At 41.5% G+C, this 67,274-nt stretch overlaps 4 protein-coding genes across 5 annotated transcripts; 3 read left to right on the forward strand and 1 right to left on the reverse strand.

Moving 5' to 3' along the window:
* The first annotated feature begins 2,009 nt into the window (after nucleotides 1-2,009).
* On the forward strand, nucleotides 2,010-7,384 carry minpp1b (multiple inositol-polyphosphate phosphatase 1b). The gene is made up of 5 exons (XM_080834299.1): nucleotides 2,010-2,654; nucleotides 2,961-3,155; nucleotides 5,050-5,147; nucleotides 5,507-5,637; nucleotides 5,810-7,384. Exons 1-5 carry the CDS (start codon nucleotides 2,075-2,077, stop codon nucleotides 6,186-6,188), a joined length of 1,383 nt encoding a protein of 460 aa, XP_080690425.1. The 5' UTR covers nucleotides 2,010-2,074; the 3' UTR covers nucleotides 6,189-7,384.
* A 591-nt stretch (nucleotides 7,385-7,975) lies between these two features.
* Nucleotides 7,976-19,252, forward strand: papss2b (3'-phosphoadenosine 5'-phosphosulfate synthase 2b; the record flags this gene model as incomplete). Its single annotated transcript, XM_080834941.1, has 12 exons — nucleotides 7,976-8,149; nucleotides 10,474-10,588; nucleotides 10,788-11,023; nucleotides 11,409-11,547; nucleotides 12,419-12,537; nucleotides 13,206-13,319; nucleotides 15,365-15,476; nucleotides 15,708-15,913; nucleotides 16,785-16,920; nucleotides 17,766-18,034; nucleotides 18,399-18,628; nucleotides 19,000-19,252. 12 exons carry the CDS (start codon nucleotides 7,976-7,978, stop codon nucleotides 19,139-19,141), a joined length of 1,992 nt encoding a protein of 663 aa, XP_080691067.1. The 3' UTR covers nucleotides 19,142-19,252.
* A 1,389-nt stretch (nucleotides 19,253-20,641) lies between these two features.
* atad1b (ATPase family AAA domain containing 1b) lies at nucleotides 20,642-29,673 on the reverse strand. Its single transcript, XM_080834691.1, has 10 exons — nucleotides 29,643-29,673; nucleotides 28,464-28,656; nucleotides 28,184-28,282; nucleotides 27,706-27,826; nucleotides 25,388-25,588; nucleotides 24,911-25,017; nucleotides 23,102-23,191; nucleotides 22,919-22,969; nucleotides 22,517-22,659; nucleotides 20,642-22,011 (listed from the first exon to the last, which is right to left on the reverse strand). The coding sequence occupies exons 2-10, from the start codon at nucleotides 28,635-28,637 to the stop codon at nucleotides 21,888-21,890; spliced, it is 1,110 nt and encodes a 369-aa protein (XP_080690817.1). The 5' UTR covers nucleotides 28,638-28,656; nucleotides 29,643-29,673; the 3' UTR covers nucleotides 20,642-21,887.
* Nucleotides 29,674-33,250: 3,577 nt separating this feature from the next.
* Nucleotides 33,251-60,048, forward strand: ptenb (phosphatase and tensin homolog B). 2 transcript variants are annotated; one of them, XM_080833786.1, is made up of 10 exons: nucleotides 33,251-33,908; nucleotides 41,267-41,351; nucleotides 42,105-42,149; nucleotides 46,206-46,249; nucleotides 46,368-46,606; nucleotides 46,844-46,985; nucleotides 48,358-48,426; nucleotides 49,048-49,211; nucleotides 51,992-52,207; nucleotides 55,307-60,048. In XM_080833786.1, the coding sequence occupies exons 1-10, from the start codon at nucleotides 33,830-33,832 to the stop codon at nucleotides 55,484-55,486; spliced, it is 1,263 nt and encodes a 420-aa protein (XP_080689912.1). In that variant the 5' UTR covers nucleotides 33,251-33,829; the 3' UTR covers nucleotides 55,487-60,048. The 2 variants fall into 2 exon arrangements, with proteins under 2 accessions (XP_080689912.1, XP_080689913.1); XM_080833787.1 differs by lacking the exon at nucleotides 48,358-48,426.
* The last annotated feature ends 7,226 nt before the right edge of the window (nucleotides 60,049-67,274 follow it).

The raw sequence follows: 67,274 nt of genomic DNA on the forward strand, positions 1-67,274 counted from the left end.
TCACTCACCGTAGGCTACAAACAAGGAAGGATACTTTTTTTTATGGAAAAGAGGAGGGCCAAAAGCAATCTGGTCAGTACAATTCAATGAAGGCAGATGTTTACTTTAAGTCCCAAGCAGATAGTTAAGTATCTGACCTGAAAAAAGGGGGATGCTGTCTTGCCAATATCAAGATAACTCATTCGTCTCCCATAATGAAAGGGGGGGGGGGCATTGTGATTTTTTTTGGTTACTATTAAATCGATTAGTCCACCTATGAGGGATGAGCGCATCATGATACCGTGCATCCTGCTATGGTCAGTCACCGAGCCACTTTTCCTACATCGTTAGCAACAAAGTGATAACGCGGGCAATGAAAATAGGCATATGTGAAAACGAAAGCAGTCAAATAATTCCACACATCTTCGGCTGGTTATTCTGCTTGTAGTAATGACAGTGTAGGTTTAACATTAAACGACTGTCCCTCATAACGGCTATAAGTGGTATCGCTAGCTGGTTAGCTAGCTATACCGCGCAAAAGAGCAGGCATAGAAGTTCCAACGAGCAACAGATACAGCCTGGCTAGCTCAACAAGCATGGGCAGTTATTTTTTACTATGTGTACAATGGAGTGCACCGCTACTCCATCAAAATGCCATGTCCTGCTGCCCAGATACACACACACAGCTGGACAACTAGATACACAAGCTACCAGCGAGCTAAATTAGGTAGCCACAACCGTAGCAGGGAATGCAGAGCTATTGAACAGAGCCAACATACCATAAACGCTGTCCTCCGCCGAATCGTTTCTGATGGGAATCCACAAGGAAGGTCCAAAGACGTATATTATCGAATTGGTTTACATGCCATTTAAAACCCAATGTACCTTCAGTTTGAAACAGACACTATAATATCATTGCATTGTGTTAACTTGAACGCCTGTGCACTGCGTGGAGGTGGGCGGTTTCATTGTTGCAAAGATTTTAGCAATCAGTGTTGACCATTCCTACCATTCACAGTAGATCCTGGAAAAGCGGGCAGACGTCTTGTTACGTACCTATTTTGCTGTCGGAGCTTACACTAGCCACACTGACAGTGCCATCCTTGTTAAATGTTGCATTTGCTTATAAAATGTTGGTTATTGCATTACAATAAAGTCGGTTAGTTAGTTTTATTCAACTGAAGACCTAACCAGTTGAGTATAATAATTTTGGGCAAGTTAACGAGAATAACATCGTTTTCATTATTTTGTCATTCTCGTACACAGACAAAAGTACTAACGTTTCTATAAAACGACTATAGTAGGCTACACAGCAAGCAAGATAACGTTGTTAAGGATGTGGTGAATATTGTTTTCTTTTTTTTCTTCTTCATCTTCATCAATAACCACCTTGCTGGTCTTATGGGTCTAGTCATAGACATAAATGTTTATATGTCTATGTGTTTAGTAACCCTTTTTTTTTTTACCTACCTATAGTAGACTATCCTATATCTAAATAAACCAGACTTTTAAGACAGGATATTGTCTTTTCTTAAATATAACTTTCCTTTGTGAAGCCACTGATCTATGAAGTGGACAGTTGTATCATGTGTGGCTCTTTTCTATGGTCGGTTGAACGGATACAATCGAGCTCAAGTTACCTATATGGCACAATTGCGCCACCAGGTGGTTATTTGAAGCAGAAGATGTATGACAGGACACAAGCCAACATTTGTCATAAAATAAACTTACCACAAACTAAGCAAATAATACTCTCATTTAACAATACCAGTAGTTGAAATAATAAATTAAATATTGTTAGAAAAATTAAACATCAAACGCGCAAAGAAATTGCCAAATTTAAAGATGAAGCAACGCAAAGACAATACTTGGTCGGCCAACTCTTAGTTAGCTGGAAAGGTCGAAGTGCGACAGGAAACAAATGTGAGAACCACAACAACACGTTTGTGTATGGTTAAATGGTAGGAAAGAGTTCATAGAAAATCTCTAATTATAGACAGCTTTCACACGCTTCAATATCACAACTGACAGCTATCATATCATTGTTTAAGAAAATATTACTAAGCTAGGGAAAAAATATCCTATTTTATGCGACATGAGGCCAGTACTTCTGAGGAGAAACTTTGTTCTCTCTGCCTTTAGTATTATGCTGTTTCGAATAACAAGCGCTAATTTCGCAAAATCAACTATACCAGCGATTGCCAATTATTTTGGAACAAAGGGTAGATATGAAGAGGTAAATCCATATTTAATTGATGATATTCTATCCGTTAACAAGACCCTGTCAAAGCCTCCATCCCCTGACTGTCGTGCAATTCACCTTACCGCTGTTATTCGGCATGGTACACGATTTCCTACCGCTAGAAATGTTAGAAAAATCAAACATCTCTACAGTCTCGTCGTAAATGAAGCCAAGGACTCCTACACATGGTTAAGAGAGATCAAGACTAAATGGGTAATGTGGTACACCGAAGACATGGACGGTAAACTTGTGGAGAAGGGCAGGGATGATCACAGGCATTTGGCTGTTAGGTTGGCCACATCGTTTCCCACATTGATCTCTAAGGACAACTTTCTAAACAATCGCATGAAGTTCATAACTAGCTCAAAACACAGGTGTGTTGACAGCGTGGAGGCTTTCCAAGAGGGCTTGCACAGGCTCTGGAATATCGAAGGTAATTTAACTCTTACTCAAGAAATGACTTACTCTGCATAACGACTTCCTATGTAGCTCTGAAGGGACCAGTGCCAGAGTGATGCAGAACAGTTGTGATAGAATCACCTGCCACCTGTGTTCTGTCATGAACAATGGATTCGAAAAAAATGTTGGATTGCCAACAATTGTTTGTGCAGTGAAACCATTGAATTTCCACTATAACTGTAATTATTCGGACCATTCAGAGCATTCATGTATACTGTGTCTACCGCTGTCTCATGTTGTAATTCATAATTTGTATAATATTTTCCTTTTTTTTTTCCAGACAAAAGCTACAGCCATGAAATCAATGACAATCTAATGAGATTCTTTGATCAGTGTAAGAAATTTATTGAAGACGTAGAGAACAATAAAACCGCTCTTCAGGAGGTTGACTTCTTTAAGTCTTCAGATGAAATGAAATATGTACAGGAGAGGATTGCCGATCGCTTGCAGATTCCCCTCAGTCACATGACCGCAGGTAATGACAGAAATGCAATGTACCAGAATGGCATTGTTATTATGTAATACAAATATCTTCCTTGCTGTGATGAAACAGACCTGGGCCTCGTTTCCCGATAACGACATATCTTAACGGCCTACGTGGATTTTGGCGACATCGTAGACTCAATAACACTTTCTACTTACGAGCGTCTCCCGAACGTCATCTTAAAGGCACCCAGTGCAACTTTCGAGGCTTAAAAATAAACATTAAATTTCTAGTCTTTTTTAAACGTAGTAAGTTTCAATAACTCCATACCATTATCGACATTCAAGGAGCAAAGATGAGACGTCATCGTGTGGTGAGAACTGATAGAAAATCGATAACAACAACAATCGCCGCCATTTTCTTTATTTTTTGTAACCTACAATAAATACAGCAGGCTTCCAGTCAATGGAAAAATGGCCTCTCCCCGTCGGCGATTGTTGTTGTTTACGATTTTCTATCAGTTCTCACCACACAATGACGTCTCATCTTTGCTCCTTGAATGACGATATGTAATGGTATGGAGTTATTGAAACTTACTACGTGTAAAAAAGACTAGAAATTGAATGTTTATTTTTCATTGAATGTTTACATAAAGTTGCACTGGGTGCCTTTAAAGTCAGGTGCACGAGTTCTTAAGTATCTCTTAGGAGCTGTTTACGTCAGGTTAACCTGTTTACGTTAATTGCTGTGAAATTAGCTAGCCTATGCGTGCATCGAACGTGCACTGTGCACTGAATTCGGGGCGGGGATAAATGTCCATTGTAAGGACATTTATTACGATCTGTCTGAGAGTGGGCTGTCAAAGCTAGCATCATCGAAGTCATACAGTACAGTAGGCTACATACAGTCAATAAAATTAACCTACATTTGAGTCCAACTGCATGACCATTCTTACCCTACACTTACCCTTACAATAAAGAAGTGATCCTATTTCAACCATAACTTCATTTTAAATAATTTCTTTCTTTATGACATTTAGTTTATAGTTTAGACAGCAACGTTGACATCTATATTCAACTGCATCCACTACATAATCTCAAACTTTATTTGTTGGTAACTCTCCAAAAAGGCTACCATTAACACATTTCTTAATGAAAAGGAAACATGCATCACAATAATACTTCAGTGTAACCTGTACCTATGTGGAGTGCAAATATGTCTTGCCATTACACTACCCAACAGCTCTACGTCTGCTAACACTACAGAATGCATAACTCCTACGGGCACTGCACTAGTTTTGAATAGCCTAATCTTTATTTTCAAATACTCAATATTCTTTATTTCTATTTTGATGGGAATAGGCAGGTGAAACAATGACATTCTCATGATGTGCTAGACACAGAAACATCGTTTGGATTTCTTCTATAATAGGCCGAACGACGCCCCTGGTGGATTGCATCGCTAAGTGTGAAGTTACTACTGGTCCTGACCACACGTAGAATTCATCTCAACGAAAGATAAATTTAAGCTAAGTGCCGCGTCGGGAAACCGGTCTGCAACGTAGGATTCCTATTACGAACGATTTCACGTCCTTTTTAGGCTAAGTGCGCGTTCGGGAAACGAGGCCCTGATTTTTCCGTATTTATCCTTTATGTTTAAAATAAATGGTAGTTTAAAATTACATTTTCAAAAAGGTGTTATCGCTGATGAACCATTTATATAGTTCACCTACATTGAGTTTAATTTAATCATGTGACTATCATTTGTTTTCCCTATTAGGAAAAATGCTGTTATATCTTTTTATTTTGCCTACTCAACATATGATAACAAAGTATAATTTCCCCATGGCCCATTTTGGAGGCACAACCGCAGCTGTTTCCCCTCCCACCCCCTGGGTGACTTCACTGATTGCTAACAAACACGTTATATCTTACTTCCTCATCAGATATGGTGGAGGCTGCTTTCTTCCTGTGTTCATACGAGTTCGCTATTAAGTCTCTGAATTCACCATGGTGCAACCTTTTGGATGAGGCTGATGCACAAGTATGTTCATTTTTTCAAATAATCCACAACTGACAAGTCTTTTTAGGGTACACTTCTTTTCTTTGGTTGTGTGTGATAAGATAACCCATGTATATTTTTAAGTTCAAAAGTTTGCTATCAAGAGTGTCTGACAGACATGTCTCAGTTTCTCTTCCCTTATGGAAGCCTAAAAAATACATTGTGATCCTGTGGTAGAGACCTGTTATGCATTTCAGTTTTGATCTTCTCTTTTTCGTGTTGTGATCAAATAAGCTGTGATTTCCAGCATTTGTTAATCATCAAATCTATAATGCTCATGTTGATTTAATATATGAGTTCCAATTAAATAAAACTGTTCATGTGGCAACTGGAAATACAAGGTTCTGGAGTACAAAAGTGATCTGAAGCAATACTGGAAGAGGGGCTATGGTCATGACATCAACCGCAAATCCAGTTGCACTCTCTTTCATGACCTATTTCGTCGACTTGATCAGGCTGCTTATGACTTCAGGTGAGTGAGGCTACATACGTCGTAAACAAGCAATAACACCTGCAGTGTAACGTGCACATTGACTTCACTGACTGAATGATTATAACAAAGTGGTGTCTAGATGCTGTTCCCATCTTTTCATAACATCTGTTGAGATGGTTCAGCTTGCGTCTGACTCTTGTCTGTCGTCCAGGTTCGGTCGTGTGACTGAGGCTGTTACGGTGCAGGTGGGCCATGCTGAAACCCTACTCCCCCTCCTCTCGCTCATGGGTTTCTTCCACGACGAGACGCCGCTAACCGCCCGCAACTTCCACAAGCAGCAGGGCCGCTCGTTCCGCACTAGCCAATTCGTGCCCTACGCTGCCAACTTAGTCTTCGTTCTGTACGACTGCAGCGAAGGCCTCAGGCTCCAGTTCCTGCTGAATGAGAAGCCAATGGCCTTCCCGGGCATCGACCATCCGGCTCCGCTGTACCGGACTGTCAGGGACCGCTACGGTGAACTGCTCAAAGGCTGTAATTTCGAAAAGGAATGTGAACTATCCAAATCGAGCCGAAAGAACACAGAGTTGTGATACAGGCAAGGAAGTGATCAGTGAAGGACGACAAAAATGCATACAGAGATTTTTTCTTATAACTAATAGTGGTTTAGATTTTTACAAAAACAAAGCACCAAGGTGTGAATGGGTTAATCACACACATATTAATTCTTTTTTTTCTTTAAAATTGTTGTGGCCAAAAATGCGTTCCTTTGCACTTTTTCACAGTTTTCATTAGGTTGCAGATTGCTTTGTTTTTAATTTCAGAACATTTTCAATGTGTAAATGTGCTTTTTAATGTTTTGGTGGTTCTTGCTTTCCACTTACTTTCATGCCTTTATTTATCTGACATGTTTTGTGTGGTTTGAATCTATTGTTATGAAAATAAGAATAGTCACAATGGGCCTCATGCAAGAACATGTTTCTATTCTATTTTTCAGATGTGCGATATCAGGGGTGGACACTAGGTTATATTTTCTCTTTTATAGTCCCTGTTGAAGACACTGTAGGAAAAATATATCGATTCAGGTTGTCCTTGTGTTTGGCCCGTTGTACTAATACTAATTGTATGATGTTGATTTGAATATTCCAAAGTTATTTTGTATTTTTTAAATTTGACTTTTCTCACAGTGGAGGGTGTTTACACTGATAATGGGATATTTTGCAATCTCTTTTTTTTGTATGTCTGTCAAACACTGACATAATTTTCAAATTTCAAGTTCTACAAACTCAGGCTTGATTTTGACAAGAAGATGGATGAGTAAAAGTATGGAGATTACAGGTCCGCTTGGGATGCAACTAACTCACTCTTGTTCTTTTGGCTTGGATTGCGAGATGGAAGTAGTGAGACTAAAATCAATGTGTCTGTGTGCGGAAGCATGTCAAGTTATAGCTTTGAGACTGGCTTGTGAATTCAAGGTATGCTCGTCTTTAATTGGGAGGCTCACGTCCAAAAAATGGCACCTCTTCAACATGTACCATGATATGTCTGCATTAACATTCACAGCTTGTCATAGTATGTTCTCTCTCTTAATCACTATTCCCTTTGTTGGTGTCCTTTATGGTTTTACTTTGCATCAGCTTCACATGTCCTTATTGTGTGCCCTTTACCTCTTTATAGTGTTATGGAAATGCTGCCAAAATCCATTTGAAGTTTTTCATAAATGTTCAGGGTGAAGAGTTAGATTTGTGTACATGCTGGCGATTTGATAATTGTATTGCGTATGGTTGACTTGCCGTTATTAAACTTGAAAATGTGATTACAGATTATCAACCACAGAAAACTGTTCCTCATGTTGAGTCACCTGTATGCTTGACAAGACCTGGTGCAGACAGTGCTGTAACAACTTAAAATACTACTATCAGTAGTTCGTATCTAATTAAAGGGTGTACAAGTGATAGAGAGGGTCCACGATGACCTTTGCCTGTCGATAGTCTGTCCGTGTCACTCAGTCGTAACTGTCAGATGTTTTTTGGATCATCTACAATCAGGTTGGCATCAAACACAAACTAGAGTGACGAGGTAATAAGAAAACTTCTGGGTTAGACAGTGTTTTAATGGAGACAAGTTTGCAAAGGGTTTTTAAAAGCCTGTTGTTCATTTTTCAATCTCAATTTCAGACGTCATACTTGCAATATATGCTCATTATTTTCGAAGGCCTTATGTCTGTTTTTACCATGAGAATATCATCTATGCAAGTTATCACATCGCAAGATGTTTAGCCAGCCTGCTCAGCACAGCCTTGTGGAGCGTCGTGATTCTGACGCGTGGGATGTGGGAAACTGGCCTATGAGCGTCTTGGAGGAGGAGGAAGGAGTTTTGGATGTGCTACGTGTCATACAAGACCTCACGGATCGGCTCCGACTCCGAAAACCTGGTTATCTCCGCCGGGCTGCCAACCGGTTTCGTTTACATCCTTCGAAAACACTGGAACCGTGTCGAGAAAATTGACCACATAAACTTGGAGAACATGTCCGGGACCAAAAAACAGAGAACAGTAAGTGGTTCTGCTCACCAAACTCTTTATAACTAGATGTAGTTATCAGATTGTTTTACTGCCGTGAAATCGAAGATTAAGCAGGCAAACCTAAAGCTTTGCAATGTTCGACTTCTGAAAGACATTTTCTCTACGCTAAATAGTTCTGCAGAATGCTTTTGTTCCGGTTTCTATGGATTTTTTTGTATAGTGGATTACAGTGTAGCATAGTCAACAATTCTATATAGCCAACTACTATGCTCTTACATTGCCAATTATTTTTTCTATTTGTCAACCAGTAAGTGCTGTGCCGCTAACATATTTGGTACACTGCAAGCCAAAACCAATGATGCCGCAAAGCTTCGTTAACATCTACATATTCAGACATTCGTAACCGGCTAGCTAGCCGGCTAGATATGCTAGCCTACATTCTTGAAACACCAAAGCACCAGGGCTAGCAAGTCTGCTGGTTAGCAGGGTCCAATACGGCCGTTAAGCGTCCACCAGTACAACTGTGTTTAACATTATAACAGGTTGGACCCATGTTATTACAACCTTTTTATGTGTGGTATGTATGTATTTCAAATTACTTCAACGTAAACCTTTGTTGTCATTAAGACGCATTTGTTCGAGTGAGCCTTAACTGTAGGTTACAGATTTCCTTTTTTTTTTTTTTAAATAAAGTAGCCTGCCTGTTCGGCTTCTGACTCGGAAAATATGATAGATGCCCTTTCAGTAGGCCCATCATGGTACTGATCGCATACAGTACGCGTTTAAATATCAAGAAACACTGGTAATCACTATAAGAAACGTAGAATGCAGAGAAGATGATGAGTATGAACAGACATTGGCACATATAGTTGTAGAACACCTCCATCTCACTGTTATAAATCTCTGAACGTCAGTTTAGTTTGGAACAAGGACCCTATTTGTGTCTGGCTGTGACAGTGCCACGCTGTGCACCTATGCCCCATTAGTACACATGAATGGATGGTATCACGTGATGGAGATTCTTGGGAGGGGGTGCGGGGAACATGAAAAAGTAAGGGAGGTAGGCAGTGATACAGCAAAAATATTCAAGGAAAGAAACAGAAGGTTCTATGTGAGTGTCTGGGAGAGAGAGGGGTGAGTTAGTGGGGGCAAGAAACAGGTGGGATCTTGTGAGAAGTGACTCTGAGGTGGCCAGAGAGTGTGAGGAGAAAATTAAAGAGGAAGAGGGAGTGAGACGTGTAAACTCACACCAGAGCAGCAGTGACACAGAAGGGACAAAGGCAGAAAAGGCAGGAGTGATCAGAGAAGATGAAGGTGATTTAGAGCAATGAATGGGGTGTGTGAGGGGGTTCCTATTTGAGCCCACATGAATAAGGCTCCTTGTCCTGTCAAACAAGTACAACTTCTGCTTGTCCTTGTCCTGTCAAGATTAACTCCCCTGGACGCATATTCTGCCTATATCACTTGAAACTCTGAAATTGTCAGGGTTGATCACTAACCGCTGCCGCCACGCCCCGCCCCCTGAACGCATATCCTGCGCTTATTTTATACATACATGTAGTTCTGCAGCCGTAATACTATTTAAAAAATATATATATTTCCTTCAGAGGGGCAACTTCGGGCAAACGGGCACTTGCCTGAGCCCCCTCCTGTGCACGTCCCTGCTTCACGTGCCGTGTGTGTGGAAGAGTTTATGCTGTACAGTAACAATCATTCAGGAGGAAATGCCTGCAGGGTCGAGATGGGGGGTGGGGGGCCGGGTCATATTGCATCAAGCAGGATTTGCACTCCTAGTCAGAACAAAGTTTATGTGAGTCAACATTCTCATGTGAGTCAACAGGTTATGTGAGTCAACAGGTTAATCTTGCTGAGATTTTAGAAGAGGAGGTATGTTGTCCTGAACAAGGGATGGGAGGTTTCTCCCCACAGGGCATTGATAAAGTGTCATAGTGAAATTCAGACTACAAAAGGCTCCCTTACCTGCTAACTATGATTGAGGCAGCTTGTTGTGTCAAACTTAATTACGCATTTTATTTCAGAGACACGTGAAATGCAAAATTATTTTCACAATAGCAACTAGATGATAAGGACAATTCAAGTGGAATATGTTATAAAATACTTCCACGAAACGACAGTCAAAACACATATTTTTGTAATTAATGTGGTTAAATCTTGAAAATTGCCACAAGACACTTAGTGAAACCAATTTCCTGACAAAAAATTCAAACTCTTGCATTTTAAGAATGAGATCTGAAGAAAATATGTTTTATAACAAAACATGCATGCTACAGAAAATACAATTTGTATAGCATTCTGTCGATTTTTTCAGAGCTCCATGTTGTTGTCTTTTGCAGGACCTCCAGAGAGCCACCAACGTTGTGTACCAGGCCCACCATGTCAGCAGGAGCAAACGAGGCCAGGTGGTGGGCACCAGAGCAGGCTTCCGTGGATGCACAGTGTGGCTAACAGGTTAGCACTGCAGCCCTTTACGCACACATTGCATAACAGTTATTGCAATGTGTATCTTTTATGTCCCATTCCTTTCACAAATATTAGATTACATCTCTTACGTCTTTTGCCAGAATAAAAAATGTCCCGCTGGTCCTTACCTTCCACACCCATTTAGCTGAACCGTAAACATCTGTCTGTGTGTGTGTGTGTCACGTAGGGCTGTCGGGAGCTGGTAAAACCACCATAGGTTTCGCCCTGGAGGAGTACCTGGTGTCCCACGCAATCCCCTGCTACTCTCTGGATGGGGACAACATCCGACAGGGCTTAAACAGGAACCTGGGCTTCACGTCCGTGGATCGCGAAGAAAACATCCGGCGTATCGCGGAGGTGGCCAAACTGTTTGCTGACGCAGGCCTGGTCTGCATCACTAGTTTTATCTCGCCCTTCACTAAGGTGAGGTCTAGACCCATCCACTACCTAAGGAGACGTGTTAGTTACAGAGGGCTGTATGAACTCTATACTCATGTAGAATATGCCCCTCACAAGTAGCCACAGACTAAATAACACCATTCAGATGGTAACTGTTTAAGAAGAGGAGAGAGTGCAAGTATAGTGCAATAAAGCACCATCAGTTTTTATTTCATCCCATCACGAGCACAGCCTCTCACTGCTGGTCCCGGCATATACTCAGTCCAGCTTCATTGTGCCTATGGAGTTCACTAATAGAAGAGTTAGCGTCGCTACCGTTTCACACTGTTGTACTCTGATGTGGTAGGCCAGGCATATTATTATTGTCATTGAACAGTTTTGTCAATATTTACTGTTGCGTACCACACAGGACAGGGACGAGGCCAGGAAAATCCACGAGAAGGCCGGGCTTCCCTTCTACGAAGTGTTTGTGAACGCCTCACTAGAGGTGTGTGAGGGCAGAGACGTCAAGGGGCTCTACAAGAAGGCAAGAGCTGGAGAGATCAAAGGTACCACACTACAGGCATCTCTAACATGATTGTCTGGTTGGTTGTCTCTTACAGTATGATTGGTGAGATGTCTATGATTGGCGGGATGAGATAGCTGGAACCTGTAAGTCAGGGTTGGGTGTTTGTTTAGCCCATTATGGATGAACCGCGGTTTGGTACCTGTAACGCTTGATGCAGCTATGGAGTCACAGCTTAAAGTGGAGTTGTTTCTTATGATATGATTGATTCTTGTTAGAACATTCATTCAGAAGGGCTAATAACAAGATGAGATTTAGAAGCCAAAGTTTAGTTTTTTCGCTCCCCTGTGAATCATTGTCTTTTAAAAAAAAAGTTTTTTACATAACATTTGTTTACATTACACACACACGCACGCACACATACACTTTCACTCATTAAATCCCAAGTTTCCGAAGTAGCAGTTGCCCTGGACCGTTGAAGATTGGTAAAGCACAAAAAAGAAGAAGTGTTAACAAAAAGCTTCTGGCAGTTCTGTTTGCTGCCTCATACGTTAACTCATTACATTTCGAAATTTGCTATTTCAAGAGCTATATTGCCTCTCGTTGCCTTGCCTTCTTCATTTCTACATGACCCTGTCTTTTCAATAAAACAGGTAACCAGCCACAGAGACCACTATTAATGCATAAAATAAGTATTATTTACACAAGGTGAAGAGGATGCAGAAGCTGAAGTTTCACTCTGATCGTTTAAGACTGTTTTGTTCTCATTCTAAAACTGTTGGAGTTTCTTTTGATGTGTGTGATCTTAGCTTTCCAACCCTTCTCTTTTAAAATGATGACCTTCACTGAGCAGCCCAAAGAAGTTTACAGAACATGGAACAACAGTCTCTAACCATCAGCCATGGCATCTCTAGGTTTCACAGGCATCGACTCAGACTATGAGAAACCTGAAGGCTCAGATCTTGTGTTGAAGACTGGGGAGTTGACTGTTAATGAGTGCATTGAGCAGTTGGTGGAGCTCCTCAGGATTAACGTGAGTTTGCACCTCAACACTAATTCTGTCAGTTTGAAAGAGGTTGTAATCTAGGATCCTAAATATGCCTTTGGTTTGTGTTCACGTAGAGCACCCTGTAAGAGAGTCTTCTTGAACCAATCACTTTGAGGGTTCTTTGTAGCAACCTCTTGTGGGGTTATTTGGCAATGATGTGTAGTAGTTCCCAGAGGACTTTCATGAACAAAAGGTTCTGCATGTGGACAATGCTGAATAAAGTTTACATCAGCTGAGACCTGAAACTGGAGACATTAAATAAATGACTCTGAAGAAAACACTTATGTCCTCTTGACACAACCTCTTGCTGTGATAATGAACTAACCAGAATGCCATCCGTACAAACTCTCTGCAAGACTACAGTTTCCTCTGTGTACTGTGTAAGACTTTCAGTTGGAATAATTAGTGCACCTGGTTGATCTATTTAGCTGTTGGTACATATACCTGTGTTGAACTTTCTTTACTTTGGCAAATCAGGACCAAATATGGTTAACAGTGATCCAGAGCCTAAGGTGACAACAGGTAGCTTGAGGCTACAGCACCAGAAAACAAAGCCTATTCAGACCGGGTTACAGAGTGTCCAATTGCACTAATCAAATGGACTCAGTGATATGGTGTAAAAAAAAACCTTCTCTGTGTTTCTTTGTGCTCAGGACATTGTGCCCTCTGGTGTCACAGAGGAAGTGCACGAGCTCTTCATTGAAGAGAACAAGCTGGACCTGGCTCTTAGTGATGCCAACATATTGCCCACTGTAAACATCACCAAGGTAACCAAGCATTTAAGTCAACAAATAAATAAAATGTACAGTGTCATGAATGTTAGCAACATCGGGAAATCGGATGTTTCCAAGCTAAACACAGTAATGGATAAGCTCTGAGGGTTACTTTCTGATGTTTCAGTTAACAACAAGTAAACAACATGTGTTTAATATAATAATAATTACATATAATATAATATATCGTAATGATTATGTGTGACTTTGCGGAATCACCATTCATTGCCAGTAGCCAGAAGTAGGGAACATAGGAGTTATATAAAGGTGTTATATATAGGTGTTATATATAGGTGTTGTATATGGGCCATTCTACCGAATTGGTGCAAAGTCAGGTCGGAAATATTTGGATTTTTTTTATGTTTTATTCCCAAAACTTTGTCCGTATGTATATTGTACCATATCTAAAGTACACATATCTAGCAAAAGAACAGTCAATTTTTATATTGTATTTTCAGAATGTGTTGGAACGTTTTTCCTCTTCCAAAAATTGTCACTACCGAAACATCACATTTACTATAGTAAAAAAGTATTATTATTGACCTGTTCAGATTGTGTTTTCTTCCTTTCTCTGAAGGGTATTTTTACAAATATTTCTTGAAGGTTTTTACAATGAAATCCATAAAAATGAATTATTTACCAAATTTTCAAGTTCAATTTATAGAATTCATCAAAATCTAAGTGCAATATTTCTTTGTAAAATGCAAAATACTGATCATATTGATTCCAGAGTTCTTGATTGATGACATTGAACATACATTAATCCAATCAGTATCATAACATTTTAGTTGATTACTCAATATACTTAATTTTTTACAAAACATCCTGTTTTTCGGTAGTGCTGCACTGTTTCGGTAGTGACATCCAGTGTTTCGGTAGTGACTGCACTGTTGGATGGATGTTCATTTCTCTCCCAAAATCTTCCAAAAGGTGCTCTGGGCCGCTCTTTAGTCCACACAACACATTTATTTAAAAATGATGGGATTTAACTACTTACCATTTCATTTTGTCACTACCGAAATCATCAGGTCACTACCATATGTTTCGGTAGTGACTGTTTCGGTAGTGACAATTCTAGCTAACTTTAAGCATAAATAAAGAATTCTAGCAAGCACACGGCTTGCAAACACATCTTTGAAAAGGTGAACACACATACAAACATAAGATTTTCCATGAAACCCCAAAAGGTTTACTTAATTGAAGAAAACATGCGTTTCGGTAGTGACAATTCTTAAGGTTACACGTCGATTTTCAGACTTTGGAACACATTTATATAAAAACTATGGGATTTAGCTACTTACCATTCAACCATGAGGGACAGAGATGCAGTGTCACTGCATGGTCAAAAATGCAGAGTCGTGGCTAAAACACAGGCTCAGCCAATGGACTAAAACTCTTGTGTTTCGGTAGTGACATGAAAACTAGGGACATGATTTTTTGAGTATAGTAAATTGATTTAAAAATTAAACCCACAATAAATCTAAATATTCCAAGTTCTGTTTCAACCCAATCATAAAGATCTTTGAAATTAAATCATTGAAAAAAATCTAAAAAAATTGAAAAGTGTTATTTAAAGGCATTGAAATTTAGATGTCAGGGTTGGGGACAGCTACTTCCCAATAGAAAGTACCCTATAAATGATGATTTTGTATATATTTAGCTTATCACTATCTCATGTAATGCATTGGGTTTATATAGACCATAACATTTTCTAATTAAATATCTATGCCTAAATACCTAATTGTTTTGTAAATAGTTTTTATTGTTCAGGGACTGCATATTACACGAATTCGGTAGAATGGCCCATATAGGGGTTATATATGGGTGTTGTATATAGGTGTTATATATAGGGTTTATAGCACTGCAATGCATTCTCAAACTATTTTGCCTTTATGCCTTTTTTTCTGCAGTCTTGATTTCCTGCCATATTCAACTAAATAAAAGTTAATCAGACTAGCTTTTATATTTGTTTGATTTATTTTTGAGAGAATCTGACACTAACTCACATACACTCTTTGCTTTTCCATGTTTCTTTCCAGCTGGACCTCCAGTGGGTGCAGGTGCTGGCTGAAGGCTGGGCGACCCCCCTGAAGGGCTTCATGAGGGAGAGGGAGTTCCTGCAGGTCCTTCACTTTGACACTCTGCTGGATGGTGAGCCTGCTGACATTAATCAGGATCATTTAACAGATGCGGTAATTAAGTCCTGTAGGAGACGTAGACTTAATTGGGGTTGTCAGTGCTTTGCTGTCACAGCTGAGAGACTACAGCTACCACATAACAATACTACGCACAGTGCAAAATTGTGAAAGTGCCTCCTTCTAAAAAGCACCACAGCAATCTATATTCACATGAATACCCCTTTCATCAAATTGTCACTTGCAGGTGGGACAATCAACCTTTCGGTGCCCATCGTCCTGCCGGTGTCCTCTGAGGACAAGGAGAGGCTGGACGGCTGCGCTGCCTTTGCCCTGCAGTTCAAAGGCCGGCGAGTGGCCATCCTCCGTAACCCTGAATTCTACGAGCATCGGAAGGAGGAGCGCTGTGCCAGACAGTGGGGCACCACTTGCCCCCAGCACCCCTACATCAAGGTGAGGAATATTTCTCCATGTTTGACACAAAAACACAGTTCTTCAAAGGGACGCTACAGTATGATCTATATTACCTCCAAGGTCCTTTGTAAATGGTGTGCTCTCTCAAGGTGTCTTGCATGTATTCAAATGGAAGGGTAAATTATAAGTCCACAAAACAGTGGTCCACACATGCGTTCATTATAAGTGTATAATTCAAAAGGTAAGTGTTACTAGAATCAGAATTTTTTTATTTGTGGTGTTTTTGGAATATTGGTGCAGACTGAACCTATTATGAGAGTGTCAATCTGAATCAAATTTGAGAGAATATAAAACAAGCAAGCTGTTTCAAGAGAAATTGACTCAGTTTGGACAGGCTTTAAGATTTGGGTGGATCTGGCTATCAAAGCACCATGGTTTTCTTGCTTTCTTTTGAGGCATCTGGCTAGCAAACATCAAACAAGCAACAGATGGTGAAATTTAGCAGAATAAAGTACAAGCAATTCTCTGTAGGCTGTTCAGATGGTTCCTTTATCTGACTACAGTATCACTAAAACCCAGACAGATTATATTTTCGCTGCCAAATATGTCTTCAAAGACTTATATGGTCCAGAGCAATACATTGTCTCCAACAATATCTGGGAACCTGGAGCATTCCATTGTATAACACTTGATTCAATGTTTAAAGGGACCAAAGTAGCCTTGAACCAACACATTTGCAATTGTTGTTGGATGAAAGCACCAAAACCTCATCACCAAAAATCACATTAAGGTCTTATGGGGACACTTATCAACTGAGAATAACAACATCTCAACATCTATAAAAATGGGTTTTATAGCACTTTCACAACCTCAGTTTAAAACCACAGCCTGTTATGTATTTTTCTCAAAGATGGTGATGGAGAGTGGTGATTGGCTTGCTGGTGGTGAATTGGATGTGCTGGAGCGAATCAAATGGGATGATGGACTGGACCAGTACCGCCTCACCCCAAGAGAACTGAGACAGAGATTCAAGGATATGAAAGCAGGTAAGCCAGTGGTCATGCAGAGTATTTGGATTTCATTTTTGGATTTCAAGCTCTTTCTGAGACAAAAAGGGACTTAAATGACCACACCGTAATAAAACACACAAATGTCAGATAAGACCTACTCTTGCATGAGTCAGCTGAAAAAGATTAGTGTGACCTTTTGAGAGCTTTGCACATCAGTCAGGGTCACAGTAGTACCGATGGATTTCCATGAATTTATGATATTTACATTTGCGCTCTAAATTCTGACATCATGTCAGTGCCTTTGCCCCAAGGGGATTAAATGCTTAAGAGGTTCCCTGCTGTGATCAACAAAATATGAAGGTTCCTCATAACATTTTCCACAAAAAGATTGACTTTGTTCTTCTGGGCTTCTTCATAGAAATAGTTCTTTAGAACTAAACTTCACTGTAAATGCTATGTTTATCAGAGGACTCTGAATAGCCTTCAGATCCATCTGTTGAGATGCAACAAAGACCCACTTCATGGATCTAAATGTGACCTCTTAGTCTTTTGCCTTAGTCTTTACTTTTTACCTTTAACTTCTTGATAAATGCAGCACCATCATCTTCCTTTTCACCTGCCCATGATTTGCTTTTAGTATGATGGCAGTAGAAAGCACAATGGCAAACAGATGCTTACAATGATCTGGCCTTCAAATAGAGTTTGAAGGAGAATGGAATATCTTTCTTTTTCATCTTGAAGTAGATCTAGAGTAGAAAAAGTCTATCCTAAACCTATAAATTCGTTTTACAGCATTCTCTGAATCAAATTGAAGCTATGATGGCTACAGACTCCGTGTGGGCAGCCCAGTAACGTTGACCTTCCGTGTCCTTTTCTGCCAGATGCCATCTTTGCCTTCCAGCTGCGCAACCCGGTCCACAACGGGCACGCCTTGCTGATGCAGGACACCAAGCGCCGGCTCCTGGAGCGCGGCTATAGCAACCCCGTCCTGCTCCTTCACCCGCTGGGCGGCTGGACTAAGGACGACGACGTGCCCCTGGAGTGGCGCATGAAGCAGCACGCCGCCGTGCTGGAGGAGGGCGTGCTGGACCCGGCCAACACCATTGTGGCTATTTTCCCATCCCCCATGATGTACGCTGGACCAACAGAGGTACATTCATGTCTCCGCTGCAGTGAAAGTCCTCATCTGTATATTCTGAAGGATGTTTAGTTCTGTGATAGTATAGATAGAGTATACTTAGTTAGATAGTATAGTTAGTGTTGGTATAGGTCACATATTACCAATGGTCTTTGATCCACCAGGCCTGCTCTGTCAGCCTTTGATCTGTCAATTACATTTTAGCCTTTAAAATAAAATATAATACATGAAATGTATAAAATATGTCCATAAAATATAATATAGTGAATACAAGATTTTGAAGCAGAATGAGGCGCGCTATCATGTGGACATGCTCTGGAGATTCAGGAGAAACACTGGTGGTCACTGACAACATGTTTGGCTCCCCCTGGTGCAGGTGCAGTGGCATTGCAGGGCCCGCATGATCGCCGGCGCCAACTTCTACATCGTGGGCCGCGACCCCGCTGGCATGCCCCACCCCGAGACCAAGAAGGACATTTACGAGCCCACCCACGGGGCCAAAGTCCTCACCATGGCACCTGGCCTGACCTCCGTCGAGATCATTCCTTTCCGTGTGGCAGCTTACAACAAGGTCAAGAAGGCGATGGATTTCTACGACAAAGAGCAGTAAGACCTCTCATGTTCTTATTTTTGCTTGGGTTGTGTGATGATAACAATTTTGTATTGATGCATGCAGTATTTCTTTGGTTGGTTTTAACAATACAGTCAGTCAGTATTTGGCCTATACTCTATAGCAGGGGTGGCTAACCAGTCCAGCTCAAAGAGCCGCAACAAAACCCAACACCATTTCGAAGAGCCACACTGTTACCAGACCATCAATGGCATGGAATGGTTTAACATAACATTAGAGCAAAAAAGCAGGGGCAATTCTAGGTTCCCAGTTTTGGGGGGGGGGGGGGGGGGCTTAGCCACTAGTCTATAGGCTCTAGTCATTTTCAACCAATGAAATGTTCTTTGTTTTGTTGCCGTTGTTCTAGACACAATGACTTTGAGTTCATTTCGGGGACCAGGATGAGGAAGCTGGCAAGGAGCGGGGAGAACCCACCGGACGGATTCATGGCCCCCAAAGCCTGGGAGGTTCTCACCGAATACTACGGTTCTCTGCAGAAAGATCAGTGAAGTGACGCATGTTCTATCCCATGTTCTATCCCTAAGGCACTCAGACAGGGTTCCATGCGCACAACTTCCAGATGTGGCATATTGGCTGCTATTTTTTTGCCCCGTATTTTTCTATGACCTTCAATGTTTTTTGTAAAGAAAGGTAAACTCTTAAGGGGATGGAACTGTATTTCTCATACACTCAGATTCAGTTCAGGTTCTCCTTCACAGTGAGACATGTGGTCTTTCCTGCGCCTGAAAAAATTAGTCACGCTTCTATGTCAAACCTGTGTCAGTATGTGCTAACTCCAAATGGCCAGAGAGAGAGGGATAGAGATCATATTTAATATTTAATTTTTATTTTAACACAAGAGATCAGTTGTGTAGAGCAGTAGTTTATGCTACATGCCTTGGAGTGGGGGTGTTCAGTCTTGTCCACAAAGGGCCAGCATAGTTGCAGCCAGTTTCTTTCCAGATGATCACATGATCTGGTTTGTCAACCAATGAGAATTGCATGTGCTCCTGCGTCCTTTTCCAGGGAGGATTGGGCAGCCCTGCCTTAATGAGATAGGAAATGTGATATTTTAATGAGTTTTAAACTTACTTAGTTTTATAAATGATCTGTAGTTTTTTATATTAAACGATGACTGCTTCTTATAACCAATATACTTAATCAAAAGAAATGTTGTGCCTTCTTCAAAAGCATGTGCAGTCAAGGTGCCAACTTGAACGTGATATTGGGAAAGGTGGTTTTAAGGGGGAATGACATGTTACTGATTTGTGTGATGTTTTGTTTTTTATTCCTTATTTTTCGTGGAGATTCAGTCCTATGTTCTCGACCATATTGAAGAATACACTGTGGATTAGAAGCAGTAGTGTGGGTGGTGGTGGTGTGTGAGGACCAAATGGCCGCGGTCTAAAATCCTCTAATTGTAGAAAACAAACACAAATGAATGAGCCAGTGTCTAGAATAAATTGTCCATTAGCTGTAATATCATCCATTACGGTCTCCCTGGGGGCTCCTCTGATGAATCAAATTGATATTTTTTTTGTCTCCAAGAATGTAATACTGCACAAGTATTTACTTCCGATATGGAAATATGCAAAAGTATGTGTGTAATGGGTTGGGAGAGTGTCAATTGTAAAAATCTACTGTTGACCGGATGTTGGATGTTTATTTAAAAAAAAAAAATGCACAATTTCATTGAAACATAAAATATTTTTTGGATTTTCCTGTTGGCTTCAGGTCACAGGATTGAAAATTCACAATAACATATTTATTGATTTCCTATACGGTTACTGAAATGTTGTGTTTCAAGTACATGTGGACGCTAGGAGGTTTCTTAACGCCAGTGTGAATGTGTCACTCATCTTTACTACATTCCAGTCATCCAGGTGAGGGTGTCGTGTACAAGGTGTGGATGATCCGAATCAAATGTAAATTAAAAGGTTTAACCAACACTGTGTGTGGCCTCATACTGATCATTGGTGATTGAATAAGAACAAATCACACACAGCATATTTTCATCACTTATTTATTACCATTAACTTAAACATGAATTTCCATGATTTCTATATTTAAAATAGTGTCTCACATCGACACAAACTAAAACAGACAGTCAACTGGCAAACAAATACTCGTCAGAGTGAACTCATTGTCAACTTAATCCTCCAACGCATTTCTTATTTACACATGAGACTCCAGCCAAAAGTGGAGGAGAATGAAAAGTGATCACATTTTCACATCTGTTCTCCAATGTTATACCCCACTCTAGAAAACAGGAGCTCCAAACACAAGGCATACATCTTAAAGACAGTTGGAGAATGGGCAGGACACAGTCCCTGATCGATGTGAGACAGTGAGGGATTTGAACGAGTGTGTGTACGTGCGTGTGTGTGTGTGTGTGTGGTATGGCAGAAAGACAGAAAGAAAAGAGAAACCTTTTCAAATATACAAAACATCCACAATACTTCCCCCTCCAGTAGCTTGGCAGACACTCCTCATGAGAAATAAATACTTCACTATCAACATATTCATCCGGGTTACATCATTTAATCCTATCTTTCTACTGACTAAGAGGCCATAACTGATGTAAACTTTTAAAGCACTTCAAGTAAGATCCTTGTCTTTTTGAATGCAAAAGGAACTTCCACCAATATTAGGATGCGTAAAATTTACAATTTTTTCTTGACACACAAACAAAAATAATATAATCTGTTGTCATCTATGCAATGGACTTGGTCCATTACGAGTTCATCACCTGTTTTAGAACCTAATCGGTAAGTGCCCACATGTCATGTAGAGAGATGCAAAAGCAGACACAAATGCATGTGCACACAGTGGCAATGGGGTGGCACACCTTACAGCCAAACCACTTCAACAGCTTCCAAGCACAGCATTCTAGAGTTCTGAAACCATAATTTTACAAGTTTCCACACTCTTCAAACCACCACCAACCCCCTTCCCCCCAAAAGGATGTGTGACTGATGGTTCAGTATATAAAAAAGCAATATTTAATGGCTGGATGGCAAAACATTTGGAGGAGAAAAAAAAGGCATTGAGCCCAAAATCCTTCTCCAATAGCCGTAAGGAGAAACATGTAGCTACTTTTAACAAGCAGGTCTAGTGACAAAGACCTTAACCCAATATGATATGAGGGGAAAAAATATATATGTATGTAAAAAAAAAAAAAAAGAGAGAGAGATAATAAGATGAAGGTAGATGTTCTTCCCAGTGAAGGGACGCAAATGTCTGTCCTCGGGAGACTTAATCCAGCGCGGCGTGCAGCAGGACAGGCTGGCCCCCAGCTGTCTTCGACTTCTTCATCTTCTGGACGGCCTTCCGCAGATCCTGCTGCTGAATGGGGCGCATGAAGTCCATCTCTAGACTGCTGTGAGAGAGAGAGAGAGAGAGGGAGTGCGAGGGAGATAGAGAATGTAACAGAGAGTGAGGTGATCATGTTGAGCAGGACATTCATTTGTACCCCATTTCCTAGTCAAAGCCGAGGCTCATAGAAAATTAAACTCTGCCAAAACAAAGTCTGCAACACAGCAAACACATTAATTGCAGAAGGTTGCATGTCATTTTCTATTCTTTTAGTTGCTTTTCTGATGTTTTTTTTTACCAAATGTAGTGTTGTATCCATGCTGTCGTAACATGCAGTTCTCACAAGTGGACACGGAGTGCTTGGCCCTAAGCCTGCTGATACCCGTCATCATTACACTCCCCTGGTGGAAGTGCTGTTCGCGCCAGCTACACTTCAATGAAGTGCTGTATCTGATCAGCTAGCAGGCCCATCAACCGGCCATTGTAAGGCAGATGTGCTCCTCTGATTTTAACCTCTAAACGATTGCTGCAAAAGAGGGAGGGAGGGAGGGAGAGGTTTCTATGGCTACCTGTCACCGGTGCTCGCCGAGCTGTTGCGCACACAGTCCCGTACACAAAGCAGCGCGGCGTCCCGGCACATCTCCCTGAGGTCACTTCCTGAAAAGCCGTCCGTCTCCCTGGCGATCTCGCATAGGTCTACCAACGATTCCACCTGGATCAGTAACAACACAGCCAAATACACATTACTTAATATTATCATTATTAACGATTCCACCTGGATCAGTAACATCACAGTCAAAAACACATTACTAAATATTATCATTATTAACCATTCCACCTGGATCAGTAACAACACAGTCAAATACACATTACTTAATATTATCATTATTAACTGAGTCTATTGGAGGCTACCGAGACAGGAGGATAAATAAAGGGGGTTAGAACTTAATGCAACAAAATATAACACTTACGTTCTCATTTTCCAGGATTAGCTTCAGGATTTGTTCTCTTTGTCTGACGTTCTAGAAGGAACAGAGAAAAGTAAGAATCCACTTTCTTTCATCTATCTATTGAAACATGACAGGCAGATTTTAACACACATGTGACACCAGGACAGTCTGACTTTTTGTTTGTTAGGTGTTGAGCATACTCACAGGTGTGTTTATGTGGAAGCGGGTGGGCATCCTCCTCAAAATGGCAGAGTCTAGATCCTGGGGCCTGTTGGTGGCTCCCATGATTATGACCTGGACAGAGACAGGAGAGCATACATCCATGTTAGCAAATTATCAAATACAATGAAAACATGAGGCCGCTGTCAAATATTATTCAAATTCAGTCAGGCTAGCATAAAATGTTCTGCTACTTTCATGCAAATAATATCCAAATAAGTACACATTTAAGTCCTTCTCACATACAGTATATTCAAGTTAAAATCTGAAATGAATGCAGACCCTGACCCTTTATATAACAACAGGCCATCAGGCAGTCAATCTATACCCACTCCACTCCCATTTTTGCTCCCCCATGCACAAATGACAACGGCATGTAGCTATCTGTGCAATATAGCTTAACTTAACATGGAAGATACAGCTTCCTACAATGCTTGGTTTCCATTCCACATAACAATAATATAGATTTTAATAAATAAAAAAAAACATTTAAACGGAATCAAAATATTTAGATATTATTCAGACAATAAGACAAATTATCTTTCTTCTGAAGTCTCAGGACCCAGCATCTTTACTAAGCCACAAACTAGACTGGCTGGATTTATGTGTGGAACAAGAGATTATGTGTGGCAGTGATGAAACCAAACGGCCAATCAAAAGTCATGATTGTATTCAAAGTGACCAATAAAAATTAATCTTGGTGAGTGAGCATGAAGCAGTTTCCGTGCACAGGGAGAGTCAAGCGAGCTCTCGTCACAGCCCTGTGTTCAGGAGACTGCATTTGTGCACACAGAGCAGAAATTCTTCCTCACGAGGATGCTTTTCCATTCGCAGATACTGCTCTGCGCTCGCATAACATACTCGCACCTGGTTTGTATGTGCATGAAGTCCAGAATAATTAAACACCATATTTATTCTTCATCTATGAATTGTCTGGCATTCACATCATGTTAAAGATGAACCTGCAGATTTTCAATCTTGCTTAAGTTTAAGGACACCAGGAATTTCCAATAGGTATTGTTTGCATTTCTTTAAGTACGCATGGTGTACTTTAAATTTTTCCGATAAATCTTCCTGCACGTCTTTTGGGTCACCTGAGGGGTTTGATTGGCCTTTCTGCCCAGCAGACATGCAGTTTTATTTGAAAGAGTTCTCGGTCGTCAAGATCTCGCCTTGACTTCTGCCATTACCCTTAACAGCCACTTCTTAACACATTTCAGTCACTGGAAACAGTAAGCTGGAAATGCTTTGATATCTCTTTAAGACCATCTGCTGTTAAGTGGGCATCAGATAGGTTCACAGATTCTCTGTCAGCTGCTGAGAGGAGTGTTGCCACAACATGTGAAGAGTCAGAAAATTCACTGAATGACAACTCTTGACCTGCTTTATAAGTCCTAATGACTTAAATTATGCTTAACAAGTTAATGTTCTCTCAAATTTTAGAAAACTTAATTTAACAAAAAGTCATAGTGCTGAAACATTTGAAGAAATCCTCAATTATAAATGTCCTTTTGTATTTACCTCTTTTCACTTCAATTATCAGCAGGATGTGTAATTGCTCAGGGGTGTCCCAGCTTTTGTGTACAACTGTACGGTTATTGGTTATGAATTATTTGGTTGACACTTTTTTCGAAGTGACTAACAGTCTAGTATGGGTATATCTTTTTTCTTTTTCTAATAAGGATGTGTAGCTTCCTGAGTATTCCTGAGAAACAATGGCATCTGTGTTGCTAGCAGCTTGTGCTACCAGTTGGTCCACTGGAACACTTAGCAAGTGAGCCACAGTTTTCCTACCTGACAGTTGTAGTCGGTGTCCAGCCCATCCCACAGGCTCATGAACTGGGCCTTCATCATGGCCGTGGCCTCGTGATCCGAGCTGGATCGGCTCCTCAGGAACGAGTCTGGCACACAGGCGGTAAAAGTGATTTTTGTAAATACACGTAAACCTTATGCATATCATTAAGAAATTTGAGGGTAATCAGGAGTTATTTTCTAAATCAAATCCAGCCCCGAGCATCAGAACTTGTAGTCAGCCACCTGTGTAGTCTAAATTGACCTCAGATTGTTGCTACATTGCGCTTGAAAATATGTACTTATAGGCTACAAAATCACATAATAGTGTCACTTTAAAGTATCATCCTTCTATTCTTACTACTACAGACATATTCTAGCTAGGACAGGATAGGATATGATGGGAAGGACTTTATTGATCTCCGACAGGGAATTCAATGTCATAATAGTGTAATCCTCGGTCAGCGTAAGCGTGTTTACCGATCTCATCGATGAAGATGATGGAGGGCTGGAGCTTGATGGCCAGGGTGAAGACAGCGGCGGCCAGCTTCTGGGACTCGCCGTACCACTTGTCCGTCAGTGTGGAGGGCTGCAGGTTGATGAAGCGGAACCCGGCCTCCTTGGCGGTGGCTTTGGCTATCAGGGTCTTTCCACAACCAGGGGGGCCATACAGAAGCACACCTTCAAGGGGAATATCAATGGGTTAGGGACTCTATGCCAGTTACTTCAAAGTAATAGTGGTTTTGAACCTTGTCCTGGGTCCCTCCTTTGTTTTTCCACCTCTCTTTTTCCTGCATACCTGACTACGCTCACCCTTGGCACACCCTTGAACAAACCTAACTACGCTAGAGCGTTTTTGCTATACTAATTCAATCAGGAGTGTCATTATAGGTAGACATAACATTTTCAGTACAGCGAGGCAAGGGGTAGTATTGAGAACCTCTGTTCCTTAGCATACTTTTAATCAACGCGTGTCCTCCTTCATGGAACTATGTCTCTGGCAGTACATACATAAAAACTGGCAGTGGTTATTAATAGACTCCATGCCATCTCTGACATGTAGAATAGAGCATGGATCGAGACAAATTTTTCTGTCCGAGCCCGGCCTGGTCCGACAGAGTAGTAACCGAGCCCGGACCGAGTCCGACAGCCATTACAATACTTTTTTCCCGAAACCGAACCGAGCCCGACGGAATCAATTTCTCAACTGTACTAATGCCACATTTATGTAGCCTACGTTTTTTATGAATCGCCTGGCTTTATTAAACTGGGGCATCAACAGATAAATGCTTGCTCACACAAACAAGCGCAGTTAAACGCACAAGCGTGCACAAGAAGGCCAATAAGCATATTTAAATTAAATGATTCACATTGCAATAACTCCTTTAAGAGGGGCACGTACAGGGAGGGAGAACGGTGATGCATAGTTTGGATGTAGCGACACAAATGTATGTGCTTTAACAGTGTTAACCAGTGTGTAAAGAATAAATCTTCAGAAAGAATACAGTGGGCATTTATTTACTAACCAGCAGCAGACGGAAAAGAAAAGGGAATTAACCCCTAAGTTAAAAACATGTAATCTACTTCGGCCCTGGAGCATTTCAATCCCCTGCATGCAATCTCCATCTACGGTCAGAGACAGACAGCAGGAAAGGTTAACAACCAAATGAAATAGCATACACATTACACATGCTATGCTTTAATAAAACTCGCGTTTAGAGCAACACCAAAGGAGGCACAACAGACGAGTCTTACCATTGAAGATCTTTGTGCACGCCGACGTTCGTTATAAGACTATCTACATCCAAACATCGAGGTTTAATCCATGTTCTTGTGGATTTGCACCAATCATATTTCATTAAAACTTCACACTTCTTACCTTGGACATATCCAACAGCCTAATTAGAATCTACATCAACTACTAAGCAGAAATATCTCCATACAGTAGATTTCCCTTCGTTTAGTATAATTTTATACTCTCCAGATGAAAGTTTCTCTTTAACTTCCTCCGTGATGCCATTTTGCCACCTGTAATCGCGTTGACACTGACATAAACAAATTCCCGCCACAGGAAGAAGGCTGTTATCCTAAAATGTAGGACCTACATGTGATTTATTTTATTCTCAAAAACACAGAGCAGTTGACAACTATTTTTTAAGATATTTTAAATATGGAATGTTCAATGCATTATCGCGCTGATGTGACCGAGCCCGACCCGAGCCCGATTATAATTTCGAAATATTTGTCCGAACCCAGCCCAACCCGTCTGGTTCCGACGGGCTCGGGTCGGGTATCCATCCTCTAATGTAGAACACAGCTTCTATAGGCCTAGCCAGGACATATCCGTGAGCACACAGTCTGTACAGCTTTAAGCTAAATGACAGATTAAGATAAACACTGATATACACTGTTTTGCCACCAAACTTTGTAACTGTGACTATTTACATAGAATGCATGACTACGGCACAGAGGTCTTACATTTATTTACAATGTGTATGTAAGGAGCCTATTCTAATCTGCTTATGTGGGATTTTTGCAGTTTTTAGAGAATGCTCATGTCCGTCGCTGTTAAAAAGACAGAACAAATAAAGAGGTGACTAAAAAGCACAACCTACAAAGGATGCGGTTTCAACAACTAACTAACACATGAGAGGGGAACATGACAAGACACTTATTAAAAAAAAAAAAAAAAAAACTTTCCCTCCATCTGTTGCAGACTACACAACCATCAAAACATGATAGCTTTCTCATAGAACACATCTCCAGTGGAGCACAGTGTGTCCCCCAGGGCTCCTCACCTTTCGGGGGCTGGAGGAGACGGGAGCCTTCAAACAAGTGTCTCTTTTGGATGGGCAGTATGACGGTGTCCTTCAGTTCTGTAATAACTTCATCCAGGCCAGCGATGTCGCTCCAGGTGATCTGTCAAAACAGAATAGGGTTTGTTGTGATCAGTCCTCAATAAAAAGAAAACAACGCTCCTTTTTCATTTGAAATTAATTGAAATGCATTGTTTTAAAAGTATTTTACAACACAGTGTGGCCTACTTGCAACTAGAAAAGTATTAATTAAATAAATAGTGACAATACATTATGACACAGTAGTAAATATATTGGCTTATTAACCATCAGTCCCTTAAAGTGGCATGTAACTCCATATTGTCAATCAACATAAAGCCCAAGTCTGTTACAGCAGCAGACAACCACTGTTTGTTTTGCAGGCCTAGGAATGCCCATGAAACGACATGACAAAGAGAAAGAGAATATGCCTTAATCTTACTTGCATGCTGAGCGGATCCACCAGGTGAGCAGCAATACTCATCTCGTACTCTGAAAGTTTCACATTCTGAACACCTATCTGTCGCATCAGTTTCTCCGCCTACAGAAGAAGTTTCACATTTAACAACCAAGCTCTTCAAGGGGGCCTATCACTCAACACACTCAACCAACTGCTAGTGTTTTTACATGGTATGTAGATACATCAAGCAGTTGCAAGCACTATATGACTTAAACAATATTTCAAAAACTGTAGAATGGTTTGTATTCATTGGCATTCTTGCCTGTTTTTGCGCTTCAACCTTCTGTTTCCTGGTTGGATCAATGGCATCCACCATCCATTTGATGGTGAAGTAGGTGACTGCACCAAAGATCGTCAGGCGGAAAAGTAAGCCAATGACTTCATTGCGACCCAGGGGTCTGGCAATGTTGTCAGCTGGAATCTCCTTCAGTACCATCCTTGTTGACCCAAGCTCTCTACTAGGCGAATACAGATTCCACAAAAGGGTACAATTAGCAAAAAAAGCGATTAACACACGTCTATGTTAACATGCCAGTTTATACCAATGACAGTTCAACTAATTAGAAGGCGAATTGAAACTTAGGTCACAAAAGCTTAACAAACTTCCAAAAATACAATGCCTGATAGTAAAAGTTTACTTTCGTCTTCAGTTCAACAAGCTAAGCCCGTTACTCTTTTAATACCACAACATAACACTGTTGCTTCTGAAGTCGCATCACAACACTACAAAAGTCAACACGGACTTCGCAAGACACCTGAGGACATATTGCACCTCAAAATCAAGTGTGTTCTTCTTAGTGAGTCAGCGATCCTACTTTTAGTTTATAAGCGCTTGCTAGCTTCCCTTTCACTTTCATTTCCGTTTCTTTATTGTTACTTTGATCGATGCAATCACACAAACAACGAGCAACCTTAGCAGTAGATTGTGCATTTAAATTACACTACTAAAGCTTTAAGTGTCCATCTGGACCAACTTGTCCTATCGAACCTGCTAGTAAATATAGGATGGACTAAGGTTTTCTATGTGCCTCGCTAGCATTTGAAATGTATTTGGATAACATTAACTAGGCAGGTTTTGTCTACCATAACACTTATCAACATATTGACAACGGTCTTGAACTAGTAACTTGACCGCCATATCAAGCTGTTGTGTTTCCAGTTCGTTCTAATGCACCATAACAAAAAGGAAGAGTGCGCTAGAATTGTTATGAAATTCCCTAGCTAACATTAGCTAGCTAGCAGCGGGTGCTTGCTAGCTACAGTTGACCTTCCAGTTGCCAGTCTCTGTGCCATATTGCTACATCTAAAACAGTATAGTATTTATTGGAGACAACATCTGAGTTCATTGCCAAGTATCTTATTTGAGGATCACATACATTCAATGCAGAAAAAAGTCTTCATTTTCTACGACTGTCGATACAAGAGGTTGCGTGATACTCACCTCCGCAATTTTGCTCCTTCGTGTTAAAAATTGGTATGTTGCTCTTCTATTTTGTGGCTCTCTAGCGCCCCCTGAAGTACCGGAGCGAGATGATTCATCAGTTCAGTGCATCGTACATTGGTCTGGTAGGGGTTCCACTGTAGCAAATGGAATGACTTGCACTAAACCTACATTCTCAAGCCAGTAAAGGACATCTTCATCATAAACAATGAAAACAAAAATCGTAGATTTTATAGCAGTCCAGACTGTGAAACGAATTAACTCTACTCCACTGTTTACATATGAAGTACATTTATTGGATTTATTATTAAAGTAGTTCCAATCTCGCATACAAGGATTAGGCCTACAGGAGATGCAGGGCAAAGGCTCTCATTTCACCTTCTTGATTATCTCAGAAGAGCTGTAATTAAATAAACTAGAAAATGCATTTCCTGAAGGAAATATCAGTGCGTGAAATGCAAAAGTTAAGAAAGGAAGAATAAAAGGAAGAAGATTGAAAGAAGGAAAGAAAAAAAGAAAAGACGAGTGAAGAAAGGAAAGAGTGGAAGAAGGTAAGAAGAGTGCAAGAAGAGTGGAAGAAGGAAAGAGGAAAAGAAAGAAGAGTGAAGAAAGGAAAGAAGAGTGGAAGAGACGAGTGAAGAGTGAAGAAAGGAAACTTGTGGAAGAAGGAAAGAATAAGTGGAAGAAGGAAAGAATAAAAGGAAGAAGAGTGAAGAAAGGAAAGAAGAGTGGAAAAGACGAGAAAGGAAAGAGTGGAAGAAGGTAAGAAGAGTGCAGAAGGAAAGAAGAAAAGAAAGAAGAGTGGAAGAAGGGAAGAGGAAAAGAAAGAAGAGTGAAGAAAGGAAAGAAGAGTGGAAGAAGAAAAAAAGAAGAGTGAAAGAAGAGTGCAAGAAGAGTGGAAGCAGGAAAGAAGAAAGGAAAGAAGAGTGAAAGAAGGAAAGAAGAGGAAGAAGGAAAGAAGAAAGGAAAAAAGAGGGGAAGAAGGAAGGAAGAGTGGAAGAAGGAAAGAAGAAAGGAAAGAAGAGTGAAGAAAGAAAAGACGAGTGGAAGAAGGAAAGAAGAAAGGAAAGAAGAGTGAAGAAAGAAAAGACGAGTGGAAGAAGGAAAGAAGAAAGGAAAGAAGATTGGAGGAGGGAAAGAAGAGTGAAAAAATGACAATCTATAAGCATAATTGCCATAGTTCTTAGAAATGTTGCAAGTGCTCTCTTCCAAATAGGCCTAACACGGTGAGTTAGTCAAATGTTATGGTTGCAGTTGCACACTGGGCAAAAAGGTTCTGGGATATTTAAACTTATATATCCACTTATATGACTCGTTTACAGGCATATACTGTATGTGTCAATTTAATAGTTATATTCGAACCTGTCTGAACTCTGTAATGGATAGATTATCGGCATAAAAAGTATCCAGGCAAAATATCTCTGTCTTTTTTGCCTATTTCGCCCAGTGGCAGTTATAAATGACTGAACACACTGGCTACTTGGCAGCCTAATATGAAAGTGGGTCTGGTCTACACATAATGACACTGGTGGGGGTTGGGTTGGGGGTCTAGACAATGTCTAGGCCAAATAGGTCAGCTGTAGATGACATTGAACCACATGCCAATAGAGACTATCAATGCCTTCTTCCCACAAATAACAACTAAAACTAGAAAATGCATTTCCTGAAGGAAATACCAGTGCATGAAATGCAAAAGTTAAGAAAGAAAAGAAAGAAGAAGGAACGAAGAAAGGAAAGAAGAGTGGAAGAAGGAAAGAGTGGAAGAAGGAAAAAAGAAAGGAAAGAAGAGTGAAGAAGGGAAGAAGAGTGGAAGAAGGAAAGAAGAGTGAAAGAAGGAAAGAAGAAAGGCAAGAAGAGTGGAAGAAGGAAAGAAGAGTGAACAAGAGTGGCCCTGGATAAAGAGAGAGTGAAAATATTGAAAAAAGGAGATAAAAATGGAGTGAAGTAGAAAGATTGAGTGTGAGAGAAAGTAGACTGAGAGGGATAGAGAGAAAGATGGAGAGATGGAGTGAAAAAAAAGTAGAGAATGGAAGGTGTCTTAATGTTCCTAGTTACAGTTAAATTGAGAGGGACAGAGAGAAGAGGTTCCTTGAATTTGGCGCAGGTGTCAGTGAAGCACAGGTGCAAGCCAGTTTAAAGACCCTATTATGATGTCATAATGGCCCAATGTAAGTCAATGGGAGAAATTTATATTCGTTTTTCTTTAATATTTTAAAAAGTATAAAGTTAAGAAAAGTGAAAAATACATAGCATAAGTGTCCTTTACAAGACCTACGCGGCAAAGTTTGAACGAAGTTTCTAAGTTAAGCGGTTTGAGCTGAATTAATCGCAGAAAAAGGTAACAAGAATAAGAAGAAGAAGAAGAAGAAGCCTAGGAATAACAATACAGGGCATTTCATGCACTGTAATAACATATAGCTCAGTTGTCTATATTGCACACACACTACCTCTCTTTTTTACGTTTTGACAGAGTATGGATCATGGTACGTTTCATATTTCATGGTGTGTTAAATTATTTGTCGTTGTGCCTTTGAACATAATCACAAGGATGTCAAACATGTGTGAATCTAAGTGAGTATTCAATGCGCGAATGTGTGTGAATTCAATGGCAAGTGTAGTTTTGCCCACTACTGTAAACGTTACATTTTTCTGAAGCGTGTGCAACACTCCAGACAGATGGCGCTGTAGAATCGATAGTTGACTTTCTGCCACGGCTGGAACATTCCACTTCTGTCCCGCCCTGCTAAGGGGAAAGAGCAACTTATACAGATAGCAAAAATCGTTTGTGCTGCACAAACTTTACATCACTGATATGTGATGTGTATCCCGCACTTAAATGAAAATCTCTAAACTCACAACTAGAGCAGTAGAGCAAAATCACACCAGCGCGCCATTAACAGTTGGCGCACTGACTTACTTTTTTTCTGCTTGCATAAGCACTTCTTTAGTTTCCTGGCTTCCATTGCAGGTTAGTCAAATGAAGCATTTGAACTACCAGTCTCAGATTTTTTTTTTTTTTTTTTTTTTTTTTTTTACAATCGCTCACTTCACAATTGACTAGTAATACATGCATTATTTATAAGTCAACTGTCAACCCAGTACGAGTTATTATTTAAAAAGGGGCCATCAAAAGAACGACAATACCATGGCACACAGACAGTGCATGCTGCAAATTAAGCGTTACGGTAAATGAGTGAAAATCAGATAAAATATTGGAAACTTCCCCAGTTACTGACACGTGACTCCGGGAGAGAAATTAGATCGCGTGTGTTGCGTACATGTCCCTCCGCCATCGATGAGAAATCTCATTGATGTAAAACAACGTTTCATTCAGATTTTCACAGGATCGTATATTTTATTTTCATCAAATCCATATATATTGAATAAATTCGTGATATCTGACATCCTCTTTCCATAAGTATATCCAAGAACGTCATTTAAAGGGACTATTTGTGGCGGAGGAGTACTAAGACCGAACCTAACCTTTTTCTATGGGAAGCCATGATGGAAGTTTGAGAGTTAGCAGGGGAGAAACAAGAAAAGGAAAGGGGGCATGCATGGGAAATCGCTGAAAATGATTTCGTCAAAAACACAGTAGCACATTTTCACCATCAAGGTGGAGGCTGTCAATGTATCCCACGTCTGTTGGGATTTTGAAACCGTGGATGGTTGGATTGGAGATATTTTAGCGTTAAATTTTTTTTTTTTAAAGAATATATGTGTTAGCAAACTATGGAGCTAGCCAGCTAACCAGCCGCTATCCAAAGCCACAGTACGTGTGTGCAGATAGCAAGTCGTCTGTCACAGTTCTGGCTTAGGACCGCCGGAGAGGATCCTCTCCGCCTTTGCAGCTCAATCACGGCGGCTGCGGCGGTCTCAGAGACTTGGCGTGTTTTCAGATTATTGCGGTGCGAGACTTGGAGGATTGTCTACCTTTTCACTTGGAGGATTGCAAGCCAGTTTGTGGGATCTTGGAAGCCGGGCCTGCGGTGGCCCTCCTTTATGAGCCAGCAGCAGAAGCCATTCTAGCAAATAGCCCTGAACGCCAGTTAGCTAGCAGGAGCTAGCTGACAACCATTCACTCCAAGGGGACTGCGAAATCAAGCAACCAAAAGGGAGCGAAGGCATTTTAATAGAAAACAATACTTTATTGTAACCTGACAAACTCAAGGACACCTGTCACAGCCATGGCTGCGAAAATAAAGGAGTTTGTTAGTAGAAACAAGAGAAGATATCAGGAAGATGGATTTGACTTGGACTTGACCTGTATCCTTTATTCAAATGTCCATCATTTTATCTTTGATCTAACGTTATCTAGATGTAACGTTGATTATACGTTATTATGAAGAGGTAACACCCAACTTTCTCATCTAATGCTTGTTTGCGAATGGTTAATGGAGCTAGCCCAACTAGCTTTATCAGTGCTGTCAGCCAGCGTTCCCTAACAGTGCTTGTTGGTTTGATTTAACAGTTTAGCCAGTAAGATAATGTATATTCATTACGCTAGCTAGTTAGCTGACTAGCTTGCAGACTCGTGTTGCTCATTAATGCTTGATTGTGACAACTCTGTTAACTTGATTAACTAGTCCTGGTTGAGCGATTCGTATGGCAAAACATTAGTATCCACCAGCCTTAGCTTATCTGAGGGAATGAAATCTGAAGTCGGTTAACGCTGTGGTCTACTTGTGGTATGCTAGCTGCCAATTGTAGGGACTAGTCTTATCTGAGGAGGTTGAACTAATGGTTTATATTGTATGATGCGTTCAAATCTGTTGGCCTACATAATGCACTGGATTAGATTAAATTGACAATCATGGCCAGCTACACAAAGAACCATTGCATCATCAACGTGCATAAAATAACATCCCAGTTTGCGCTTGGGGGGAAATCAACCTTGCGAGGGTTATATAGCACTTGAATTACATATTGCATGGACAATACTAAGAGTCAGTTGGCTATTTCCCTTAAAAAATATGGATATCATGTGGTGTTGGTCGATTTTTTTATTCTGGATGGCGATGATGTAATGTTGATGCTGTTGATGGTCAGATGAACAGATGGAGGGTTGAAGTATACATTTATTTATATATATACATAAAATTCTTTATGTATGTATGCGAATACTACAGGGACTCCTTTGCTGCTGTGATTACTAATAGTCATGTCCATGTTTTTTCTTCTTAGTTGTGGAATTAACTATTAAGAGCAGTGAATATGATCAAATATATGCCTGTAGAGCGTGGGACTGTACAATGCTGTGAAGTGGAAACAAATAATTATGTGGCATCACCATAATGTGTGCTTTGTTACAATCAAGGTGGATTGTAACGTGCTCTCAATTTTTGGTTGCCGAGCTGGGGGGCATTTCAAGTACATGGTTTAGTGAAAAACCTGGTTAAGAGTTAGCAGTAAACCCCCTAATAGAAGATCCCTTTGGCTTCTTTTGTATAGCAAAATTAAGCTATAGGGCTAGTCTGTTAGGAGGTTTACCACTTCCCCAGGTTTGTCTCACTAAACCAACATATATATTGAATACCCCTCTGTTGTCACTGATTAATCGGACTTCTATGATTGTGTGCATTTGGTATTGGAAGCTGTCAAACTATATGCATCCGATCCTACAACAAGAGATAAAATCCTGCTCTGTAGCATTTTGAACATGATAAGCTGATGTTTTGTGTATGCACAATGAAGTAGTTAGTGAGGTGGTGATTAGGCAAGTGTGTTGTCTTATTGAACATGTCTATGTGTTGAATCATTATTGAGCGGTAGGTTGTATGTGGCTCAGAACACCATATCGACACATACTGTGTTGTGTAGGTCCATTGGTTTTGTCACGTTGAATGTTAACAGCACTTTGGTGGTCTGGTATCGTTGTTTAATTGAAGCCTAGGGACTCTCACAGAAGGTGGTGAAGGAAATGTCTTAACTTCTGTGGCTCTTCAGTCATAAATCAGTTACCAATAATCAGTCCACATTTGTGGTGTTTGGCTGAGTTGTTCTAGTACAGATGTACAGATTTGGCAGTACTTTCTTACACAATGTTCAAGTTAACATTCAGCGTGTTGTGTCTGACTATACCATGGGGATTTGAGACTCCCATTTTTTGTCTTCATACTACAAATGCGGTGGTGGATCTTTTGACTGTTGGCAGTGGTTTGTTGAGATCAGTAGTTGTTTCTGAGATGGTGCCATGAAAAGGAATCTGACCCGTCTTTATTCGAGGAACAGTAAATAAGCTAGTGTTTGCCATCTGAAACGACCTAAAATACTGCACAAAATGCACGTCGGCTACCTCCTCACCTATTTCAAGTACGCGGGTTTACATGCATTGTCTTGTTGGTCATTTGACATCCAGACAGTAAGGATTTTGAGGCGAACTGACAGTATCAGTTCCTGTTTGAAATCGTTTGTGGCAGTCTGTCAATTGGTGCGCAGAGCTATTGTTAATAGACCAAGGCTAAGGGGTCTTTGTCATCTCTGCATAGCTTCTTGAAGTAAAGACGCACATGTGAGATCTGTAAAGTGCATGTCATTCACTTAGCAAATCGTCTCACATGGTCTGTGAAGATGGGAAGAAAATGTGCCTGGTATGAAGGGAATAGTGATATTCAGCTTTATTCCTCCCATGCCCTCAGCATTCAGTTCTCAGTGTGTTCGGTTTTATTATTGTGTCTCATGAAGCTTTTGATGGGCTGTTCACAGAAGTTTGAAAGCATAGACAGCCATTGATGGTTTAGTTCCCATTGAACTGAAGGTCCAATTTGAAATCTTTACGTTAACAAATTGAAATTGCTTGAACAATGGCATGAAACGGCACCAGGATAGCTGCCTCTGAAATAAAGTAAGACAGGAGCTCTGAATAACCTTACTGTGCTCTGGTAGCAATCATATAACGATGTGTTGGGTGCACACTGCCTGTTTCCAAGTGTGTGAATGCCCACACACACACACACACACACACACACACACACACACACACACACACACAGTTCAGTTTCATTTCTGCTTTACTTGATGCTTTCATATAGGGCCTACGTGTATTAAGACAGCGGAAACAAGAAAAAATTATGTGGTTTTGCATACCTATGGAACAGCACACAGCATGTTTATGTGCTCATGGTTTGTACCAGTATCGGGTCCTAGTTCTGGAGATCAAGCAGAATGTGAATGTCTGCATGTCACTTAGGTTGTGTATGTCTGGGATGAAAGCCTATATGTTGGTCCTGATCCTTGATGTGATCAAGCATCATTTGTATGAGTGACTAGTTTCATCAAACTATTCCTCTTTTGTGTGTGTGTGTGTGTGTGGGGGGGGGGTATTTAATACCATCTCTTCTGTAGAGACTCGGTATAGGTTCTGCTCAGAGTGGGCAGAGAAAGTACAATGTGGGAAAGTGGGTGGAGGGACAGATGCATAACTGCATGGTAGAGTTTTGTTTTGTAAAAATCGTTTTGCACATCGCAGATTATTTTTAAGTGCTGTTTTAAAAAATATTTTGTAAAACATAGCATTTGTCATCACCGGAAACTGGAAGGATTTTTTTGTGTCCACCCCATTGCAAACAAGAGTGTGATTCAACCACAGTTTAACCCACTGAGAAGCCGTTAATGCAGGTTGTGGCTTAACCTTAGCACAAGATTTAAGCAAACGCCTACACTGAAATCGAACAAAACAGTACGTCGGGCCATGCCCATGATATTTCAACACATTTGAATGTTGCAGGCAGAGTTACAAGCTACAAAGCTGTGTAGAGTAGGCTGTATAGATTTTGGCAGCCACTCATATGGTTGATATTATGTACATTACAATGCGATTTAACCTCTATGGGACTTTTATCATCTATCTCCCATATGCAAACATGTGTTTGAACAGACTGATGTTTCTAGTGTAACCCCTACAACATACAGGATGTATTCTGTGTATGGAATTGCAAGTAGTTGAACAGAGTGCTGCATTAGATTGTGTAGTTACACAGTATAACTGTACAGTACAATGTTTAAAAAAGAAAATGCTTACAAAAGAAAAACAGGTGGTGCAAATAATATAAGATGAACTGTTGTGAAGTGTGTGAGAATACATGGTGTACATGGGAATACATGATCCTAAGAATTATGTAGTGCAGTTTGAAACATGGGTTCATAAAAAAATGTTTTATTAGAATGAATGTCTTGATTTGGAATGGTTTCTTATAGCTCTTCATCTTTCTCACTAACCTTTGTTGATTTTGTTGAAGAGGTTGGGTGAAACAGACAAATCCTGCTGCATAACTCTTGGATGATTTACATCAGAACCTTTAGAAAGAGTTCAAGAACTGACAAAAAAAAGAACCTAAATAAGCCCCGTTTCTGGTCGAAACAAGAAGACGAGTTAAAATTTTGCAATTGGGATCTAACACAAAGGCCAAACCTTTCTGTTAACATTTAACTTGGTCCATCTCCAGACCTCCTGGGCCCGCTGGTTAGTCACTGGCGATGTTCATTTCCCTCTAAACCCACGGCCTATCGGGAGAAATTGTCAAAGTCCTTGAAAGCAGGCTTGGCGTGGTGTGAACTGTCTGGCCATCACAAGTCTCTGTACGTGTGTGTGTGTGTGGGAATCACCTCTGTTGTAGGTTTGGGTTGCGGTTGCTTAACACTGTCTTCAGTAATCTGTGCAGTGTTTGCATTGTGGTCAATTCGGATATGCTGAAGTGTATTCTGTGCGAGGCAGGACAATGGTGAAGTGTTCGTCCAGGACCTGTGCCCAGTCTGAATGTGAGACTTGAAGAGCGCTGACTATAAGGCCACTGCCAAACTAAGCCGATTTTCATACTTTCCGGAACGGATTCGGGGTTAGTCAATCGCGGCCAGACAAAGCTGTGCTGCGCTGTGCTGCGGCCACACACACCCATTGAAACTGGTGAATCTGCTGTAGTACATAATCAAGGCCTGTTGGTGGCGCTGTGAAGGGTGCTACTGGAAACGGAGAAGAAGACTCGTAGAAGAAGATGACGACAAGTTACAACTAGTTAAGTTAGTGACAGTTCAGTTTGTCGCCAAGTAGTTGACCATACTGTGCCTTATACATTTCCAATGCTTAAATCAACATTGTTCGACCTGTATGTGATGCATTATGTGCATACCTAATCGAAGTAAGGGTTTTCATGAAGTTGCTACTGTGATAGATCGTGTATTAAATACCACATTTTGGGCTACCTTCTAGTGCTATTAGTAGTGATTAGCATGCTAAGCGGAGATTTAGCTATGTTCTGTTCTTATGTTGATACGCTGTAATGAAGATGTGTTCAATCCTGCTAAGATTTCGACTGGATGAGATATGAATGAGATCCATGTTGCCTAGTGTAATGTCCACTATTATATGTATCTAGTAATATTAGTTGAGTTATTGCTACACAATAACAATATCACATGTTAATGTAATTCAGTGCAGTGCTAATTAGTCCCCATAAAGAAGACTGCGTAACTCGGTGAACAATACGTGCCCTTCTTAGATTGTTGTTTGCCAGCCATAAACAGAACAGAAGACTTAAATTTTTTTGTTTTTATTGCGATTGGGAAGATGAACGTGACTACTTGACAGCTTCCAGCGTTCACGTGGGATAATTACGTCATCAGATTCGCGGATTCAAACCCGATTTGCGGTCAGACAGGCTCTGATAGCAGGGTAGATTGCAACCTTCCCACTCTGGAGAGGGGATTCTAACCTTGACGGTAAGAGACGCTCCAAATGGCAGATTTGTCTGGCCGGGAGGCCAGTTTGTCAAGGTTCCGTTCCGGAAAGTATGAAAATCGGCTTAGTGTGGCAGTGGCCTAAGAGGCAAAGGGGCACACAGGCTCAGAGGGGGGTAATTAAGCCCAGCAAGGAGAGATTGAGAACGAGACGGTTAAAGATTGGAATGAGAACAGTACAACAGTGTCAGGATGATATTCTCAGGGTGTGGAATGGTGAGGAATGGACCGGGGTGGGTGTGGACGTGGGAGGGTAGAGTTAGTGGGGATGGTGAGAAATGGACCTGGGTGTGGGGGGGGTAGAGTTGGTGGGGATGGAGGGAAAGGGAGAGTGGGCGAGGGGCTCGACCCAGGACCCCTGGCAGCGGGTGATTTATAAGGTGCCTCTGTGTGGGCTGCCGGGGCGAGAGGTCTACTCCAGAGGTCCTCACAGCCCTGGCCATCTGTTAGCCATTACCGAAAGCAAGCCGGCCGGCTGATTCCCCCAGCCCCCGAGTGCAGGTTGGACCAGCATGGAATGGCTGGGGAGAGGGAGAGACATGGTAGTAGTTGTGGCGGTGGTGGGGTTTTAGTCAAGGTGTGGTTTTGTTTTGCACTGGGGGAGACGAGCCATCTCAGGGTTGATGTGGGGGGAGTTAGGTTCCTTGTAAAGGTGAAAGCCTGGTGCTTTTGGTCAACTGTCTTAAGATGTAATGATATAAATCCTGCATTTATGCGATCCTTACCAAAACAATGCAGTGATTTGGTCAAGGAGGGGGGTGGCTGACACTAGTGTTTGGTTGGGTTGGGTTTGGTTTGGTCTGGCAACGGGGAACCTGTAATGTGTGTTGATCAGACTGTGTGCTTTGCCAGTTCATTTTAATATCCGATTCATTGCAGAGTCGGCTCTCAGCGAGGCATTGTAATATAGTCGTGAATGTAGATATGCACACCACTCGCACGTCAGTGAAGTGCACCAGCGTTGATTCACCTCATGAACTTGTTTTAATGAGGAAGTGCAAGGGGTTGCCAAACTCACCATTGAAGCACGCCATGAGCCTACTGTGAACATGTGTCTGTCTGAGGTTTAACCAACAGCGGTGTGTTTGCTGTGTGACGGACAAAATGACACTCTAAAAAGACATGTGTATGCATGCCTGCATGCAAGCATGCATGTTGTGAACAAAGAAACAAGCACTTCAATGAATTGTGCAAGAAGATGTCTAACCAGTTGCTCTCTGTGCATTGAAAACATAATAGCTAATTTGCTTCGGGACAGGAATTTGAGAAATTTCTATCTATACTTGATTGGTAGTCTGTGTGTCACATGAAAATACTGTTGCGTCTTTACTGCCCATTAGTTTCACTCTGTGTGTGTCACATTGATGTTGTTGAACGGGCTGCAATTTGCCTTGACACGATCATGGCAAGAGCTCGGCTGTCAGGAAATGTGTGTGACTCGTAATGTGTCTGTTTAGCTCCTGATACAGTCTCTGGGGCCCACCCAGGTCCAGGACTGCCAAACTTTTTCATCTTCGTCGACGTTTTGCAATATGGAGTCTTGAAATTCACATCAGTCAGACTGCTCTTGAGATGACCTCTAATGATGACAGTCTTTGTGAACATGAAGGCAAATGAATCGAGACGATTTTCTGCCAAGACGGAGAATCCTTGTAGGCAGAATCATATTTTAGACCACTCTCGTTACATTAAGGTATTCAGGGAGCAGAAATTTCAGGATGTGTCCATGACCGTGCCTGTGAATGTCTGAAAAAAGTACGTTATTTGTATCATATTGAGAATGTTGGGTTATAGGCTACCTCTTGTGACTGATTTGACATGTTTATCTGCTTTTGTCCTCAGACATCCAGCAGGTCATTTACTTACTGTGCTTTTCCTTAACGGCCACTCAGATATTTATCCAAACATAATCGCTATGGGCTTTCCTGCCCAGAGAATTGAGGGGGTCTACAGAAACAACATAGATGATGTTGTACGGTAAGTCCTCTTCTCCTCAGATTCCCCAAAATAGAGAGATCTTAAAAACTCTCCGTCCCCAAGGGTAACGTTGCATCGTTTTTCTCCTTATCTAGCCTTCATCTCCTAAGAGGAAGTTCATCTAATTATTTGTTTACTACCAACATCAGTGTGGCAACCCTACACAAAACCAAATAGTTATCTAGGATGTTGTGCCAAGTAACCTTATCTGGACCATGAGGTTACATCCAAAACCAAATAGTTATCTAGGATGTGTACCAAGTATCCTTATCTGGACCACGAGAATACATTCAAAACCTCAGTTTGGTAGCTTTTCTCTTAAAAGATAATCTACTGCACTGTGGCAACCAAACTTCTTGAACACATCATATTAGTATTTGGATACTTTGATTCAGACTGTGTAGTCAAGTTCCTTAAAACTAGTGTCTTCTGAGACCAGTGAAGTACTCTAGTTGAATTAATCAATGCCTAAATGAATGCCTAGATACAATTTAAATTGTTATTGGAGCTGTGTATATACAAGTGAATTGAATTAATGGGTTGTTCTTCCTTAGCATTAGTTCCTCATGTGTAAACAGTCCTACATTTCATTACAGGCTACTCTTAACTCCTGAGGCCGAGATTCTTCTATTCATGTTCACCAAAGTAACCAGTTATGAGGATTGTAGGATGCTTACAGATGTTTTTAGAGGATACGTCTCTAACACTGTGTGTCGGAGTAAAACATTAATCGTTTCTTTTTTCCCTCTGCAGGTTTCTAGACTCCAAGCATAAAAATCATTATAAAATCTATAATCTGTAAGTATACATTGCATAATACCTCTGGTATTGAAGCTTATATGAAGTTGTGAATAGGGATGCACGATATTGAATTTTAGCCGATGTTCGATATGCCGATATTTACAAGCTCATTTTGGCCGATTGCAGATACCGATATATACACCTCAGCTTTTTAATTATTGACAAGTCTCTCCTGTACTAGAATTAATCTGTTATTATGCTAGGGTATTGCTGTAAATACAGGACATTACAGACTTGGGGCCGTATTCACAAAGAATCTTAGGGAAAAGTAGGTCATAAGTGGCGAATTTAGGAGAAACTCCTAAAAATAATGGGCGTGTCAGTCTTAAATGTAGGACTCCTAATTTTTTTTACTAAGAGCAATTCACAAAATATTTTATCCCTAAAAGTAGCACCTAAGTCTAGGACAGCTTAAAACTCCTCATGAGGACTCCTAAGTCACTAAGACCTATTCACAAAAAATCTTAAGATGGCTGCAGCCGACTTGGAATTGATAAAAGACATTGCTTAAACCGTGAAGGTATTAATATTGTCGTAGAATTAGCGCGGGATGCAATGACGCCTTTAAACAACGATGTGTCCCGAAGTGAAATGTTTGGAAACATAAATATAGCCTATTTGGCTTCGCGGAAAACGCAAATGACGACACTGGGAATCAGTCAGCCGTTTAATTCATCAAACTATCAACGCACTGTAGACCCCACATCATCCAACAGTGTATCCAGTTGCCTTTGCCCTTTGGACAATCGCCAATTACACAAGATCAAAGTAAATTCCATGGCGATCGCAGGAATGTCCAGTGAATGTCCACACATTACAATAATTGCCCCATCAAAAGATGAGGACGTTTTCGACTCGTGCATTTCAACGGAGAGCGGTCTGCAGCAGTTTTTTAAGAACTTACCAGCTGGATGCCGCTGGGGTGACAGTGGCTATTGGTCCTGGGACCAGTAGGCTTTCGCTATACGTTTCACGTTCGTTTCGCTTGAAGGGCCGTATGTGCTGATATTTGAAGTGGTCAAGGGCTGTAAATATAATAGCCTAACAGTTTGCTGGGTGCTTTAATTATTACTGCCTTGATTACATGCAATTGCCATATTTTATATTGATCGTTTTTTATTTCTCTTAACGTGCAAAGTGTCATTCCCGTTGGATGCACAAACTTGTCATCATGCGTGTGCATTCTGCTAACTGCACTGTTCATAACTATTTAATATGACTTAATGTGAAGCCTAGGTTATTCTCTTATTTTCAGTTGATATAGTGGGATTGTTAGAGGGACGTCACGAATGAGTTTTTAATGAGAGAGCCTGTCAACAACCAATCACCGTCCTCACCCCTTCTAAACTCGTGCATGAGAGTCGACGTCATCCATAGCAACGGTGGTTTTATCTTAAGCTTAGGAGTTGGTATTATCCTTAGTATGAGTAGGTCTCAGAGCCGTTGTGAATCACTTTTAAGAAATTACTCCTACGTAAAAGGTTTTAGCGCGAGTTAGGAGCACTCCTAGTGGTAAGATAAAAGGCTTTGTGAATATGGCCCCTGATGTGTATCAATTTAGAAATAGACATCAGGGTGTCCGCGGGGTCTTAAAAAGTCTTAAAAAGTCTAAAATTACACATTTTTCATTTTAGGCCTAAAAAAGTCTAAAATATAGCGATTTTTTTTTTTGCACTGTATGTCTAAAATTGAGTTTGAGTAATTTAAGACCTACGTTTCAATGCAAAAATATATTTTTTTACGTCCTTTTCCACGCCGTTCTGTTTTTTCTTTTCCTGTAATGGGCACAGTTATGGTCCGTGTAGTTCTACATGACATGTTGCTGTTAGTGGAACGTAATAAGAAAACTACGGATATGAAACGGAAATGTACTCTCGTCACTTGCAGTAGCAAGTATTTTGATTCCCTGTGTGCGAGCAAGGCGGGAAGTTATGAAGTAGAAGACGACTAAATGGCAGAAGAAGATGGGGAAATGCAAACTCAATGATAACTCTCGCGACCGGAATTTTCGGACTGGTTGAAACGCGTTCCCAACGACAGTGAGGCTTACTGCATTCTCTGCAAAAGAACTGTAAAACTCGGGACCCTGGGCATTAAGGCACTGGAATCGCACACCAAGTCAAGTAAGCACCAGGACTCGGCAAATGTGCCGCGAAATTCGCATGGTATAGCCCAGTTTTGTTCTGCAGCTAGCAGAAATAATACCTCTACCGGTAGTCTAGTGCTGCGTCCAGCATTTGCGATCAATTGGGCTCAGTTGGCAGAGCAAGCAGAGGGCAAGGCTGGCAACAAAATGGCAGAGCTCCTCTCAAAATCCAATGCTCTGAGGAGGGCTGCTAAAGACAAACTCTAACAGCTTAAGGTTCTGGAGGATGAAATTGCCACCAAAAGTGCACAGCTTAGAAGCATGTAAAATAATGGATGTATATATGTTTGTTTCATTGACAATAAATGTCAATTGACCGCAGTCTGGCTTTGTTATTTCTTTTTTTGATACTCCGTGAAGGTCTTAAATTGAACCCATGATGGTCTAAAAAAGGTCTAAAAAAAGTCTAAAATTGCACTTGTTAAAACCTGCAGACACCCTGAGACATTCACTCATGAAACTGAAATGGTTTCAAATATGGCAGATTTATTTATATTTTCACGTCACAATTTTCATACTTGAACAGTACCTCCTTGAACAACTACACTCTGGAAATGCAGCTTGGCTTACTTGGCAAGCTAACGTTGGTTAACTGACTTACAGTTTAATAACGTCCCTTCTAGGATTTCTAGACTAATCTATGTAACGTTGTTGCCAAGTTAGCTGTTTAAATTCCACATGTGGAAAAGTAAGCCATGTAGATCGCGTGGGCTTGTGACATAACGTTTCACATCGGGTCAAATGAGGCATCATCAACTTCTCTGGTGTCACGTAGCATGCTTGGCTAACTTTGCAAGCTAACCTTGGTTGACTGACTTACAGTTTAACAATGTCCATTCTAGGATTTCTAGACTAATCTATGTAATGTTATTGCCAAGTTAGCTGTATAAATTCCATAAATGCAAAAGTGAGCCATGTACAGATAGCGTTGGCTTGTGACATAACGCTTCACATCCTGTGAAATGAGGTATCATCAACTTCTCTGGTGTCACGTAGCATGCTTGGCTAACTTTGCAAGCTAACCTTGGTTAACTGATTTACAGTTTAGTAACGTCCCTTCTAGGATTTCTAGACTAAGCTATGTAACGTTATTGCCAAGTTAGCTGTATAAATTCCATAAATGCAAAAGTGAGCCATGTACAGATAGCGTGGGCTTGAGACATAACGTTTCACATCCAGTGAAATGAGGTATCATCAACTTCTCTGGTGTCACGTAGCATGCAAGCTAACAAGCTAGTGTTGTCTAACTAACTCCGTGACTTATTAACGTCAATTAGCGCGACAGGTAATGTTGTAAAGCGTGGCACGCGGGTGGTCTGCATCTATGCATGCAACCTACATTATGGCCAAGCTGCATCTCCTCCTCCTTCTCCTGAAAAGTTTTCTGACAAATAGGCATTTAGTCATCATCCTCTGATACTGTGAAGTAGGATACTGCCACACAGCCGACGCTCATAAACATTTGCTTTGCGTGCGCATAATTTACACGTCACCTTATCGGCCAGGTACATCGGCAGAAATTTTTCATATCTGCAGGTACCGATAATTAAGTTTTTAAGCCGATAACTGCCGATACCGATGTCTTGCCGATAATATCGTGCATCCCTAGTTGTGAATTATCTGTCCATGTTACACCTGTGTATGGCTAGATAGGACTAAGAGTAAAGGAACTTTCTTGCATCCATTTTTACATTTTGGTTGCTAAACAATTTGGTGATAACAAGACTGTATCAGCTGTATGTGGTTACATGCTGTAAGAGCAGGGTCATTTTCCCCTACATCTCATTTAGACTTAGCTAGTCTTTAGTGCTAGTATGAGTACAGTACTGTCTACATTTACATTGGATGCAAGTTTTGTAAGTGTGTTCCGAGTATGGGTTGATGTTTTGTACTTTTCCTTGTCCCAGATGCGCTGAAAGAAATTATGATGCTACCAAATTTAATTGTCGTGGTAAGTAATGTACTTCAAACATTGAATCAGTTAACTTTATGAACTGTAAAGTTGAAAAACCTCTTGTTTTTAGTCAACCGGTGTATTAAGGCAGATTCGTCCTTTTTCCTCCTTGTAGTGGCCCAATACCCTTTCGAGGACCATAATCCTCCACAGCTGGAGCTGATTAAGCCCTTTTGTGAAGACCTTGACAAGTGGTTAAGCGAGGATGATAATCATGTGGCGGCCATCCACTGCAAAGCAGGGAAGGGGCGCACCGGCGTGATGATCTGCGCCTACCTGCTCCACCGGGGCAAGTTCCTCAAGTCCCAGGAGGCGCTCGACTTCTACGGCGAGGTCCGGACCACAGACAAGAAGGTGAGCAGGACGGTCGTCCAGCTTAAGTGCCTGACTAGAAATTAGGTCCTGGTAGTTTTTGCTGTGTTGGTAGAGAACGCTCCAAAATCAGCAGCTGATTCTGGAAAGCTAGGAAGCTGATTCATTAGGTTGTGAGCTATTGGACACATGTATTTCCCATCATGTGTTAACTGTTTATAAGTGATGTGTATATTTGAAGCCTAATAAGTGTGTTCCTCTCCTAACCCATAACCACAGGGAGTAACTATTCCCAGCCAGAGGCGCTATGTCCACTATTACAACTACCTGCTGAAGAACAACCTGGAGTACAAACCCGTGGCGTTGCTTTTTCACAAGATGGTGTTTGAGACTGTGCCAATGTTTAGTGGAGGCAACTGCAGTAAGTAGCTTACCTCTCCCTATAGTATTATACACCCAGACCCCCCCCCCATCCCCCCCTTATTCAGAAAGTTAGCACACTTGAGATATTGACAGACGTTGTCTACTAAACGAAGGTTTGATTGTTTTTCGGGAATTTTTGGTTTCTTCAGTCGCGCTTGTTTTCTCTCTCTGTGCTGTTGATCTCTCTGATCTAAAATGTCTGCATGCTGTATGTGCTTTTACCTGTTCAAAGAAGAAAAACTGACATTAACCTCAGATTAATGTTGTGTTTGTGTTTGTTCATGACTGGATTGATCATTTAGGCCAGACTGCAACCTCTTATCTCTTATATCTGATGTGTTTCTCATCACCTGCGTACAGGGTGGTATTTGGTTATATGCTCAGTAGACTGTACTTTGAGTGCTTACCTTTGAAAGTTGATTTTGCCAACTCCTTGGACTTGAGTGGAGAGCCACACTCAGCTCTTGGACTGGGTTCCTTGAGGTGTGTGTTTGTGTGTGTGTGTGTGTGTGTGTGTGTGTGTGTTAGAGAGAGAAGAGTGACAACAATGGGTCTCCTGTTGTGTTGGATACCGTCTCTGAGGAGCGGGTCATCCTTTGGCACTCCTCTTTCTCTGTGTCCCTGCAGAGTAGAACCAGTCTATGAACACACGGTTAGAAAAACTGTTTGCTCGCCTAATCATACACACACACACACACACACACACACGTACGAGTTCTCCACAGTCACACACAGTCCATTTTCCAAGACCTTACATCACACACACCTAAAGTCCAGTTGCTTTACAAGCACCAGTTCGGACAGATCGAGCAATTGACATAAAAAAAAACCTCTCCATGTAATTCGGCAGTGGAGAAGATCCTGCCCTTCAATAGCAACATTGGTGTAAGTGTACGTTTCAGAGCGGCCATTAGACAATCGCCATCCAACAGTATGAAGTCTGCTCAGTATTCTATGGAGTTAATGTTTGAAAAGCCCAGTGGTGTGGAGTCCCACTCTTCACTTAGCCCAGGCCCTTGGTGTCGTAGGCCCATCTATATTGGGCTGGACTGCTGGCATGCGCTTAAAGCTTAGCTTTTGTGGAAGTGGCACAAGAAACGGAGCAGGAAAGGTTGACAAGATAAGGGGACAGTTCTCCCTCCCCTGCCCCCTTAAGTAGTCCCCTAGCTTATTATGCGTGTAGTGTGTGTGTGTGTGTGTGTGTGTGTGTGTGTGTGTGTGTGTGTGTGTGTGTGTGTGTGTGTGTGTGGATGTACTTACAAAGCATTTTCCCAGAATTCCTCACCTGGCCCATCCCACCCAGCACCCTTTCTCTTGAGGCCCAAGCGATGGAAGCACAACCGTGTTTAATCTCCTTCTTTCTCTCTAAGGGGAGACTGGTGTTAAAAACAAGATCGAGCAGATTCCCCACGGTTTCAGGAAAGGGAATTGGCACTGGGGTAAAAATCAGCTTTTTTTAATAAAAAAAATCAACATGTTCTGGGTTATTTTTTTGTTGATATATTTTTACCTTTTTATCATTGTTTTTTTTTTTTTTTTGCCCTACCTACATCATTTTTAGTTCAGAAAATGGTTCAGTTGAATGTTGTTGGAATACTTAAAAAAAAATTAAAAAAAATTAAAAAAAATGGAAATATCTATATATATACATAATATAATACCAAATACATAAACCTCCTTCTCATATCCCCCCCATCCTACTTGGAAAAAGCCCCATCCTCCATCGGAAAAAAAAAAGGAAGACTGCTTGGTCAGCTTGATCTCAGAATAGAGCCTTAAGCATGTCCTTGTCTATGCTCACACAAAAAGCTCCTTTTCTGTCATTTCATACTTCTGGCAGCAATGCCGTCCTCCTTTCCTCGTTCTTCACCCAAGTTTATTTATTTATGTTTTGTTTTATTTGTTTATGAAATGATTAAGTCAAATATGTTGAAATTATTCTGGCGATAACTGACTTTTCTTTGTCCTGTTTTTATGTGCTCAGCTTTCTTTTCTGAGTGGTTGGCTCCAAGCAGGTGTGGTTAACGTTGGTGGTGTTTGTGACCTCTTTTCCCCTCCAGATCCCCAGTTTGTGGTGTACCAGTTGAAGGTGAAGATCCACACCTCCAACCCCATGCACACACGACGCGAGGACAAGTACGTGTTTTTCGAGTTCCCCCAGCCCCTGCCAGTGTGTGGGGACATCAAGGTGGAGTTCTTTCACAAACAGAATAAAATGATGAAGGTATGTGGCTAACAGTTTTTTTTTTTTAGTTTAGTTTTTCAGTTATTTATTCATTATTTTTTTTTTAAATAAACAAGTGATTCTTATCTGAAGGAAAATTAAATGATGTACAGACTGGACAATGAACACTTTTTATTTAATTTAAAATGTTTGTGTGGTTGTTCTTGTTCAATGTGTTAATGTACATTTGATTTTATGACATATTTAATGCTTATGGAACTTTCAATGTCAAACACAATGCATTGTTGACACCCTCATCGATGACTTCACATGATGTCCATTCAATTGTTTCTGATTCTGTGGATTTCACAGTAAGACTCGGAGTGCGTCCACACTAGCCCGGGTAAATGTAGAAACGCATAAATATGTCTGCGTTTGCATTGACCGTCCACACTAATACGGCGTATTCGGAGACTGAAAACTGAGGTTTTCGAATACGCTCCCGTGGCCGGAGACATCTGAAAACGCCGCGTTCCAGTAGTAGTGGGGACGGGGTCCACGGAGCTTTTCAGATACGATGACGTTCGGTTGCTATGGCACTAGGGGTAGCTTGCGCTTGAGAGGCTAGAACTTTAAAATAAACATTGGAGGTGAAATGATTATGCTGCTGTCTCTACAATTTCCTTAGTATAGTTAGTGAATGTTGTAATGGATACCCATATATGTAGTGGCAATGAAACGTTTAAGGCTGGTGAAATTTTATTTTCTTCCTTTTCTAACAGTATATTCATTAAACGGGTGAAACCACCTTAAGAGCCATACGGGTCCATTAAACTAGACAATTACTCAAGCTTATGCATATGCATCCGTCTTTAACGAGATCCGTAGCGTACAGACAAGTCCACACTCACAGTGGCTTAAACAAATTTGCGATACCTTTATCCTTATCAAAGAAAAAGTCCAATCTATCTATAAGAAAGAAGCCTCGATAATTCCTTAAATAATGAATGATAATTTAGGCACGTATCAAATTAGGCACAAAACTAACCTAAATAATAATCCTTCTTTGGAGTTACTTACAATGTAGTTAGGTAAGCCAGGAGAAGAGGCCGCGAAATAACAGACAGGTCACGTAAGACAAACAGAGTAAATGATAACCAGTTTCTTTATTTGACAACACTTTTGAACATAATCAGTCATAATTATTTAGGAAATGAACTTGGTGTGGTTGATGCATAAAACATATTTGCAAGATAAAATAAATAGCAAGACAAATAAAAGATAAATGTTTTACAAAAGGGAATAATATTGCCCGAGGAGTGGAGAGTTTCAGGTTGTCGAGAGGGAACCTTTACAGATTGAGTGCAATCTTACGCCCTCATATTGAAGGCCAGGCAACTGGAATGAGAGAGCCAGTGCAGGTGTTAAAAAAAGGTGACGGGTACGTTGTACTACCTCAGCGACAGAGGCAGGCTGTGCAAAACCGCTAACTTATTTAGCTTGGCCCGTCGAACGGTATCAAAAATGGTCAGGTAGGTATGTACAGCTATCACCAATCACCTTGGTACAGCACCCTGCCACTCACTCGCCTGCAGTAGCAGACCTTACCAGTCATTTCTCCCAAAACTATGGTAGCCTATAGCCTACATCAGTGCATAGGCGCTGTCAATGACACACACATAGACATAAAACAACCGTGTTCAAATCTATCAGATTTCATCAACATAAAGAACAAATACTTGCTAAACGTCCAAGCTGTAAATACAGCGTCATTGATGTAGTAGTCGTGAAATGGCCCGGTGAATTCGAAGATCAACAAGCAGCTGAAAGATATGGCACGATTCCTCATATGTCCTTAGGTCGTAGTGGACAGTTTACTCTTGAAGCACACGATTTCTGCACTCATCAAGTTGACATTGGTGGCTGTTGAACACATTTTATCGTAGCTCCGGAGCTTTGTATTAAATGCCGCCAAATACAAAGTCTCATCACTCTGAGTAACGTGAATGGTAAATGGCTTAAACCAGTCGGCCAGTCCTTTCAAAATCATTGGCTAATGGCTGCTGCTTGATCTGTCCATAGTTTTTCTGTTGCTCCTGCTAGCCATCCTTTCTAGCTCACGCCCAAGTAGACTTAACTTTTTGTATTGCCTAGCCAACTCAGTCTGGGTATATCAAACATTTCGGACTCGTGCATACCCAGTCACTGGTATAACCTACAGAATGAAAAAGTAGACAGAGGAATAAACTGCTTGAAGACACAGTTGTGGGAACTTCATCCAACGAACTTCATCCAACGGAAACACACACGGTTATATTTGGATGGGTCACATGTCAATATTGACCCATATCATTGGCTGTCAATTGCCCAACATACACAATGCTGAACATCCACGTTCCCATTTTATACAATTGAGGGCATACCCATTGCGTTTGGTGGTCATTCATGTATGTTAACACTAAGCACAATGTAGAGTGAAGCACTTGGTAGTACAGCTCAAGTTGTATGTAATGCTCCTACCCGTGATCAGTAAATAGTCCTACATTATATTCGGAGGACTAGAGCAGCAAGTGGCGCAACCATGACAACGATTGTCATGTACCCGTGTACACCCGTACTAGTGTGGACGGCAAACATTTTTGAAAACGATATGAAAACGCTAGTATGGACGGAGATCGTTTTCATTGCGAATACGCGTATTTGTATTTACCCGGGCTAGTGTGGACGAACCCTCAGAGAAGTGTAACCTCCTTAGGGGTTAGTTGTGTGACTGCTCAGAAAACAGGCTCTCATGTTATCAGTTGATTCACTGCCCACATTCTATGTCCCATTTGCTCCAGGACAAGATGTTCCACTTCTGGGTGAACACGTTCTTCATCCCCGGACCAGAGGAGAACTGTGAGAAGATGGAGAACGGGGGTCTGAAGGACATGGACAGTCTCCCGGCGGAGAAGGGAGAGAACGGCAGGGATTGGCTCATCATGCCGCTGACGAAGAACGACCTTGACAAGGCCAACAAGGACAAGGCCAACCGATACTTCTCCCCGAACTTTAAGGTGAGTAAGCCGGTCAGTTTGGAGCGCGGTGTGAGCTGGAAGTGAGGACCCTGTTGTTTAAAAAGGGAATCGGTGCCTTTGGAAGGGTTTGCTTGATCTCTACTATGATCTTGATGATGTGGTTACCAGTGTAGTAAATCGTGACCTTTTAAAGGAACAGTTAGTCATTCTGGCGAAAGGTTGTTGATATATGACCCCAACAGTCAATCAAATAACACCCCTGTCCTCTTCCACCTAAAGTGACAGGACTGTGTATGAACTCCGGACCGTTTATTTTAGCGCACACTTAGAACGGACAGCTAGAGGATCGTGAGTACCAATTTGCTAAAAAATCAGATCAGAATCTGGGACTGCACCTTTTAACACTGGCTCTTAGTGGTGGTCAGTTCAGGAGGATGTGAAGACTTCAAGTGTTTTTCATCTCAATGTCTGCTGTTTTGGGGACTTCTTGACTTCTGAGGAAACAGGAATCACAGTTCTTTGCCTTTGATGAGTAATCTTTGTTTTGCGTCCTTATTTCCCAGTTGAAGGTTGAAGTCGGGTCATTAACACTGAAAGGGGAAATAGGTGCTTATCGTTTGGGGATGTGTGTGTGGTTGTCAAGATTTTTGTTTGTTTACACAACCGGGTTCTCTCATGCAGTTTCAGTCTGGAAGTTTGTGGACTTTCCCCTAACTGGAACCTGCATCCTCTCCAAGCTTCTGGGAAGCTCTCGTGATTTGCGATATCATGTGAAGCTGGTTTCTGTCTGTTGTTCAGGCCTGCTGAGTCATTCGTCGTCTCACGAGTCACCGCACCACAACGTTTAGAAAACACCTGAAATCAGCTGCTGTAGGGGCCCACTGTTATTGTGTTGGAATTACCGGCCATTTCAGCTCTTTATTGAATTACCATTCATGTGTGGTCATGGGTGGTAATGTGTGGTCATGTTCTTCTGGTAGGTTTGCACAGTGTAATCCGAGTTGGAGTTCTTCTTAAATTGTGTAAAAAATGGACGTAGACAGACATATACACACACCAATCCAAATCTGTCTGTCTGTCTGTCTCTGTCTGTCTGTCATTTGTATGAAGAAAGCCTAGGAATATATTAAGAGCAGGATGACTCATTGGTGACATGAAACGCTAACCTCTGATACTCCGGTTGACTGATTGTTGTCCCCACAAGCCTTATGGTTGGCACTCTGGGTTTTCACCAGAGGCCACAGTTGCTTCCAGTGTCGTAAGACCTGACAAACTGTGTTCTGGGCCCTATGGAGTCGAGCTGAATGAATGAATGAACTGGTTTTGGATGGTTGTCATCTGTGGACATGTATTTCAACATCAGTGTCAACTAGGGCTGGGACGACGCATCGACGTCATCGATTACGTCGACACAAAAAATACGTTGACGCAAAATATTTCGCGCCGATGCATCATTTTGGGGAAGAAAAAAAAAAGTTTAATTAACGGTTTGATTAAAACGAAGATGGCTGCGCCAGAGAATGCCTCGAATGTCAGTGGCTCCTCCGAGCTAACTATTTAGCGTAGTTTGTCTCACTGAAAAAACATTCCACCCAAGAAATCGCTGGAGCCAGCCCGGCAGCCCCTACTTGCCACAAAGTCAGTCGGGGGGGGGGGGGGGGGATTCCCGAAGTTTAGTTTTTAATCATTTTTCACCACAGCTTTGCAAACTAATACGCTTGTGAACGCTATTTTAAACTTCATTACCGAGCGTACAGCTTAACTGTGTGGTTCACCCGTCTTAACTGTCAAATGGCTCATTTAAACAATATCACCCGTATTAATCTCCTTTTGAAACCTACGGGTGTAATTGCTGTTCATTAGGTTATAGTTATACAGTCTTCCTGTTCATGAAAACGTTCCTGTTTTGCAACAGGCTAACTTTCTTTACACCCACCTGCTAGTCTTGTTTATTGCAAACAGCCCATGAAATTAGTCAGCCACATTAAACACGAGGAGAACATGTATTTATGAAAATAATAAATAATGAAATGCATCTGAAAACCAGCTTTTAATTGATTTGAGGGTTTACGGTATATGTCGTGTACTCAAGGTATGAAATGACACGCAAACTAAGACGACACTGTTGTAACGTTATGTTTAGGTTGTCGTCATGGGCCACACTGTCATGCCATGACCGCGCAAGAAACGTTAATGTTACACACATAGGATTTGATTAGTTTGTTGTGAGATTTAGGCAGTGGGCATGAGTGTACATTCATCTTCTCAACAAATAAGAATGACGAAGCGAGACATTCCTTCTATTTTGACGTCTTGTGCTTGCTCAGCGAAATCAATTAACAAGATGGCTAGTTCTCGCCAAACATAACAAACTTCTACGTGTATCACATACATTCACACTTAATCAATGCATCTTGGGTAATGAAGTCCCTTTCAATGCAATTCCCAAATCAAAATGACATGTAGTCAGTTTTTAACCACATATATGATGACACATGAACTGCCAAACTGTCAATGTTTAATGTTAACTCATCTGTTAGGGCAGCAGATCCAATATCTGTAACATTCCTTTGAAGCACTCGGGGAAAGTAATGAACGCGTGCAAAACTTAAAAGTAATTCATGTTTTTTTCCCCAGATGTAGAAATCAACATGTATAGTAAATTGCTATTAGTGAATTAATGGGGAGATAATCGAGAATCGAATCGAATCGAACTGAAAAAATTAATCGTTAGATTAATCGATGCATCGAAAAAAATAATCGCTAGATTAATCGTTTAAAAAAGAATCGTTTATCCCAGCCCTAGTGTCAACATGTCATTAGACTTTCAGTATAGATGTATCTGCTTTGTTTAAGTGGTCTGTGAGTTTCAATGTACGATGGAAACAGGATTGTTTTATCCGTCAGTGTCCAACTGGTAGACTAGTTTCTTTAACTCTCAGTTTCACTCACACTGTCCTACTGATTTGTACAAAGCTGGTTGGAGGTTATATTGTAGTTTGCCCATAACAAGCCGTCAGCAGACAGATAAGTATGTGCAGTATGGATGAGGGTTGGGTTTTGGTTTGTGTTGTGCAAGAATAACCGCGGTTGACACGTCATCTTAAGTCATTGACTGCATTTGGTCTTTGCCCTCAGGTGAAGCTGTACTTCACAAAGACGGTGGAAGAACCGTCCAACTCCGAGGCCAGCACCTCCACGTCAGTCACGCCGGATGTTAGTGACAATGAGCCGGACCATTACCGATACTCGGACACCACAGACTCTGACGCCGATAACGAACCGTTCGACGAGGAGCAGCAGATAACGAAAGTCTGAGAATATTTTTTATGGTGGAAATAAACGAAAAACACACACACATACAAAGAGACGTACACAAAAAAAAACAGAACGTTTGAAAAAAGGAGAAAACTTGAATATGAACTGAAAAAGCAAGTACCTTTTTCTTTTTCTTTTTCTTTTTTTTTTTTCTTCTTTTCCAGACTGAGGTAGTTTGTCACAAGAAAAATGGCCACTGGTTTGTAGGGTCAATAATCTCGACCAATCACTTTCTTTCTTTCCCGTTCGTTTTGTCTTTCCTTTTTTTTTTGTTTTTACTCTGTCCCTTCTCTCTCATGTGCAAGCATGGATAGCGTCTCTCAGTCATAAAGGTTCACTAGCTATTATGTACATAATGCCACGTGGTTGAAGGGGGGAGTGAAACGCGCAATCAGGAGAGTGGAGACCAGGGGTCGGGAGACAACTCAGTCAAAAAAAGCTAAAACTCGCTGCTCCTTCTCCTTTCCATACCAAGGCCAGTGCTCCATGAACTTTCTCTTTCTTTCGTTCTTCCTTTCGCTCTCTCTCTCTATTTCTCTCTCTCTCCATCTCTTTACCCCCCCCCCCCCCCCCCATGTGCCCATGTCCTATCTACACGCAACATAAGAAGGTTCTGACGACTATTGCTGTCCTCATTGGCTAGGTATAAACAGGCTAGAGGATATTTCACTGAATTAGATTTAATTAGGAATATAAATCTGATTTACAAAAAATGTAACCCCTATAAATTGGTGTCAGGAAACTAAAAGATGGTGGTTGATCAATTAAATGTTAGGTAGCAACCTCTGAAGAAAAGATGCCAAACTCCAGTGTCCGACCACATTTAGTCTTGATTGTCTGTCTGTGACGTCTTTACAATTACATTTAGTCATTAAGCAGACACTTTTGTTCAATAGTTTGAAATCTAAGAACAGCAGACAACTTGCTGCCCTTTACTCTACATGATTGCGTGTTGGTAGGCTAATATGGTGTTACGCTCATCCTGTCTTTGTCCTCTTCCTTTTTTTCTTTCTTGCTTTCTTTCTGTCTTTTTCCCACCCACTCTTCCCCAACACGCCTACTGTGAAAGCCTCCTCATGCTGTCAGCACACACACGCAAGTCTGCAGTCTGTTTAATCTGGGTCCTATTCTGATCAACATTGTGATGCTATGATTGATATTATTATTGGTGTTATTATAATAATAATAACAATGATGATAATAGTGGTGATTTAAATTTTTGAAGCCTACATGACATTTGAACAATGTCCATTCCTTCTGCAGTGGTCTTTATTTTTCTTTTTTGGTTCTCTTCAGGGCAGGAAAACGGTGACCCATGTATGTGTCTTTATTTTTTTGGTTTGTTTGTTTTTTAAATATTAAGGTAATAAAACTATAATACACAAAACAGCAGGGAAACCAGTGTTGCAATAATGTTGACACTTATAGATAATTGAGGAAAGTGTGCATGTTATCAGAATTAGTACCCTTGTCGTTTGAATAAATTATATTCATGGTCTCTCATGAAAAGAAAATTGTCTCCGGTGTCAGTCAGAGTTGATTGTATTTAGCTAGGAGGAATATTGGCAGCAACCTCTCATTCTTAAGGACTCTTGCAGGTATGACTAATTCGACATTTTTCGTCGTTAATGTTAGTCGAAAGGCTTTTTTTATTTTATTAGACACAACCCCCCCCCCCCCACCCCATGATTCACCTATAGTTTTTGAGTTTGGATGCCCTTCCCCACTCCACATTTACAAAGATATCCGTTGAAGTTGTCCAGTCTCTCCCTCCCTCTTTCTCTCTCTCGCTCTCTGGGTTAGTAATGCCTGTCCTAATTTGTTTGCAAGTAGGAGAGGTCAGTCTATAACCATACCCTCTTGTGTGGTCATTATGCATCTTAAAGCTGGCATCAGTGTATTGAAGTTCTGCAAGTGTATCCAATTTGATCAAGTGCAGAGTAGTTGTAGACAAGTACACTCAACTGAGGCCATCCTTAAAATTAGGTTGGTTTGCTGTACCCAACATGCTGACTATAACTTCCTGTTGCAACCGAGCAGGTCTCACCGCAGGTCACCGATGACACGACGGCCGTGTCTTGGTTCTAGCAAGGGACCTTTTACAAGAACATCGTCTTTTTTCTACTTTTTTGTGGTTGGTTGAAATTACAAAAACATTACCCAATTTTTTTAGATTTGGATGTTCCGGCAAACCAAAATATTTTTAAAGATGGCGTAAGTTACTTGCTTACAGTCGCACCAACTCTGAATTAAATGGGGAGATAACTAAATAAATTCCATGTAGAAACTGGACATTTCTTGTAAATGTCCCCAGAAGTCTCTTGGGTACATGTGTAAACAGACTCAGTGTAAGTTATCTGCACTTCCAACCCATTTTTGCTCCTTTTCACATGGGTGATGTCGGCTTTACAGAAAGCCTAAACTGCTTAGTTACCAAGAAGCCTCAACAGTTTACGTTGCAGACCTGTTACGTTGAATGTATTTCCATCATGTGATGCAGGTCTTAGATTTGAGTCTACCTGCTAACCAATGATTGGGAACAAGTTGACGCTATCTCTGTATGCAAAGCGAAGGTTTGAATGAATGAATGAATGAATGAACTGTTCTGGTTTTTGAATGTAAGTGCTGTGACCCAGGACTTAAATAAGACACTGATGCTAGTTCGGATGCACGCCTGACTGAACACACCGTGGCATTTTGGAAAGGTTTCCGCTCATAAGAGTGCTTTTTTTTATTTTATTTTTGTCATGTTTAGTTTTTTCTAATAATGGATGTCAGATCTTTGGCTCCCTCGCTGGTGCTGGTTTCTAGCCTTACTGCACATGGTCTAATGAGATCTGGATCAGTTTTGGGTATTCGACCCAAGGTGCTTACCAACTGCCAAAACTGCAAAACTTGCAATGTTCAATAACATTGGAGCCAAGAATCTGTTGCTTCTCACCTGGTGCAAGTAGTTGTAGTCAAATGCGCTACTTCAGTCTGTGTGTGAGTGAGTGAATGATTGTGTGTGTAAGTGTGTCAGAACTCATCGATGCACAGCCATCTTCTTTAGTCCTCTTCTGTTGTTGCCCCTGACCAACTGTGTTTCTTCCTTTTTGCTTTATAATTTTTTCCCAGCCTGTTTTGTTCTGTTGTCCATTCTCTACTTTTCACCTTTTTCTCTGTTTTCAAACAGTTTCATTCCACTGGGAATGGAGGATAGTGCAGCTAAAGATTTGACATAAAGTCTCGTGCTTGCTTCAAGAAACATTTAAAAAAGAAAATAGCCCTATATATGAAAAATATTTAAATATGTATAATTTTTTTATTTTTTTCGTCGTTTTTTTTATTTTTTAGCATGCCAAATTTTTGAATCACCTGGACCCATCTCAATTTTTGGGCCAGACCAAATATAAAAAAAAAAAAAAGAAGAAAAAAAATAGACTTCAGTCACCCGGGCAAGAATTCTCTCACAGCAACCTGGTGTAAAGCCACATGTCAGCGGTTTAAATCGTTTCAGTGAAACCCCCATAGTCACGCATTGATCACCCTGCCTTTTTTCAGTTTCTTCTCTTTAGGCCCTGAACAAGTGTGTTTCGTCAGTATGGACAAATAAGTTGTTTTGTTTGTTTGTTTGTTTGTTTGTTTTTGTGAACTTCTTAATTTCCTTAATTCTTGACTGTATTGTTCACACTCAAAGCCAAGCCAGGAAAGAAAACTTTAAATCATGGACTCTCTTCTGTTTGTTTACATAAAAACTACATCACTGAAAACCTGCCAAAATTAAGCTCAACTTGTTTTTTTCTCTCTGTTATCAATGTCAATTTTTTTTTCTTTCTTCTCCCTGTGTTTCTCGAAAGAGGAGTTGAAGCCAATGGGGAGGAGTGTTCTTAGCCTTACTTGAAGTTGACAATGCTTATTCTGCTTTTTTTTTTATTTTGTTTTTGAGAAAAGAAAAAAAAAACTACCATTCTGCCCAGGCACTGACTTGATTACTTAAGTACTTATTTAAAAAAAGCTACTATGCTTAGAGAAACATATTGTACTAGACTTTTGCACTGTTACAGGTTTCAGGGTTTCAGTCAGTGGTTCACAGTATGTTTTTTTTTTTCTTCTTTTTTTTTATAAACCCATCTACCCTTGATTAGGAGTAAAAGAGTCAGTCTTGATGGCAGTAGAGGACAACCTGGAAAGCAGGGTGGAGTAAAACAACCTTATTATATTTTTAATATATTCACACCCCCATAGACACAGCTGTGATATATTGACTGAAATTGTCCTGGATTTTGTTTCTTTTTTTATGTTTATGTTTTTAAATGGTTGAAATGAAATAATAAAAAGTAACTATTTATGACCGTATTCCCTACATCCAACCACTCTGCAGGTATTATTTGTATTCCACCCCGTCGCCCCCTCACCCCCTCCCCTCACACACTCAATGTGCGATATTTCCAGTTTCAGTTCAGAAATCTTAACCATGGTTGTCAGTCTTAAAATTAGCGGGCAACAGCCCATGTCAATTCCTCTGTAGACCCCACATTTCTTAAAAAAAAACACAAACATCAAAACAAAAGAAATGTAATATCCCGTTTTTCTTTCCAGCCACCAGTACCTTAAGATATTGAAAGAGACTCTTCCGGGGAATGGTTACTCCTGGCGGGGGGTGGGGAGGGTGTTTTAGTTGTGGCACCCGTTCAAACTGCTAGAGTTCACAGGCGGCAATTTTTTTTTTCTGTTTTAAGCTTTAATGATGAGTTTTGGGTGGGGTGGTGTTGATTAGGATGGTGCAGGGCTACTGGACTGGGTGGAGCGGGCTGGTTGTGTTTAGGATGGTGCAGGGGTACTGGGTTGGGGGCGGTGGGGGAGCTTGATGCAAATCTCGCGTTGCCAGTGTGTAGGTATAATGTGCATAGTTGTAGTCTTTAGCTGATTTGTGCAATATGTTTCAAAGGACGCCTGTGGTTGCCACAAAGTGCCTTTACTGTCAAGAAAACAAATAAACAAACTAACTAACATAAAAAGAACAATGAAAAACTAGAAGTACTTATCCAGCAGCGCTTGTTTTAGAACATCCCGGAACAGAACATCTCATCCCCACACACACACACACACTCACAAAAAGGGGGCTGAACTGCACTAAATCTCCAAAGCTGTACCTGCAGATGTGGGTGGGGATCTGTGGCACTAGCCACTCCCAGCTTTAACTTTTTTTTTTTTTTTTTTAATCCTCTCCTTTTTCCTCCCAGTTTTTCATTTCACACAAATCATGTGCTAACTCAGTTTTGTTTTCAGTCTTTTACAGTTAATAAACAGCCTTTTACCATTTTCAGCCTGTTTCAAATACTGTTGTACTGTGCAAATGGCAGAGGAAAGCTGTCTCTGCACTTGACAATACACAATACACAGCCAACTATGTATGGGCAAAACGGTAAAAAAAAAGAAATTGTACTGCTCATTCAAATCAAATCCTTGTGTAATTTGTTTGTGTAATTTGCCCTTTTATCCTGATGTTCAACTCCACATAAAGGGAAAAAAAATCCAATAAAGTCTCATTCTTGTTGAGCACAGAGTGCTTTTCTGGAAACTGATGATCCTTTATCAACACTGTCAAGGGCTTTTTAGTGTAATTCAGGTTTTCATGACTCCAGTTTGACATGGGGGCTGGTTTCTCTTTCCCTCTCTTGATTGTGGGTTGTAGTTGTTGTGCGTAAGCAGGCGCCTTCACATTTAAAAAGCAATCATTTATCCTAGTGTGAGTCACCAACTACCATCTTTTACTGGAAGAGAGTCTTGACCCTGCTGCCCGCTTCTCAAGTGCCTCTCCCTGGGTGACCCTTCCACGGTGAGAGGGATAAGAATTCCAGTGCTCGGGTTCTGAAAATGCACTATTTACATGTTTTCAACGAGATTTGGAAATATTTACCTCTTTAAGTAAATACTTCCCTCCCCCTCTCTCTCTCTTTCGTGATGAGTCTTCCTTTGTAGGTCACGAGTAGGCCTAGACCCTTCCATGGAAATGGCATGCGGGGCGACCCGGTGCTCTGTTCAAGCGGGTTGAGGTGAGCGGACCTGTACTGGCCCCTGCAAGCATCGCTACCAAATATCCACAAATGTGAATGACCTTGTGTCTGTGTTTGCCCGTACGTCTGTAAATAATGATGTTGCTGACAAATGTGACGAAGCCCATCCGAGTGGAGTTTATATTAACACCCACACTTTCAGAGAGAGTTTTTTTTTTTTTTTTCTTCCCCTGTTTCCCTAGAACTCTTCTCACACACAGGAAGTGCAAGCGCTGTGTCAAAAAGGACTTTATCTTCCTTTTTTTTGGCAACTAGATTTTGGAAGCTGCTGAGAATTGAGTGTCCTGGTCTTCATCGTTTCACATCTTTTGTTGGTTTATATTTGTTTATTCACGGTTAACTTCTGAGGTTGTGTGCGTAGTGTTCTGGGCTAACTCACCATCTTTGTTCCCCTGTAAAGTGACCATCTTGCAAATTTTACAGTCGTTCACACTCCTGCCTTGATACTTGGTTCCATTCTTAGTTCACAATTGCATGTTAGACACAGTTACATTGTCGTCAGTTCATTGTCGATAATTTCCTTTGCCTCAGTGGATCCCATGAGCGCGTGTGTGGCCCAGGCTGACATTTGGCACTCCATTCAACCAGCTGTGTGGGGAGTATTCTTCTGAGACAGTGATGCAGTATCATGAACAGCAAATCAAATCTTCATAACCAAAAAAAAAGAAACCAAATGCTGTCGAATGTCTTGGCATGCAATAATGCCTCAGATTACAAATGAGCCATCCATAAGGCGCCAAGAGATTATGCTTTATCTGACGAGGACAAATTAAATGAATTTGCATGGTAGAAAGACTCAAGTAACACAGGGTGCCCTTTAAGGCCAGACGACATACAGTTTGGGTCACAGACACCCAGATGGTGCCCATAAGGCAGCAGAGAGGATTTTGTAGGGAACAATCCCCTGGATGCTGCTCACAAGGCAAGTAGAGGGGATCTTGTGCGTAACAGGCTGTGGGATGCTGCCCTGTTAAGTTAGAAGGGGGGGGGGGGGGATTTGGAGAAAAAGACAACGTGTGGGGGCCACAGTCTGCTTCGCGTTAGCACGCAGCCCTGCTCTCGCAGGCTTCATTTCATCTGGACAGCCTCTCACCTTGACAGCCTCGACATATGGAGCGCTGCGCACCAAGCCTGAAGGACCCATGTGCAAGTCTTTAAATAATAATAATACATTTATTTATGAATAGCACCTTTGGTATAGCTCATGTAGCCCCAAGCACTTCATATGTTCCTCCTGCTCAGAACCAAATGCAAACCAGAGTCTAATTTACACCCGTCTGTCAACTCTGTTGATATATTTTCTTAAGGGGCTGGGGGTGGTTAGTTGTGGGCTGGGGGGGCAGTTAACGAAGTCGGGGCTATTGACTGAACGACATTGACTGTTTTCACACGGAGTGACAGCAAGCTGATACACGACCTGAGGAATGTGTCAACGGAGTTGGGTGCTTTGAACGGTGTCATTATTGTTGCACGTCGATAAGACGTCCTAGCCATCAATCCCACCAGGCCTAAGAAAACCTCCCAATAAATCATTTTTCTCCTGGAATCCCCGCAAGACTTTGTTTCATTGGGTCAGTTCATCAAACGATTGGCAGGTTGTATTTCACAGTAGTGAGCTTCATGCACAGTAAGGAAGAGCATGTAGAAATTTCATCTGTGTACACAGACTTCAATGAACACTCAAGGATTGCCTATATTTGGGGTTGGATACTGTGTACTATGTACTATGTAACTCAAGTACTAGCTTTAGCTAAATCAATCACTCAGTATCTTGTGTGGAACTTAAGCTTAAACCATGTCCCCTGTACACTACTGTTGGAGATTCCTGACATCAGTTTCATGGTGTTGGACTGAGGATACAGTAGCTTTGCACTCATTCCTCTGGTTGACCCCAACCTTATAGCAGTCTATTCTCCTCTTCCATCTTATCTGGACCCCAACCTTATAGCAGTCTATTCTCCTCTTCCATCTTATCTGGACCCCAACCTTATAGCAGTGTATTTTCCCCCTTTCCATCTTGTCTGGACCCCAACCTTATAGCAGTGTATTCTCCTCTTCCATGCTGAGAAGTGGGATTTCACTGAGCAACTGGCAACCACTTAAATTTCTCCATCCCTCTTTCTCTCTTTTTTGCCCATCATAGCTCCCTCTCTCCTCACTTTCATCCAGTATTAAGCAGAAGGTATCTGATTTTGGGTTTGGAGATCCAAAGTAAGTGTTTATGATCATGTGCTTGATTGCTGGGCACCTCATGGAGTTGAAACTTGGCTCACCCCTCCAGTTGGGCCGGCTCCGGCTCCAAACTCTGCCAGTGTTACCTAACTCGCCCTCGACCCACGCAACTCCCCAAGAAGGGTGGGACATAACCCGTGCACACACACACACACACATGCACATACACACACACACACACACACACACACACACACAATCCTCTTGCCTCCCCATCTCACTCATTGCCTAAGAAGAGTGCACTAACCCCTGGGATTCATTGAGAGTTTATTAATAACGACAGAACCCAAATCCCAATGGCTGTTAAAACCATCTGGTGTACTGGACGTCCCTGGAATGAACATGGTCATTTTTCTTCGCAAGAGCAAAAAAAACAAAAAAAAACATTGTCCACGCAGGCCACCATGGCTCTAGCAGCAACTCAATGGCATCATGCATTTGTTTCTGGGCTGGCTTTGTCACTTACCCTGTCAACACCTTTTTAATTTTTTAAAGAAAGAATACTTTCCCTCTTGTTGCTCAACACAGACTTGAGCCTTTGAGCCAAGTTGTGATAATGGTATCAGGAGGAATTTGCTGATGCGTCCCACAAGTAACAGTAACTTCATTGTGTAGGGCTGTCGGTTTAAGGGCGTCTTATGTAAACCAACTATATTTCCGTGTCCTCCGACATGCCAGTGGAAACTATTGTAGGAGCTACTTCGTCAAGCAAACGGCAATGCACTTACACTGACAGAAACAGTTGGAGTATTTGCCACTTCTATGTGCTTATTGTTTGGTTTCTAATTGTGTGTGCTCAGGTAGGAGACGATTGTCTCCTCTTGTGTCCTGTGACTTTTGAAAGCACCATCAGAAGGATCCGTGAACCACGCATGGCCGTGCTGTCGCCACTGTCTGTGTGTGTGTCCCCTCAGCTCGTTGTTTACAACACACTGCTCTAATGAGGCAGTCCAAGCCTTCATCATCAAGCCAGCATGTACAGTTTTGGCTGAGTTAGCCTCAGTGCTACTGGGCGAAGCGGCGGGCCCAGGCGTAAGGGCGTGTGTCAAGACTCAATAGAGGTGGGTTTGTGTGTGTGTGTGTGTGTGTGTGTGTGTGTGTGTGTGTGTGTGTGTGTGTGTGTGTGTGTGTGTGTGTGTGCAGGGGGGGGGGGGGGGTGGCCCTTGTTCCCTCTCCGATGGCGGCCGGAACAATGCAGAGTCATCACCATCACGACTGCCAGGGATGAGGCGGGGGGGGTGACCGGCTGTCGGCTCCACTTCCTGGCAGGCGGGTGGCTCTGGCCCTTGGCTCAGTGCCCCCTGAAGGAGTGGAGTGGAGCTGGGAGGACGCGTGGTGGATGGGTCTCGCCTTGAGCACGCAGAGCACAGTGGACCCAATGCAGAGAAGGGAGAGAAAGGAACAGCCGTTCTGTCGGCCTCGCTATCAAGGTTCCATCATTATCTGTTCCGCAACACAAGAGTCAGCAAGTGACGTTCCACATTAAGATTGTGTTATATTAGTTAAGCTGCTTCTTTGCACAGCACATGACATTCATCTGGATTCCTTGACAAAATCTCACACCATTTGTGCTTCTAGAAGAGTCTCTCCTCATATTGAAAGGGCTTAACCGTTGGTCCACCCCCAGCTTCTTTCTCTATGTAAGCCAAAAACAGGAAACGTCAATACATAAATAAACAAATAGCTGAATTTATTGCAACACAAGTAACCCCCGATCGTACGCTGGTATGTGCGATGCTTGCGGTCAGCTCAGTGTTCGATGGTAACTTTGACTGTGAGAACCTCCGATAAGCTGGCGTATAGATTTGGGTGGCGGAGGGCACGCAGCCTATGGGATATCGACTGACCTGACTGGGCGAATCGCTCGATGGCCCAGATGTCAATGCTCATCATGGTCTCTCATTCGCCACAGGAGCACAGGAGCATGTGACAAAGGCAGAGTCCAGGCTTGTGGCCATGCTCAAGGGGGTTAATATTGACGTCCAGTTGGGGGTTATTGGTCCCAAGAGGCCCAACTCCGTAGCAACTGATGAGAGGTCAGGAAGGAGACTGCTAGTCTATCTGTCAGTGACTTTGATGAACTTTAAGAACTCTCCACTTTCTCCTAAGGGCAGTGTTATGACCTACTGCAACCCCTTTAGTCTATGCAGTGGGGGTGTGGACTGTAGGCAACACTAGTCTATGCAGTGGGGGTGTGTGGACTGTATGCAGTGCTAGTCTATGCAGTGGGGGTGTGGACTGTAGGCAACACTAGTCTATGCAGTGGGGGTGTGTGGACTGTATGCAGTGCTAGTCTATGCAGTGGGGGTGTGTGGACTGTATGCATCACTGAGTGATGAGTTCATTGTCCACACCTGGGAAAGGTGAAGTCTATATAACAGCTCCAGTTCCCCTTCTTTGCAGATTGATCTTGCCCTAGGATATGTCTCATTCACACACGCAAACAGGCCCACACACACACACACACACAAACACACACACACACACACACACACACACACACACACACATTGACATTCATACCTCCCCTGACAACATATGCATCTATATGCTTTTGCTATGTTTTGTGTTAGTTTAATAAAATAATGTATTCTTTCAAACTAATGTTGTCAGCCTCCTCTTTTTATGTTGTGGTTACACGAGCCGGGACGTAAGAACAGCATTTAACATTTGCACACGACTGTTTGTGAAGGTTTGAGACATGATTGCTCACATGGCGTGTTGCACTGCTCTGGTCAATTGAAACATTTTGATAAAAAGCCAAGATGGTGACCACATTTTTATGTGTTGCGTGAACAGCTCAGTTCCTGGTAAGGGCTGGAATCTGGAGTGGTAAAAAAATAGAGCTTCCGTTGAAAACGTAATACTTTTGGTCAAGTTCTGCAAAATTCTACTGACACTCCTCTAGCTGTCTACCCAGTAAGTGCGCTCAGAGAAACTCTGGTGTTTTGTAACCCTGAACTCTCTTGAGCTCAAATATCCTCAAACTTTCACCAGGATGGAGGACTACACCTCCAACAGAGCATTGTCCTGTATGATACTAACTCTTAGGAGACACCAGCCCATTTAGCTCCACATTCCCCACATCCATCAGAACCTGCTCTCTCTCCAGCCCAATGCCAAAGGCACCGATCTGAGACCTGGGTAAGTACTGATTATCCCATTTGCCTGAAACCTCATCCAGCCCCACAGCATATGCCCCCTGGAGCTCACGGAGCCCTCTGAAGGCTCATCTGTAAGAGACATAAGTGGGGCAGGCTGTGTGTGTGTGTGTGTGTGTGTGTGTGTGTGTGTGTGTGTGTGTGTGTGTGTTTGTGTGTGTGCCTGTGTGTGTGTGTGTGTGTGTGTGTGAGGGGTTTAGAGGGGGATGGGGAGAGTGCAGAGGGTTTGGGGGCATGGTGAGGTGCAGGATGGTCCCCACTGTGGTCCCAGGAGTCTCGCTTGGGAGAGATAGATGTCCTGTCTGGACCAGGCTGCACTAGGCTTCACCCTCCACC

This window comes from Sprattus sprattus (genome assembly GCF_963457725.1).
Source record: "Sprattus sprattus genome assembly, chromosome: 3".
Classification (NCBI taxonomy): Eukaryota; Metazoa; Chordata; class Actinopteri; order Clupeiformes; family Clupeidae; genus Sprattus; species Sprattus sprattus.

Bases quoted from the DNA above. Each gene is read 5' to 3' on its own strand.
- atad1b (XM_080834691.1), bottom strand. From the start codon at position 28,637: ATGGTACTGAAGGAGATTCCAGCTGACAACATTGCCAGACCCCTGGGT. The intron at 28,283-28,463 runs GCAAGAATGCCA...CTTCTTCTGTAG, and splicing joins AGGTTGAAGCGCAAAAACAG to GCGGAGAAACTGATGCGACA. The intron at 25,589-27,705 runs GTGAGGAGCCCT...TTCCCCTTGAAG, and splicing joins TCTCCTCCAGCCCCCGAAAG to GTGTGCTTCTGTATGGCCCC.
- minpp1b (XM_080834299.1), top strand. From the start codon at position 2,075: ATGAGGCCAGTACTTCTGAGGAGAAACTTTGTTCTCTCTGCCTTTAGT. The intron at 3,156-5,049 runs GTAATGACAGAA...CTTCCTCATCAG, and splicing joins CCTCAGTCACATGACCGCAG to ATATGGTGGAGGCTGCTTTC. The intron at 5,148-5,506 runs GTATGTTCATTT...TGGAAATACAAG, and splicing joins TGGATGAGGCTGATGCACAA to GTTCTGGAGTACAAAAGTGA.
- ptenb (XM_080833786.1), top strand. From the start codon at position 33,830: ATGGCTGCGAAAATAAAGGAGTTTGTTAGTAGAAACAAGAGAAGATAT. The intron at 33,909-41,266 runs GTATCCTTTATT...ACGGCCACTCAG, and splicing joins ATTTGACTTGGACTTGACCT to ATATTTATCCAAACATAATC. The intron at 46,250-46,367 runs GTAAGTAATGTA...TCCTCCTTGTAG, and splicing joins TACCAAATTTAATTGTCGTG to TGGCCCAATACCCTTTCGAG.